We start from the raw sequence: 72,089 nt of genomic DNA, 5'->3' as shown, positions 1-72,089 counted from the left end.
GCCAAGACATGCTGCATTGGTCCTATGCCAAATATTACCATTCTGCAGACGGGGCCCTTGCTGTACAAATATGCAACTACAATGATCTACATAGAAAGTTTACCTTATAATCTTTGTTGGTAAATAACAGTTTATTGAAGATGTTTTCAGTTGCTTATATAGAGTATCCAGGATTGAAGCAATATCAAAAATATACAATAACCCTGCAACAGGTGGGGTGTTAAAAACCACTATAAAAAACAGTAGATGGAAATCTGGCACTTGGGAGTAAAAACCATCAAAAGTGTAACAGTACATGGCAATTTGTAGGAGGGAAAAAGTGGGTGACTAAAAGGGGGAAGGGCAATCCAAAAACAGCTGGAAGAAACAGCAAAGGGAATAAATCAATTATTTTGCCACTAGGGCTCGGAAAGTGGAGGAATCACTAAAGGCCCACCACAGCAGCACATCCATTTTGGGCGCACCTTATCATAATTGGGCCATCTTCTGCTACCGTTTTCCATTGCCATGATCTCATTTAAAATCTGGGCCCATTACACAAGGTGGGGTGGAGAGGTAAATCTCCAGTGTTGGAAAATGTCCACACAGTTCACTAGTAAACTATGCCATAGGATGCCCTTTTTAATTTTAGAAGTGGACCCAGGGATAATCAACAATAGGGCAATGGCTGGGGTGGGCTGGATAAGGGAAATGTATATGGAGTTGTAGGAAAAAAATATGTTCTGCCAGAATGGTGAAATCAGGTGAAAACACTACTAAATATGAGTAGGAGGTAGGAGCTCTCAGCTTCCTGGCATCTCCAGCAGATGTTAGAGTTGGCAGAGTACATATGGTTAAAGTCTACTGCGGTCCGGTACCATAGGGACACACCAGGGGCCTTTTTATTGTGGAGGGCCAAAAGTGGCCACATTGTCCTTAAGCTGACCCTGATATTGTTCTGTTACTGGCTGGTATCAGTATCCCATAGATTGTTATTATTGCCTTTTCACAAAGGCCAAAAGTAGCCTAAAGGTTTGGAACTGGAGCTCCTTGTACTGCAGAAAGTACGTTTTAAAAGTTATAAAGAAGATTTTGTAAAGTTAAACATCTTGCTAGACTCTGTAATACAGATTAAAAAGTAAAAAATGTGGCTTTGGGGGAATGATAGGGTAAGTGGTAGGTAGATAATTGTAACTAAGACAAGGCAACAGATAACCAGGAGAAATAGAAAAACAGATCAGATGCCAGAACACAGGTGAAGACATAACTGAAGCAGCAAACAAACCCATTTCCAAAATAACTTCCCATTGACAAGGAGTAAAAGACCCTTCTGGTCAGGTGCTGTGTCAGTGCGCTGAGCAGAATCTAAATCTTGCCTGCAAATGGAGAAGGTACATAGACTATAGGAAGTATCCCCTACAGTCTGGCTTCCGCCCCCTACACTCCACCGAAACTGCCCTACTCAAACTCACCAACGACCTGCTAACCGCCAAAGCTAATGGCCACTATTCAGTGCTCCTACTCCTCGACCTCTCTGCGGCTTTTGACACAGTTGACCACCCCCTCCTCCTCAAAAAACTACACTCTCTTGGCCTCAGAGACTCCACTCTCTCCTGTCTCTCTTCCTATCTATCACAGCGCTCCTTTAGTGTTACCTATAACGCTGCCACCTCCTCTTCACTCCCCCTCTCTGTTGGGATCCCTCAAGGTTCTATCCTTGGGCCCCTTCTCTTCTCCATCTACACCTCCTCCCTTGGCCAATTGATACACTCTCACGGCTTCAACTACCATCTCTATGCTGACAACACGCAAATCTATCTCTCTACCCCTCACCTCACCCCTTCAGTCTCCGCCCATATCACAAGCCTACTGAGCGACATATCGGATTGGATGTCACTCCACTTCCTCAAACTAAATCTTTCCAAAACTGAGCCCCTAGTTATCCCCCCCAGCCCGCGCCCCCCAACTTCTCCATCAAGACCAACAACACCACCATCAGTCCCTCCCCTCAAGCCAGAGTACTAGGTGTTATCCTATACTCCAATCTGTCCTTCCAGCCCCAAGTCCTAACTGATGTAGACTCCACCTCCGCAACATCTCCAAAATACGTCCTTTTCTAACCCCGGAAACCACTAAGCAACTCATTCACTCCCTCATTATATCACAACTTGACTACTGTAACTCCCTCCTCACCGGCTTACCTCACCGCAGGCTATCCCCACTTCAGTCTATCTTGAATGCTGCGGCCAGACTCATCCACCTTACTAACCGCTCCGTATCCGCCACCCCTCTCAGCCAATCCCTCTACTGGCTTCCGATTGCCCAACGGATAAAATTCAAAATACTAACATTGACGTATAAAGCTGTTCATAATACTGCCCCAAACTACATCTCCGATATGGTATCCAAATACCACCCAAAACGTACTCTCCGCTCCTCACAAGACCTCCTACTCTCTAGTTCCTTGGTCTCCTCCTCCCATGCCCATCACCAGGACTTCTCCAGGGCTTCCCCCCATCCTCTGGAACTCCCTACCCCAATCCATCAGACTATCACCTACTCTCCTCACCTTTAGGCACACTCTGAAAACCTATCTCTTCAGGGAAGCCTACCCCGCCCTCAGCTAATTACTAAACTCCTCCACTCTTCCTACCACTCCATCCCCCCACAGCTATTTCCTCAGCTATTTACCACTATCCCCTCCCTCTAGATTGTAAGCTCCAAGGAGCAGGGCCCTCGAACCCCTCATGTATTGAATTGTATTGTTACTGTACTGTCTCGTGTACTGTCTCCCATTATAATGTTATAATGTACAGCGCTGAGCAAACTGCTGGCAGGCTGTAGAAGGTCAGCACTCTCAGGTCATTACAATTAAATTGAAGTTAACAGGTTCAAAGTAAAGCAAAATGCACAGCAAAACAATCAGTAGGACAATAGATATAGACAGCTGAAGTCTTATGTAAATCTCAACTTTCATAAAAAAAAAGTCAAGCTTGACCCTGCCCCTTTTGCCTGCTGTCTCAATAGTATCTTGACCTGCATTCACACAAAAGGAAATTCCTTAAGACTGATAGAAGGACAAACGCTTCCACAAATCTATTCAAAAGGCAAAAATTTAAACTGTAGCTTTACAACATCTGATCCGTAAGCAAACAGGCCTAATATAATGAATGACACCAGCAGATTATAGTACTTGTAGGCCAAATGGGTACTTATTAATTGTTTACTGTAATGCAAACTGTCTTAATAAAATTGCTTTAAAATATTGTTTAACCACTTGCTCCCCCCCCCCCAGATACCTAACACACTTGCCCTCCAGAGGCAGGGATATGAATATTTATGGGTGTTTGACCAATTCCCAGGTAGGAGGCCTGGCAGGGTGGTAAAATGGGCCATAAATATATAAAAGCCTGGCCAGTGAGGATTCTGGTCTGTGTTCGTGTGGAAGATGGAGTGCTGAGGATTGTGAGGCCTGGGAGGGGACCCTTCTACATACGTAGGAGAGAGCAGGGATGGGGCTGAGCCGCGTTCCATGTGCAAATGGACATACAGAGCAGTCGCTCAGGAGCAGACCCGGACTGGGACAAAAAATAGGCTCAGCATTTTAGGTTGAGTAGCCCCTTTTTTTTTTTTAAACCAAATCACAAATAATGACAATTACTGGTTTCTCAATGTATTTCAGTTATATTTCGCCTGCTTCAGTCACTGTAATTTATCAATCATTTTGAATTTTGTAAATACATGATAATAAATTAAAGAATAAATGCAATATATAAAGTGCTACATACCGCGAGAGGTGAAACACTACAGCAGGACAATTACGCGAGCAGTGTGAGTTCCGCCCGTGTCACAGTCCCTCCCTGAAGGCCCATCCCAGACCGAATATGGAAATAGAAAACAGAATCTGGTAACAGATTTGCATAACAGATTCTGTTTTCTGTCTTCCTCTACTGGGTTTTTACAGACAGCTACCACTGCGCCAGCATCATGTTCACCAGTGAAGTTGAAGGGAGAACTGATCCAGGAGGACTCAGAGAGCCCTGCTTGGTTGGTGTCACTCCCTAGAGGCCCTCACAGCTTGCGACAGACAGATACCCATGGGCGAGAGCCAGGCGCATGATAAATGTGATGAAATCACATGTTTTATGTAGCGGTTCTTACCCTCTGGAGCGCTCTGTCACATTAGTAAGCTCTTGTTAGCAGGGCCAATCTTTAATATTGATTGGACCCTGGGCAAACATGCCCCGATTCCCTGCTCTGAGGCATACAATAAATAGCAGCTAGACTCAAAATCAGTTTACTGTAGTAGATCAGACAGTAATTGCAATTGGTGACAGAGGTTACAACATGTCATCACTCACTGACTGATTGTTTGAGGTTACAGCACACACTATGACTCACCGAGTAGTTGCTAGAGGTTACAGCACATCATTTTTGCTTGCTGATTGGTTGATAGAGGCTACTGTACATCATTACTGCCCACTGATTGGTTGCTAGAAGTTACTGCACATTATTACTGCTCACTGATTAGTTATTATAGGGTACTGCTTATCATTACCGCTCACTGATTGCTTGCTAGAGATTACTGCACATCATTACTGCTCACTGATTGGTTGCTAAAGGTTACTGTACATTACTACCGCTCCCCAAAAATAAAACAGAAAACAAGCTCTGGTATTGCATGACCAGGTTTTGCCTAACAGTAAAAGGGATTAAAGGAGATCATTAAACAAAATCTATGCCTATTCACTGTATACACTGCAAACATATACCACAGTCTTTGCACCCACAATATAACACTAACTACTGTACCACAACTGACAACCTTACAGACACAAATAAAACCTCAGGACAAATGATTATTTTAACATATGCCTTAATGCACACAAAAAAGACTGACTGAGCCTACCTTAAAGAATAACTTCCTTAAAACCAGCATAAAAAACATAATGTGAAAAATCAGGATGAGTGCCACATTCACTTCAGAGTCTTTCCTTACATTAAAGAGCCCCAGCATTCCCCTATACATCAGGATGTCTAGATATCTCCTTACATTTGATTCCTTAGAGTCCCCCTTACATCAGTGTCCCCAGAGTACCATCTCAGATCAGAGTCCCCAGATTTCTGCCTTACATTAGAGTTCCCAATGTCCTCCCTTCTTCTCTCCTTATATCAGAGCCCCCCCCCCCCCCTTATACCTTTACATCAGTGGCAGATGGGAGAGGGAGGATGCAGGGTGGGCAGGAGAGGGGGTATAAGAGACAGACATTGCACCCACAAACACTGCACTCACATACTCAGACACTGCACCCACATACCCATAGACACTGCACCCATGCATCCACAGACACCAGACTCACACACCCACAAACACTGTACCCACAGACACTGCACTTATGTAGCCACAGACACTGCATCCTCGCACCCACAGTCACTGCATCCATTCACCCACAAACACTGCCTCCACAGACACTGCATCCATGCACCCACAAACCCACAGAGACTGCACCCACGTACCCACAGACACTGCACCCACGTACCCACAGACACTACATCCATGCACCCACAGACACCAGACCCACACACCCATAAACACTGTACCCACAGACACTATATGCACAGACACTGCACTCATGTAGCCACAGACACTGCATTCATGCACCCACAGACACTGCCCCCTCAGACACTGCATCCATGCACCCACAAAAACTGCACCCACAAACCCACAGACACTGCACCCACGTACCCATAGACACTGCACCCACATACCCACAGACACTACATCCATGCACCCACAGACACTACATCCATGCACCCACAGACACCAGACCCACACACCCATAAACACTGTACCCACAGACACTGTATGCACAGACACTGCACTCATGTAGCCACAGACACTGCATTCATGCACCCACAGACACTGCATTCATGCACCCACAGACACTGCATTCATGCACCCACAGACACTGCCCCCTCAGACATTGCATCCATGCACCCAAAAAAACTGCACCCACATACCCACAGACATTGCACCCATGTACCCATAGACACTGCACCTACATACACTGCATCCATGCATCCACAGACACCATACCCATAGACACTGCACCCACAGACTAGCACCCAGAATCTTTTTTACGATTTGTCACAAGTCCCCCACCTTGTCATCTCTGAAGGTGGACATTTCCTCTGGTCCCTCTCCAGATAGTATGGGAGGATAACATAAGTCACAGCTGAGGGTACACACCAGCCACTTACCCAGCACTCAGTAGAAAGTCTCGCTCCCTGTGTCCAGCAAGGAGTTGCTACGACACATACTCAGGAATTTGGCACATCTCAGGGTACACAATGGCATTTGGAGGGGGAAGTTCAAAAACAGTGCACTGGAAGCCTGGAGCAAGTGCATAGCCTACTAACCATAGCAACGTTCCTCAACCTGTCCCTTCCAGCAGATTGGGCACACCCCCAATCACAAACTCCAAGCATGAAAGTGGCTGGACAGGTGGGGTGGGGGAAGGGTACCATTCCGCCCACCGGCTGTGTAATCTCTGACTGCTCTGTTAGCTGTCATCTGTTTGTGCACTGCCTGCTGAAGTGGCAGTACACCCAGCACTGCACAGGACACACAGCCTCAGCCCACAGGGTGAGTGCCCGGTGTGCCATTTGGCAAGTCGGACCTACTCGGGAGTGAGCCTGCTCAGGTGCCGCCAAAGCAAGTTGCTTGCTATGGGGGCACTAGGCAGGAGGGAGGGGCCTGGACTACCAGTGGAAGACCCAAGAAGAGGAGGATTGGGGCTGCTCTGTGCAAAACCACTACGCAGAGCCGGAAAGTATGACATGTTTGTTAATTTAAAAAAATAAAGAAAACAAGACTTTAATATCATTTTAAGAAACCCATAGGGCTTTTAAGGATTCAATTATTTTGCATATACTCAATACACAATATGAGTTTGTAAACAACCTAAAGGAAAAAATGATCTGTTTTAATACATTAGCAATGGCATAACTACAGTTCTAGCACACAATACAACAGCTATGGGCTCTAGAAGCACAGGGGACACAGTGCTGTCTCAATACACAGCGGTGTAAGTAAATTACAATAGCATTTGCCAATATATTTGGTATATTTGGATATATTGAATATATAGTTTAGGAACTTCCATATAATTGCTAAGAAAGCAATTTGAATTCCATCTCACTAGAGCAATTGACTATGTTATAGAAATTAGACAGTCAGGGGCCCCCTCACACATAGCTTTGGTCCTGTACTTAAGCTATAAGAACACTGTATTATAACAGTCTCACGGCACTCTACATGCATGTAATCTTCATCTAACAAACAGCTTTTTTAGTAATCAGAAAAATAAAGTATATGTAAAAGCAACAGCTGGTGAGCTAAATCAAAGCAATATTTCATGTTCAGTAGGGGACGGGACAACAAGCCGTGAACTATGAAAAAACAGTGTGCTGGCTCTGGAAAGCTTTTTTTATGCAATAATGTTGTTTTATGTAATATTTTTACCTCTAAAATGGTCTTCTATTAATTATTAACGTTCCCTATTGTAGAATACCTAGTCAATGCTAATATATTAAAATGGCGGTGAAAACAACAGCAGCTTACAGACAGATCAACATACAAAGTCATGAAATCAAATTCTAAACTGCCCTAGCTGAAGGAAAACTTCCCTTTTGTGAATATTTAATGTGCAAATACGACTTTCAATGAAATTAGCAAAGGCAGCTCACCAGATATTCAGACCCCAGTCCATCAGGGATCTATATGCATTTTATATAATGTGCAATACCATTTCACCCTCCTGTAAATGTGAAGTTTTAAATGATACCTGTAGATTTTTTTTCATACTGTCTGTACTGTTGGATTTATTTTTGTTTTTTTTCTTTTTGGGAACATTGAGATAAAAAAACTTCACATTCTGGAATTGCAGTAAGGTTTGCAGTGGATGACAGCTTTAAATATATATATATGGCTTAACAGTCATTACTGATGCCTTTAAGAAGTTATACATTTACAAGCTCAAATTGACCTCCTAATATATGGTGTTCACGTTTCCAACCTTAATCTTTGGTGGTGGATCTATGACTATCTTTTAATCCACAAATAGGAAGGCCATACCTTACAACTTCTTAGATCAGCCATATATATTTTAAAAACAACATTTCAACAAACATTTCAACAATCATTGAAGATTTTCTATAAACAGGAAAACTAAAAATAAAAATATCAGTTATAAACATATACAATAATATTAAAATTAAAAAATGGTCAGAGCTTTTTCCTCATTCACAAAACAAAGCAATATGGCATCAATGTCTGCAATACCAAATAGGATAAAAATAACTAGACATCACTGAATTGAGTATAGACCAGCATTTTCTCCAGGAAAAGTTTGCATTTCAGTACTTCTACGGATTCATCCACAAAGGAAGATTGTTAAAATATTGTTTTTTATGTGTCCCCTTTAAGATCTATATTTATACTTGGACAGTACTTACCAAGGATTATTGTAGAGCGATCATGCAGAGTGAATAATTAGCCAGGATGCAATCAGTTCCTGAAGGAATGTAACCAGTTTATTAACCTCTTCATGCCGCCACCTCCTGGCCCTTTAAAGGGTTTCAGACGCCAGAAGGTGGGGCGGGGTTTTAGGGGCATGTGACTGTTGTCACGGAGGTCACATGATCGGAAAAGGTCCCAATTGCAAGGGGAGATCGGGACCTTTCCAAGAGACACTGACATATGTGCTGGGAGCATGCAGGGCTTGCGCTTTCAGAACATATGTGTTTTCAAATGGTACACAAATATGCGGCCGCTCGGCGTCAAGGCCCTGCCGCTGAGAGGCCGCATATTTGCGTATTGGTCAGCGTCAAGGGGTTAATAGACAAATCCAGTTAAGTAATGTTCTTTATGAACAACATCTTTAGGTATTGATAATTCATTAATAGAATGAATGTCGGAATGCGCTAATACTTTAAATAAAAGGACCAAATAAAGTGTCCATTAATTAATATGTGAAAGTCCAAACACCATATGCATATCAAAACGTCATCATGTGAAAATCATGACACCGTGATCATTCCACCACTGGATAAATTGGATAGACTCACCAGAACTACATGCTGATCAAGTTATAGACCAGCAAAAGCTCTATTGCTCTGGGAGCGATGAATGTAGCAAATATCCAGACCCTAGGTGCAATGGTCTGCAGTAGTAGTCAATTTCCAGATTCTAAGAAGCAATGCTGTGCAGCGATAGGCAATATCCAGACTTGAAGGAGCAATACTCTGCAGCCAATCTTTCATAGATGAGCTTTTTCATACATCACCGTATCTCCATACACATTGGGGCTACACTCAAGGATAAAGAAAAGACATGATGGTGCAGCACGTTTAAAACAATTTCCATTTAATAAACACTCATAGCACTCACAAGTAAGGTGTCCAGACTGACACCAGTGTACACAGCATGGATAATGGACAAGCCCCTGCTCACCGCGGATCACAGCCAGCAGTCCCAGGGAGCGCCCTGACGTCAATATCCAATAAGCCCCGCCCTATGCGTTTCATCACTACGACGTCTTCACGGAGCGGTATTGGTGCAGAAGTCAGACTACCTCTCTATATACCGCACACATTCTGCATAGCAGCAACAACTCAACCAATCACAGCGGTGTTATCCTAACACAACACCGCTCGATCGGTACAGATACTAAATAACCAACGAATAATTAAAAAACATTGTTTTTTAATTTTATAACCCATGTGAGATATCATATATACTTACCATGTTAATATATATGGAATGTTTTTTAATTGTTTGTTGGTTATTTAGTATCTGTACCGATCGGGCGGTGTTGTGTTAGGATAACATCACTGCGACTGGTTGAGTTGTTGCCACTATGCAGAATGTGTGCGGTATATAGAGAGGTAGTCTGACGTCTGTACCAATACCGCTCCGTGAGGACGTCGTGGTGATGAAATGTGTAGGGCGGGGCTTATTGGATGTTGACGTCAGGACGCTCCCTGGGACTGCTGGCTGTGATCCCTGGTGAACGGGGGCTCGTCCATTATCCATGCTGTGTACACTGGTGTCAGACTGGACACCTTACTGAGTGCTATGAGTGTTTATTAAACGGAAATTGTTTTAAACGTGCTGCACCATCATGTCTTTTCTTTATCCCTGAGTGTGGCCCCAATGTGTATGGAGATACGGTGATGTATGAAAAAGCTCATCTATGAAAGATTGGCTGCAGAGTATTGCTCCTTCAATTCTGGATATTGCCTATCACTGCAGAGCATTGCTTCTTAGAATCTGGAAATTGACTACTACTGCAGATCATTGCACCTAGGGTCTGGATATTTGCTACATTCATCGCTCCCAGAGCAATAGAGCTTTTGCTGGTCTATAACTTGATCAGCATGTAGTTCTGGTGAGTCTATCCAATTTATCCAGTGGTGGAATGATCACGGTGTCATGATTTTCACATGATGACGTTTTGATATGCATATGGTGTTTGGACTTTCACATATTATTTAATGGACACTTTATTTGGTCGTTTTATTTAAAGTATTAGTGCATTCCGACATTTATTCTATTAATTTATATGCCATTTTTTTGGTTTTGGAGTTGCTTCTATAATATTTTTTCATTCACTTATGTTTGAAGGTGGGGCGCTTTGCTATATTTATTTTATTGATAATTCATTATTGTGCAAGTTTGCAGTCTAAGTGCTGGTTAACATATATCCTGATTGGAAATGGTTTGAACCGCATCCAATCCACACGACATGTGAAATAATATTGTTTCCTATGGTGCCTGTTGACATATTTCCTGTGCACTGGCAGTACAGATTCAGTGCGGATTGAAAAAGAGTCCTGTCTGATTTCTGAGCAGTGCGGTCCGGTTCAGGTGTTAATTACAGGGTATTGACTTGTATGGGAATCGTTTCTAAACCACACATATGTGAACAGGATAAAATCCTGACCTGAACCTGTCCTGAATATGATGTAAATATGACCTGAGCCGCTGAACAACTACTGTATCAATTAGCTGTGAAACGTGAGCTTCAATCTGCACTGCATGTGTGAATCAGTTCTTAATCAAATTATGCAGGCTAGGGCTTCAAATGGGAAGGATGTGAGGTCGTTGCCATTAAATCAAAGTTCAAATCAAGAGTATGTATAAAAAAAGTACTTCTTTCTCGGTGTGTAGGACTTTAATAATTAATGAGAATGTGCTTTGGACATAGGGCTTATGTTTGGATGCCCAAGGGGCTACAGGATCAAAGTTGCCAAACACAAATGGAAAAACATATATTTCATAACAGTATAAAAGTAAAGTTTTGGAGTGGAAAGTTGAGTTTTTTTCTCAGTACAGTTTCATTTTCCAATTGGGGAGAACACCTCAGAATTTTGTTTTGCCAATGGAGGATTCTGTCTGCAGTAGTGATTTTGTCCTCCTTCCTTTTTCTCTCCCTACCTTTTCCCCTCTATTGGCCAATCAGACTATAAGATGTAGACATCTTACATGTGTAGCCATCAGCAGCTGTCAGTATATTATGCAACTCCTCTCTTACAATGTCAATCAGCCCCTCCCCAATGTCACCCAACTCTCCCTGCTCCATTACGCAGCCTCTACCCTGCTCCCAACATCACCTAATGCACATAATCCTCACACTTGCCCTCTCACTCAACCTGCTCTCACCACCCCCTCTCATCACTATATCATTACAATTTAGCCAGGAGGTAAACAATAAAAAAAAGGACTACCTTCAAAAAGAGACAAAATATATGATTAAGATCTTTAACATCTCTACAGGGATGAGGAATCACTATTCTAAAATGGACAACAGTTCTGTCCAATAGCCAGACCAAATTGAAGCCTGATAGATTTATAATCATTTACCAGGAAATTCAAACTCCAAAGAATTTTTTTAATAAGAAACTAAACATCAATTATGTGGCAGGAGATGAAAGCTTCAACATCACAGGGCACTGCTCATAACAGTGACCTATTAAATATATTGACAGTTGTATTAGGACCAACTTCAAATCATAATCAACTGCTAATCAAATGGTAATTTGGTTACAACTGATGAAAAGCTGGTAATGACATTAAGCACGCCTCAAAAAAACCAAACAAACACAAAAAACACAAAGCAGATATTTCAAATCAATAATATAGATACAATGGGGGATTGTGATTCAGAATGAAACAGAATATCTTGGGGAAGCAAGGATTATCTTAAAGATCTGATGTATTTCACTCAGCAATCAGGCTGAGGACAGGGATTATCATTGTAGTGATTGTGGTTTTATGAAAAAAAAATAGTGTGTGACTGTCTTTCATTACTGCATTGTTTGGGGGAGTTTAGAATGCCATTGGCCACCAATGTCATAAGATTGTTTTTTGGGGCCTAAAGTGCCATGGACTACCAATTATGGAGGAATTGGGCTTTAAAATGCCACTGACCCACTGATAAACATAGGATTACTTTATTGGGGGGGGGGGGGGAGTTAAATTTCCACTGACTACCAATAACTGTATTTTTTTTGGCGGGGGGATTAAAATGTTTTGGCCTTTCATGACATTTAACCATTGCACACTTTTCATCCCTTCAATTTTCTTCCACTAATAAAGGAAACCTGCACTTCAATGAAAGTCTTTTAAAGGCTAAGTACTTATAATTTATTTTGTAACCAACTCAATATCAGGAAACAAATTGTGGTAAAAAATTAGATCACCAGTGAATCCACTATACAAAAAGGGATCATTTTGGAGGTATATGTAGTTTCCTGGCATTTCTACAGTATGTTCTATACTAGAGAATAAGGAAAACTATTTTTTTTAAAACATCAGTCTTTTTTTTTTCTTATATAGTAGGAAAATTAACAGTATTTAATAAATGCCCCCAAAAGAAAGCTCTGCTTGTCTCAATAAACATATAACATTTGTATAAGTACAGTGTTACATGACAGAATAATAATCAGTCAAACTATCATAGCACTGAAATATGCCCTTGATAGGAAAAGGGTATAACATACCAATCATAGGGCTCGTTCACACTTGACTAATTTCTAACTCTTGCCAAACACCCCTATAGCGTTTGGCAGGTGTTAGACAGGTGTTTGGGAAGCATTTTTAATGCTCCTCAAACACTCCCCAAACGCCCTATGTGTGTTTTTGAGGCGTTTGATAGGCATTTTCCAAGCATTAAACCATACCACAAATGCCTATAATGAAGTTTAATGGTATTAACGCTCCACAAACGCCTCACAACTGCCTCACAAATGCCTCGCAAACACCTGCCAGACGTTTGAGGAGCGTCACCATAGACTTGAATGGGAGGCTTCAACTTCTCCTGACAAGTTTACCCCGATGCTAAAACTTCAGTGTGAACAGCACTGTGTACTGCCTTGCGTAGAATTTTCATAGGTGTTTGAGGAGCATTACAAATGCTTCCCAAACACCTGTCAAATGCCTGCTAACAGAGCTAGTGTGTAACCATAAAGTGGTTAATTCATGTTTTTTTTTTTTTTTTTTTTTTAGTTTAGATTATAATAATAAGCCTGTCCATGCCATGTTGAAGAAAATACAAGCAGGGATGGCAATGAAAATAAAATCTGGGTGCTACCTTAAAAAAATTATGTTCTAGGTCTAAACACCACCTTGTTCCTATCGAAAAATTTAAGTAATGAGTTCCTTTCAAGACAATGCAACAGCATGAACACTGGCCTTGCAGAGGTAATGATGGTGACAAGCAGTTCCCTTCCCATGCATTTGGTCCTCTGATATAAAATAGCTTTTGATTTTGACCTCAACTGCATTCCTGAGTTTTTTGAAACTGTGGAGTATTGATAGCATAGTGGAAAAGGTGTACACTGACTGTTATGGACCACCTGGTGTACTCTAGCAGTCCCCAGGACAGGATTCCCCAGGGTGCGGAGTCTAAGCCCCAGTCCGCTTGTTCACCAGAGCCCCTGATGGTGGGGATGGGCTTGGAGCGGACAGTGACCAGGTCGCGGCCCCTGAGTACACCCACCTGAGGTAGAGGAATCACCAGAGGTAATGACAGGTAGAGAGCCTGACGTGAAGAGGCAGACAGGTCTGGAGAGTAGCAGCTAATCCGTGCGGGTCGGATGGATGGCTGAGCAATAGCGTGGTCAAAACGGGCCAGGTCGTAACAGAGGGGTCAGCGTGGTACAAGGCAGCAGGCAGAAGAATAGTCAGGTCACTCGCCGGGGTCGGTACCAGTAGTTCAGATCAGGTAGGGATATCCAAAAGAGAGATCAAACTTAGCCAGGGGTCAGAGCAGGAGAAGTCAGCAGAGGTCAGGTCAAGGCAGGTCAGCAACGAATCTCAAACAACGGGAACACAGGAACCAGATCAGACCATACGGCAACTTGTGTCTGTGCAGGGCTGATTTAAGTAGCCCGCCCTGCACCTGACAGGTGCAGCCTAGGTCCTAGTGCCTGCCCAGCACCGTCATAGGTGACGGGTGCTCCTGGGTCCTAGTGCCATGATGCCTGCATGTCTTGACAGACACCTACGCATGTGCAGACCCATGCGTCGCGATGGTCCCTGACACTGACATTTCAAAGGAGTTGGATGTCTTATTAAGCACAGTGGATAAATGGTTAGCACTTCCACCTGGCAGTACTAGGGTTGTTGTTCACAGTGCTTAACGTTTGCCACATTTTACGTTACAGCCTTATTCCAAAATAGATTGCATTAATTTCTTTCCTTCAACATTCTACAAATAATAAGCCATAATGACAACGTTTGTTTTGAAATCTTTGCAATTTATTAAAAATTAAAAAACAAAAAAAACCCACATGTAAATATGTATTCACAGCCTTGCTGACTTCACATAACTGTGTGCTCATCCAAGGGAAGGTTATTGTGAGTAACCTTACTCAATCTGAAAAATCTGCTTTAGAAACTCTTAAGAATAATCACAATGTGGTTATTCACTTGGCCAACAAGGGGTAAGGTATAGTTGTCTGGAATAAGGATGACTATTTAAAAGAGGCAGATATGCAACTATCAGATAGAGCTACCTATGAGATATTGAGTAAAGATCCCCTCCTGTTATAAAAGTAGAACTGCATGAGTCCATAAGGACCCAAAATGTCCACTAGGAAGACCTATAGTAGCAAGTATGGACAGCATTACCAGCAGACTGTCCCAGTATGTAGATATATATTTTGCAACCTCTGGTAACAGCTTTACCTGCCTTCATTAAGGATTCTTCCCATGGTTTTACAACAGACTTTACAAAATATGTGGGAATCTAATTACCTGTGGTTGTTGTTAGACGCAAGTTCACTCTACACCTACATCCCCTAGGAAGGGGGTTTGCATTCAATTGAATATTTTCTATCAGATGCTGACTATATCCATCCTTCCCAGTCTGAAATCATCCGTCAGTTCACCAAGTTCACCCTTAAAAGGAATCATTTTAAATTCAATGGATCATTTTATAGACAGATAGCAGGCACAGTCATAGGTGCACATTTTGCAACATGCTATGATAATCTGTTCATGGGATTTTGGGAGAAGTACATAATCTGGACCCACAACCCCTTTAGTATATTATGGGCGTTACATTGTTGATGTGCTCATCATCTAGGATGGCTCACTGGAGAAAGTTTTTAGTTTTGTCTCCTATTGTAATGCCAATACTTGTGGGATAAGATTTACACATGTAGTTGATGTTCATTTTCTTCTTTTCTTGGAATTGGAGTTGACCAGGGATGTGGATTGTAGGATATTTTCTAAGACTCACTTCAAGGAAATAGCGGGTAATTTCTATCTACATACAAACAGCTGCCACCACTCCAGGTGGAAAGATAATATTCCTTATAGCCAGTTTTTTTGGCTGCATAGGAATTGCTCCAACACCTCAAACTATTACAAGCTGAGGTATTGAATAATTCTTTGAATAAGAATATAAAAGAGACCATACTCAAAAGGTGGATGACTGCTACTGAAATGGTCAGAGTACTAATATACAGGAAAAACAGCAAATGCGTCTAAGCTTATAATAAATAGTCTACCAGATTTAATGACCAACATTGCATCATATAGAAGGACCATTCAGAAACACTGGCATATTTTGAAACAAGATCCTGCCCTTGGTGGGGTGCTCCTGGACATGCCCAAAGTGGTCTTCAGGTGGTCAACAATGTCAAAAGTATTGTTGCCCTTTGTTATCTAAAAGATGAACCATAAGAGATATCCCCATGTTTCTAAATATGACAGGATCTTTTAAGTGTAAGCTGAATATGTGTAAGGTCTGCCATTTCATGTCCCATGGTAAAAAACATTCTCTAGAAGTGATGGAGGGGAATTTCAAATTAATCACTTCATACGCTGCAGTACACAATTTGTTGTCTATGGTTTGATGTGCCCTTGTGGGTTGTATAGTTTAGGGCTTACAGTGCACACTATGCGCCCAAGATTTGGGGAACATAGGCGGCTCATAGAGCATAAGCACAGTGTCCCCTGACATTTTGTCTAGGTGCATGGGGCAATTTTGTAGGCTTGGAGCTTTTTGGTGTTGAGGCTATACCTATGTCCATCCCAGAGGGGGAGATATTTTCCAGATTGTATGCATGTTAGACATTCTAGATCTTCACTTTAAATAATATGTCCCTTAACGGGTTAAAGGAGGAATTGGAAATGAATGCTCTTATTTAATAGGCATTCCTCTCTTTTTTTTCCTTGTTTAGGGTATTGGAGTATGGAGTAATACATATTTGGGATGTGCGCAATTATTAAGTAGTATGGCATGATCTATCAGCCAAGATCATTGGCCATACGTGAAGCAACACATGCATTATGTAAGGAAGCTATAAATTAGTATTAACTTTTCGGTAAACACTTTATCTGCAGTCTTTCTCAGTGACGGTTATCCTGTCAGGGTGGCTGTGGTACTGTTCCTTACATGGAAGTTAAGATGCCAATTTGATTTGATTTATTATTATGATTTATTATTTTTTTTATTGGTGATTGTGTTATATATGTGATATGGTAGGAACAGTCTATTTTTGAAATATGAATTACTATATTGCAGAATATCTTAATGATATATTGGTTTTGATGATATATAAACTTTTTAATGATATATGGATTTCCTAATGACTTTTATCCAATGATTGTTCAGAATCATTGCCATTGTCTGACCTATTATAATGTGTATTGAGCCACCCTCCCTCAGTATGGTCTCTTTAAGATTCAGACTGGGGTAGGAGTTGGGCTTTTCCTATATAACACATTCTGTGTGAGGGGTGGGGGCATGACTTGATAAAGGATGCCCGGCCTCTGACATGCGTCATCAAGGCAACCATGACGTGTCTCCATCTGTCTGCCCCCTTCTGTGTTGCAGTCTTCTGGCGCTGGCTGGCTTGAGCATATGCGCATTAGCATCTGAATGTCAGTGATCGTGATCGGCATCAGTGGCTTTTGTGGACTTCAGACTGCCAGCTGGCTGAACTGGAGGTGTTATACCACCTGGATCTTCCAGTGGCCAGTGAGGAGGGTTGGTGGTGATGCAGACATGCTCATCTCTCTTTTGTGTTGTTACAGAAACTATACTGTGGCTGGGCAGCATCCTCTGGATTTCTGTACTCTGGAGAGACAGTGGAGATACAAGCTCATGTTAAGCCAACCATATATGGATCAAAAATCAGCCAGTTCAATCCACTGATCGACTTCTGTACAACTACCCTGTCAGATTTTCACTGCTCAATCAGCACTGCAGACTATAGCCTGCAACACTGATTGCTGTATTCTGATGGCAGGAAAGTCTCCCTGCCATCAGAATGCAATAGCTCTGAAGGGAGGATTCCCTCATCCACATTAAAAGTGTGGATTGGGGAACTAAGGTTGTGTTTTTACAACCTGCTAGTTGAATGAAAAAACAGACATCTATGGGCTCTCTTAGACCTCACCCTGAGTAGATCTAGTAGTGTGATCTTATCCTATTCTTTCCTTTCCTGGTTATGGGGATTGTTTGCTCATTTAACTTATATGGACCCTAGCTGTTAAACCTATTATTTTATAGATCTAATAGTGGCAGGTGAGTCATTGGTTCGCTTTGCTGGTTATTTAAAAGGTATTATTAAGTTACATTCAGACACTTTATACCAATACAAACACTTTAGATGCTTAGGATTTTTGTTTTGGACACTTTAGATATGTTATTCTTGAGTTTTTGATGGATTATATACTGTAAGTTTGTCTGTTTTTAGTTATTAAGGGTGTGTGTATAATATATAACATTGTACAGCTGGATGACTCCTGTTTTACATTTTGCTTTGCACTTACCAATGCTTTTGCACATTTACTTGCAATATCAATTTAATTTGATAATTTTTTTAGTTATTTGGGTATATTCTTACTAGGAGAGCTGTATGAAATATATATGTTATACCTTTTCCTACATAAACAAAGCCTTTGCTGTTCTCTGCCTAAGCTAACGCTAACCAAATGGAGGCTGCTTATATGATCACTAGCTGACCATTTAGGCTTCTATGGAGGGTGAGTACATTTGAAGTATCATCATGTGCTCTATAGTCCCAGCTGTCAATGTGCATGATTAAATGTTTCCCCTCTTTTCATCCAACCCACATTACCTGATTGGTGGACATGTTGAGTAGATTTAGCAATGTTCACATACACGCCATTCTAGCTAAGCAGCACTGACTGGAAGAGCAATATGTCTGTTTCTATCATTACACACTTAGGTGAATCTGAAAACAAGCATGATTTTTGGGTTTCAACCAATTGGGTTCAATACTGAATTGGCCCACCATTTGCAGCTATAACAGCTTCAACTCTTCTGGGAAGGCTGTCCACAAGGTTTAGGAGTGTATCTATGGGAATGTTTGATCATTCTTCAAGAAAAGCATTTGTGAGGTCAGGCACTGATGTTGGATGAGAAGGCCTGTCTCACAGTCTCTGCTCTAATTCACCCCAAAGGTGTTCTATCGGTTTGAGGTCAAGACTCTCTGCAGGCCAGTCAAGTTACTCCACCCCTAATTCGCTCATCCATGTCTTTATGGACCTTGCTTTGTGCACTGGTGCGCAGTCATGTTGGAACAGGAAGGGGCCATCCCCAAACTGTTCCCACAAAGTTGGGAGCATGACATTGTCCAAAATGTCTTGGCATGCTAATGCATTAAGAATTACCTTCACTGGAACTAAGGGGCCAAGCCCAACCCCTGAAAAACATCCCCACACCATAATCCCCCCTCCACCAAACTTTATACTTGGCACAATGCAGTCAAGCAAGTATTGTTCTCCTGGCAACCACAAAATTCACTTGATAAATGTTATAGTTGTTTATTGAAAATAAAAGTAAACAAGTAGTTCCTATGCTTTTTGGGGGAATTGCCTCCCCCTTCTTATGGGCTGTATTTCTTGAAGTATGGTTAGACTCTGATAGGGTTAGATATTTTCGATCATTGTTCATGTTCATGTGTATAAAAATTGAAAAAAAAACCCCCTACAAATTCCTTTTTAACAGCTAATTTTTTTAAAATGAAAACTGGCATGAGAAAATCAACGAATGCTGCCATTACAGACCATCCTTTCTGAAAATACTAGGTGTCTGGCTGACATGCATATGCACTGGTTTCATTGCTTCCTGAGTCTCTGACCCAAAAAAGATGCAATGACATGAGATATTCTGACACTCATTTACAAAATGCATGTTCCGATGCAAAGAGGATTTATGCCAGCAGCCATACAACAAGCATTTTTACTATGACAGTGCCACATTAATCTTAAACAAAAACAATTTATAATGTTAACATAAGGCACAGCCAAGGCTAGTTTCCATTGCCTAAAATACATTTTTCTTCAAGCAGACCCTACCATACTGTAAAGTATATCTAGCAGGTTGCATATTTTATATTTTCTGTCTGTGCTGCATTTACCAAGGATCTATAAGAATGTGATTATGATTGTCCAACTGGAGAAAATCCTTTCTACTTTCTAGGGTTCTGCAGGGGAAGAACTGATCAATGTTCCAGCAGTCAAAGCCAGCATTAAAATAACAACGCTTACTGCCCCCTGCATATAAAACTATAACATTTTTTAGAGAGCATGTACATGCAAATTGAAAACCCAAGCGCTAAATTGGCATTGGAATATTTGTGAAAAACCTTTCTTTGCAAGAATTCAAATTGTGATATTCTTCGAAAAAGAAACTAATGATACTTAGAATAGAAAGGGTAATGGTCAGAGTAGGGATGACTGCTTCTTTTAGATAGATTCTAATATTTCTGTGTAATCACATTTGCAGTATAGTGTGTTTTTGCAATTTTTTTCTAAGAGCTTTTTATGTAGATTACACTGAATATATGCTGTACACAAGCCAGATAAGTGTTTGGAAATTGAAGTGACCTTGACAGGTGCAGCCAGCTTTTAATCCTCGTCTCCCTGAAACAGATAAAAATGTAACATAGAGACACGATGTGTCCAATGCACAATGCAGATGCATACAAAATTCCTAGGCTTTCAGATGACATAGTCATATTTAGTGACACTGTATTGTTGCCTGGGCTACGCTACTGTTATCAGTTCTCTCTGATTATCTACAACTCTCATCTCCTCGAAAGGTTATCAGACACACATTCCTCCATCTTCATACAGAAAGAGGAAGCCAAACCTTTGCTCACAATTGTAGAGAAATCAACAATATTCTTTCAGAGAAAAGTGGAGCTGTTAGCAGCAGTGAAGACATGCCTTGGACATCACCAAGGAGACAGAGAATGGATTCTTATCTTTTTTGACAAAGAGTTAGATATAGAAAAAAATATCATAGTTTTTGCAGATGATAGCCAAATATTTGTGTAAAAATGGGTTGGGAAGGACTGAATTTTTTAAAAACATATACTCTATTTAGGCGTAATGTTTTACAAGTACTCTTATTGTCATAAAATATTTAACAGCAACCATTTCTGCAAATCCATGGCTTGTATGATTGCGAATATCAGAGACCTGTGCAACATGTCACATTCACTTTTAATTTTTCAGAGGCTATTATAAGTCTCAGGAGAATAGCAACATACAGTATGTAGGTTAGAGTTTTGTGTGGATCAAGAATCGTCCATGTAGTTTAGCAGTGGCTAATCTAAGACCAGCACCCTGTCTTCTGCATGTTGCACCAGATCTCAGAGAGAACAGTACAAACATTCCTCCAGTCTCCCTTAGCTGAGATTGGCAACACTGGATGCTTTTCAGGTGGCAATTGCAAGAGCTACATCTGGAGTATCTGCATATGCCATGGGTGGAATTTATCATTTTCCCTCAACATTTAGGTTACACAGACCTACTGTAGTTAGTTAAGATTTGGAGATATGAGTAAATGTAATAATATTAAATTAGAAAATTATAGCATCTCTGGTTCAATATAGCTATGCTATGGTGCTAGTAGATGCAGTCATACTGCTATAAATCAGTAGTTGTTTATAGTAATGACTGCCTAGTGCCCCAGACTTTGTCTAATGAAGACAACCTAAATAAAAGAAACATCAAACCAAGGACATAGTATAGAACTGAAAACATACCAAAGAAATAAGTTAACCAAAAGGAATTCTTATTAGATCGAGGGAGTCACCGGTGTGTTAACAAAGATCCACCAAAACTAAAAATAAAAAAAACCTGACTTGGACTACCAGTCCTTACATGAAGAAAGATTAAAATATTGCCATGTCAAGCTCGGATGGAAATATATAAAATATAATACATTTTATTTTTAACAAAGTAAAAGCATGAGCAAAAAACAATAAAAACATTTTTCTTGGCCAGGAAAATAACTACTGCCTCTAGGTTTCAAATGTCCATAAAGTATAGGTAAACAATAACACGGCTGATAAAAAGCTCACTCATGAGCAAATGTCCATGTGTATTGGGATGAAAAGCTTCATAGTTCTAATCGTAAGCTTACATGTATATGTTAGCCTTTTATAGTAAATGGTCTGCCACATCCAGCTGCACCGGGTGACACCATCACAGGGGGTGCAGGAGCAGGATGCCAGCAGAGCTTCTGGGCTCTGTGAAGATCCAGGCCAGTTATTGGGGTGATCCCGGATTCTCGGCACAGTGACAGCTGCCCCCAGTGTAGTGGTAAAATGAGTATCCTGGACCCGTAAAGATACTTATCCCCTGAAGCAACTGCGCATGTTGAACCCATACGGGGTTAACTGATCTTGCAACCCATAGTGATCCGCGGGATCAGCTTCAGCGGTTTGCAGCCTGTAAGGGGTTAACTGTGGTAGCTCTGTGCTAAAGTCAGAGATCGGCTTCTTCGGCCTGAAATCAGCATATGCGCAGCTGCTTCAGGGGATACATATCTTCACGAGTCGGGATACTCATTTTACCACTACACTGGCACCGCTCCTTCCTCTCTGGAGGGGTGACACCACGTGTTACCGCACCGGGTGACACCAACCCTAGGGACGTCTCTGAGTGAAGCCAAGATATCCACATATGAAGCGGGGCGCAGACTCTATACTTAACAGCTTTATAGTCATGTCATCCAAAGAGGCAGTACAGGTTTAGAAAGGAACCGCCTGACCGGTTTCACATGCATTGCATGTGTGATTTACAGATTTTACCTTGCATAAGATCCTATTAAAAATTCAAGCATTCTCCCAAATCCTTCAGAAGGATCACAAAGGCATGTCAGAAGCAAATAAATACAAATGTATGTATTTGTGCACTGACCCTTATGCACAGTCACATTAAATCACCCAGGAAAGCCCATTAAACTGGAAGCTTGCAGTCTAGGGTACAATTAATCTACTGTTGCTGCAGTATGTATATTAACTTTCTCTAGCACATTGCTCCATGCAGAAAGAATGTTAATCTATGTTATGCTTTGGAATAAGCAGGACACACTTGTACGCTGCTTATTTCATGTCTGGACTGTCATGGACTGGAAATGGGGACCCACTCATCATAGTTCCTGGTCCTGTGATCATCATGTTACCTTTTTTATTGACAGTGCCAGCTGGTGAATTATTTTACGTTTGTTTGCAGGCAGTGCAGTATTTCATAAATAATAATAATAAAAAAAGTTTAAAAACTTAAAAAAAAAATGTTTTTATTTGGTAGCCTATAATAGGAAATGTAAGCTAGGTATGTATTATTTATTAACCAATTCAATACCGGGCAATTTGACACCTTCCTGCCCAGGCCATTTTTTAGGTTTCAGCGCTCTCATACTTTGAATGACAATTGTGCGGTCATACAACATTGTACCCAAAATAAAATTTTATCATTTTCTTCACACAACTAGAGCTTTGTTTTGGTGTTATTTATTTTTTATTAACAAAGAAAGACCAAAAATTTTGAAAAAAAAACACGTTTTTCTTTGTTTCTGTTATAAAAGTTTACAAATAAATAATTGTTCTTCATAAATTTAGGCCAAGATGTATTCTGCTACATGTCTTTGGTGAAAATAACCCAAATTAGGATGTATTTTTTAGTTTGTAGGAAAGTTAAAGAGTTCACAAACTATGGTATATATCTGAATATTGATCAATCCTGAAGTACTGACAGCCAATCTAATTTCTTGAGGTACAAGAATGTCAGAATAGTACAGATATCCCCCAAATGACCCCTTTTTGCAAAGTAGACAGTCCGATGTACCTCATAAGAGGCATGGAGAGTTTTTTGAAGTTGTGTTTTTTTTGTCATAATTTTTCGGAAAATTAAAAAATAAAAAAAATTATTTTCAGTATTTTGTTTTTTTACATACTGTCACCAGTGCAGTACAGCATCATAATATAACTGGCATGGCGGTGATCAGGGACACTGACTGGTGACAGTGTGAAAAAAAATATTTTTTTTTTATTTTTTTTAATTTTTTTTATTTTAAATTTTTTATTACATTTTTTTTCTTTTTTTTTTAAGTTTTTTTTCATATTTCACTATGTCCAAAGTAGTACAATGTTACCATATTAACATTGTACTACTTTGGGGAAGTGATCAGTATTTTTTTTTTTTTTACACAGTTTGCTTATAGCAAAGAATTACTTTGCTATAAGCAAGCATTTACCTGAATGACATCGATTCATTCAGGGTTTTTTTTTTGTGCTTAGCTGTGATTTGGCCACAGCTAATCACATGACATGTGCATGTGATTAGCTGTGACCATATACAGCTAGACACTAGTATACAATGGATGGCATGAATGAAGCCATCCATTGTATACAACTGTCATGTGACCTGCTGTGATTGGTCACAGCAGGTCACATGGTACCGGCAACGGGGTCGATACTCAGATCTGTCATCGGCTGTGTCCGAGGTACACGGCCGGTGACAGATCGCGCCGCTGCGCAGCTCTGCAAGCACGCGAACTGCGAATGTGCAGGAGCATGCCATATGGCAGCCTCCCGGAAAGCTAGTGCATTTTTACGGACGCCATACGGCTATTGGCCGGGCGTCAAATGGTTAAACATTGTAAAAACCCTGAAAAAAAAGTTAAAGATTTTTTAGGTATACACACTTCTCATTGTTAACCCCTTAACGCTGCCGCTCATGGCCCTTTAAGGGGTTTCTGACACCAGGAGGCGGGTTTCAGGGTCATGTGATCGCCACGATTGGCTGTCATGGGGGTCACATGATCAGAAAGGTCCCAATCGCAAGAAGAAATCGGGACCTTTCCAAGGGATGCCGACAAATGTGCTGGGAGCATGCAGGGTGTGCACTCTCCGCACGTTTGTTTCAAAATGGTATGCAAATATGCAGCCACTTGGCATCAAGGCTCGGCCGCGGGTAGTCCGCATATTTGCGTACGCTCAGCGCGAAGGGGTTAAGTGAACTGTTGCATACTGATACTTCTATGTTTGGCCTGGACATCTAGGCATCAATAATGACCTCTAGCCACGAAAAGGTTCAGCATCAAGATTTTGGCCATATCTACAATTAATTGGTGCAGCCTTTATAATTAGGCTCAACATCTCTTAGACTTCACTGGGGTCAGTTCACTAAGAGTAAATAATGACTGAAAAAATGCAGTAAAATAATGCATGCGGTAAATTTTTTGAAAAACAAGAAAAAAAAATATTCTGAACCAATGGACTGCAGACACAGTACAGGAGATGACCAGAGACTGCGGACACAGTGCAGGAGATGACCAGAGACTGCGGACACAGTGCAGGGGATGACCAGAGACTGCGGACACAGTGCAGGAGATGACCAGAGACTGCGGACACAGTGCAGGGGATGACCAGAGACTGCGGACACAGTGCAGGGGATGACCAGAGACTGCGGACACAGTGCAGGGGATGACCAGAGACTGCGGACACAGTGCAGGGGATGACCAGAGACTGCGGACACAGTGCAGGGGATGACCAGAGACTGCGGAAACAGTGCAGGGGATGACCAGAGACTGCGGACACAGTGCAGGGGATGACCAGAGACTGCGGACACAGTGCAGGGGATGACCAGAGACTGCGGACACAGTGCAGGGGATGACCAGAGACTGCAGACAGTGCAGGGAATGACCAGAGACTGCTGACCTTTGGGGAGGGAGGGGGAGCGGGTACCTGAATTTGACAGGTACCCGCTCCCACTTCCGCGGAGTTGTCCTTCCCTCTTCTTCTCGGGCCGGCTTCTGTGACAGCCGGGTGCCCACTGCGCATGCGCGAGAAGCGCTGCGCTTTGTGAATGGCCCGGCGCCTTCTGGGACCTGTCATGTGTCCCAGAAGACACCGGATCATTCACAAAGCGCAGCACATGCGCAGTGGGCACCCGGCTGTCACAGAAGCCAGCGCGGGAAGACTGTGCAGTGCTGGAGCGAGGAACAGGTAAAGCCCTGCAGGAGAGAACAGCTGAGCGGCCGGCCCAGTATTCTGACATGGTGGCTTCAGAAATACCGGACCGGCCACTTTATATTCGCTCCATAAGACGCACTGACATTTCCCCCCCTTTTTTTTGGGGAAAAAGTGCGTCTTATGGAGCGAAAAATATGGTATGTGTATTGCGCTGATTAGCGCATATTTTTATGCTGTAATTTTCATGCAGTGTCCTAAACAATGGATGACTCATCAGCTGTCAGTGGGTGTCCCACTGACAGCTGAAAGTAAACAAAACATGCCTGGAATTAGAAATGATGAAAAAAACAGTGTGGGGCTCCTATCATACCAGGCCCTCTGGGTCTGGTAAGGATTTTAAGGGAAACTCCACACCAAAATGAAAAAAAAAAAACAGCCCTTAGCTCGAGTATAAATTTTGGGGAATCCCCACATTGAAAAAAAAAAAATGGCATGCAGGTCACCTCCCAATCCTAAGTGATGGGTCTGGTGTGGATCTGGGGGGACCCCACAGTGTTTTTTTTTAATTTTTGGCATGGGGTTCACCTTTATATCCATACCAGACCCCTAGGGGTTGTGGGGCCCCCTCGCTGCATCTGAAAAAATACTGCATGTGATACTGCCAGCAATTCCTGGTGATAAATATTGCATCTTTTTTTACTTTCTGTTCTGTTTGTGAATTGGACTTAACAGCTTACTGCATGGTTTTCTTACGGTATTTACAGACACATTTTTACTTTTGCGTTAAATACCGCAGAATTGTTTTTTTTTGTGTAATGGACATTTTGTTACTGCTTGCGATAATTTATGCAAATGAGTCATGTGACCGTGTTATTGCATAAGGTAATCTTTAGTGAATTGACCCCTATAAGTTTAAAAAATAGTTCTCCTTTGATTTGCCAATTTGTACTTACGTTGGTGGGAGAAGCTGCATATCTACAAAGCTATAAATCCTTTTTAAGGAAACTAATTATGTTATAGATAATATATACAGTCATGTAAACAGTAGGTACTTTCCATGGAAATGGTTGACTTTAACATATTTGACAAGGGAAACATTAGATTTTCAATTAAACAGTGCCTACAGATAAAGGTGATATAAATGAGGACATAACATAATACATTGTCATGGTGCATTTGTTTTCATAAATTAAATGAAATGCAGATTTGGCACATGGGAAAAATAAGTACAGCCCTACATACACCACCATTTCAAATCCATAAAAATTAGAATGAGATATTCCAGATTATGTGCCGATGATTAGAACCTCCTTAAGGATAAGTTCACCTTTTAACAATAAATAAATAAATAAATAAATGCACATTTTTTGGGCAGGTACAAAAATGTGCATTTATAATTTTTTATTTGTGGAGCCTCTAAAGCATTGCATCAATAATCAGCAGATCGCTGGTTCCATGCAGGTCTCCATCTGACCTGTCAGTAAATCTGCTTGCATGAGCAGGTGGTAGTAGCAAATATTCAAACAAGAACTTTGAAGGCTGAAGTGGAGAAGGGTTCCATGTGAACAGCAGTTGAATATGGGAACATCCCAAACGAGCAAGCAGATACTACTGACAGGAAGACTCAATGAACTACCACAGTGCTGTGGACCGCCATGGTAGTTCATTGAAAGGCTGCTGGGACATTTAGTTTTCCCATTCACAGAATGCTGTGAATAAATGACACCGCCGGGTGGACGGAGCCCCAGGGTGCATGGGCCAGTCACCCTGAATATAGGTGCAACATGTTACATGTTACGTAAGGTAAACTTATCCTTTAAACTGCATATGCTGTATGTAGAGTCTGGTGTTCTCTTTGCTATTGATCTGTGTGATGTTATCATGTCAAGATCAAATAAGCTCTCTGAAGCCCTCAGAAAGAAGGCTCTGAATGCTTATGAGCAAAACAAAATGTCTGTTCTTTGAACATATTAGGGACCATGTGTCCCTTATCAAAAATCATAAAATGGAGACCCCCATCAGCCGACATGTGGGTCTTTAGCACAACTTTGATTAGGGAATGATTAGATTTATGGCATTTGAACATATCCTGCCCATGTGAGGGGAGGAAACATTGACCAAAAACTACTTCAACTCAATACACGTTGGATATATAAATTATATGCTACTTGTTATCAAGGCCTGAACGAATCCTTAAGCTTTAGACTTTTTCTATAGCCATGGTTCTGTCCTGCAATACTTACCCTGCACCCCTTCAGCCATACAATGGTGTTCTGATATGTTTAAATTTATATATTTGTTATGGGTATTACTAATTAATAATGTTTGTACTGGTTTATGTTTAATTTATAATTATGGATTCTTTAATTGTCCAAAATAATTGTCCAGAATGATGCTCCCCAGGCATGTCCGTTAACCAATTAATTAACAATTATTTAATTATTTTCTTTGACTATGTTTTGGACATGCATCCCTAGGTGTGATTGTATGGATGCCCAGGGCGCAGTTTGCCAGGTCAGTCTGGAGGCTGTGCCACTATGTGCACTGCCAGCAGACTCGGGCCTAATGGATCCCCGTTTTTTACCATCATGTGGGGGTTTTACCACTTCTAGGCTACTGATAGTAGAGTTTGTTTTGATTTCAGTTTTATAATTTATCAATAGATGGCGTGTTTTTGGTTAATTTCTCTTCTGATTTACTGGTCTTTGACCAGTGGTGGTGCTGCTTCCATCCAAACCCCTGCATTTCCAAAACCTATATGGCTGTATGGGAATCCAAAGACGTCTGCACTAGCGCATGCACGGGGGGCGGTGCGCACATGTGTGGTGACAGATTGGACGTCCGCGTCTGACCAATCACGTCACACGCCGGCTGGGTGGAAGGTATTTAACGGCTTATTAGAATGGAGATAGTCATTTGGCCACATGGGTGATCTCTAAATATCGAGGCTGTATTTAACCTTCACATCTTAATGGATTCAGTGCTTGGTAAGGCTGACATTGTTACGTTTTGCTGAGTCATTATCTACTGCTATGACCTTTTTTCTTGTTTTTTTCTTTAATAGTGTGGAATCTTTATGAATAAGGTAGACCTTTGATATCCAGCGGTGATTATCTGCTGTGCTAGGGAAGAGGTTTATGGGAAGGCTGGAGAAGTATTTAAACTAGGATCGCGGGGGGAGGGAGAATTAGATTATAACGGGGTAGACAGATCAGACTGGGGTCAGTACTTATTGGTGGGTGGAATGGGGGGGGGGAAGGCTATGGCAGATGATAAGAAGGTTCCCTTGTTACAAAAAAACAGCGGAATTGGTACCATTTGTATGAAAATAAAAAATATGCAAAATACATGTGAACAAGTTGTCAACTAATTAAAGTGTTTGTTCACCAATGCCAGAAGTCTGCCAAGCAAAATAGGTGAGTTGGAAGCTTTGGTGCATGATGAGATCTATGATTGAATTGGTATTGCTGAATCTTGGCTTCATTCTTCACATGAATGGGCCATTAATATTCCTGGCTATGTTCTCTTTTGGAGAGACAGGGTAAATAGGAAAGGTGGTGGTGTCTGTCTCTATGTGAGAAGTGATCTCAGAGCGAGTGTGAAAGAGGACCTAGTTGATGGAGAGTGTGATGAGGCTAAAGTATTATGGGTGGAACTGCACATGGGGGTGCATACTACAAAGGTAATCACTGGAGTTTGTTATAAGCCTCCCAGTGTTAATGAGGATTTCGTGACTCAGCTCCTTGCACAGATCGAAAGGGCTGCAAGGGCTGGGACAGTGATAATAATGGGAGATTTTAACTACCCGGAAATCGACTGGAGTAATGGTATTGCAGGAACAGTTAAAGGGCAAACATTTTTAAACCTACTACAGGACAATTTTATGGTACAGTTCATAGAAGCCCCTACTAGAAATGATGCTCTGCTGGACCTGGTAATCTCAAACCATGCAGAGCTTATTATGAATGTCCATATAACAGAACATCTGGGTAGTAGTGACCATAACATAATTTCATTTATTGTTAGCTGTAAACAGCAAGCACATACGGGAAAAATAAAACCCCTCAATTTTAAGAGATCTGATTTTCCAAGGCTGAGAGCTGCTCTCCAAGCCTTAGACTGGGAGGGAATATTGGTATCGATGAACACAACACAGAAAAGGAAGTTCTTCAAAAAGACTGTATGTGAACACACTGCAAAATATATTCACATGGGCAACAAGTTTAAAAGGCTAAAAATCAAACCTATGTGGCTTACAGCCAAAGTTACGAAAGCTATAGATAATAAGAAAAGAGCTTTTATTAAATATAAAAATGAAGGAACGCTATCATTGTTTAAACATTACAAAGAATATAACAGAATAAGCAAAAAGGAAATAAAGGCTGCAAAAATTGAAAATGAACGACAGATTGCAAGAGATAGCAGGACCAACCCCAAAAAATTCTTCAAATATATTAATAGTAAAAAGGTCAGGTCCGAGCATGTAGCCCGTTACAAAATAATCTAGAGTGGGTGACTGGGGACAAAGAGAAGGCAAATGGTGTATATTTGTGTCTGTTGATTAGTTCTCACCTCTAGTTGCACTCTTTTTTATGACTGTAGCCTATGTCTGGTCTGTGTTTGAGAAACCCCCCCCCCCTATTCATGTGATCCTTATCAGTTCCTAATTGGGGAGGAGAAGAGTGCTCATTTGACCGTCTCTCTATAAATTTAGATCAGCTCATGAGGGGAAATCACAGATGGGGAGCACAGTTACAGGTGGGGTGCTGCTTTGATGGAGTGCTAAGATGCAGTTAAACACAGCAGTTTAACTAAAGCAGGATAACTCAAGCAGCAGGAAAATACAACAACAAGAAACTCTACTGCATGCTGAACATACTTAACATACTGCAAGCAAACACCCTGGGCAACATCTCTTACAACTCTGAGTCCCACTCCGTGTACCTTTGTAATATGTCTCCTCTACTCCTCCTTTTCATATTACTTTCCTGCGTTCCCAAAATCTCACTTCTTTACCCCTCTGCTCCACCCCAAAACTTGTACATCTCACCCTCACTGCTACCATCTCCCTACTACTGCTCTCATCACCTCCTGCTGATACTTCACTCTCCTGCTGACCCAAACACCAGGACTGGAAGGCATGTGCACTCGTGTACATATGAACCACTGATGTTGATCATATCCCCCCGTAATCTCCTCTTCTCAAGAGAATGAATTCAGTTCCTCTAATCTTCCCTCATAGCTGATCTCCTCCATGCCTCTTATCAGTTTGGTTGCCCTTCTCTGTACTTTCTCCAGTTCCCCAATGTTCTTTTTGAGAATTGGTGCCCAAAACTGAACTGCATATTCCAGACGACGTCTTACTAATTTGTACAGGGTAATATGATATCTCTCTCTCTGGAGTCTATACCTCTTTTAATACAAGAGAGGATTTTGCTTGCATTAGAAACTGCAGCTTGGCATTGCATGCCATTATTAAGTTTGTGATCTACCAGAACTCCCAGATCCTTCTCCACCATTGAATCCCCCCAGTTGTACTCCCCCTAGTATGTATGATGCATGCATATTCTTAGCCCCCAAGTGCATAACCTTACATTTATCAACATTAAACCTCATTTGCCACATGGTTGCCCAATTAAACAGTTCATTGAGGTCGGCTTATAAGTCAGAGACATCCTGTAAGGACGTTATTCCACTGCACAGCTTGGTATTATCTGCAAAGACTGAAATGGGATTTTTAATCCCAGACCCTATATTATTTATAAATATATTAAAAAGTAAGGTTCCCAACACTGAACCAGCTTCTGAGGTGGAGGATATACACCATTAAATCCATTGATGTTGATTTTTGCTGAACAAATGATTGAAAAGGAAACATTTCCTTGTGTTTTTATGTATTTCACCTTTATTTATATGCACTGTTTGAATGAAGATCTAATGTTTGCCATATGTTGAAAAAAGTCAACAATTTCCATGGGGTGTACTTTTTCACATGACTGTAAATAAATGATCTTCTGCACTGCACATTACTCTTTATTACATCAATTAAACTAAATGTAAATTGTATACTGATTTCCTATCACAATACAAGACATGTTTTTGTTTTTACTGTAAAGGTTGCACCAAGAATATTGAGGGTGTCAACATGTAACCTAATTTAGGAAATGTGTTTTCTAAAATTACTAGTTGCTACTGATGACATACAATGTTAATGTCTAAAAATGTTGCAACTTTGACGTGTTAATTAAATCGTCATCACAACTCTTTTGTGCATCGAGGTGGATTATACCTTGTTTTTTTTTCAAGACAAATTGGTCTTTCATTTAATGGTAAATGGTAACAGATATCCAGATTTTTTTTTTTTATGATCAAAGGAACTGCCCAAAATAGTAAAAAAGTATATTTCTTGTTACTACCATAACCCATCACCAAAGAGCAACACAAAATAAATGATCCTGCTCCTGATGGTTGCAGCGATACCAGATACGTATGTGTACATTATTTGTACCTGTAGAAAGGCCCAGAAACAGTTTGCATTTTGCTTTTTTTACCCTACCTAAAATGCACTGACACTAACTGACACTGATATTAATTTAAAAACGTTTTTTTTAATCCTGCCTAAAATATATTGACCATGATCTTTCGCATTAACCCTTATCCCTTTGACTCTTACACTAACCGTGGCAAACCTTGATCTAGGTTTTTTTTTCTTTTTCTTTTCTTTCTTCCTTTATTTTTGCACACAGTTGTTGATTTTTCTCTTTCTGCAAGCAGAGAGAGAGATACAATGTATCTCACCTCTCCATTCACAGAGAGAGAAACAGAGGTGCCCACCGACTAATCACTGTGATAGCCAATCAGAGGCTATCACAGTGATCAGGTAACCCAGAACCGGGAGTTCTGGGTCCCGATTGTTAGTATGAGACCCAGAACTCCCAATGAGACCCCGGTCTTTGTGCTGGGAGCATGCTGCATATATGCGACCCCATGGAAAAAATTCCAGTCTAGTGGGGCCACATATATGCGTACGCTCAGCGCCAAGGGGTTTAAGTAATTGTTTTAAAACACAATTATGCTTTTGCAGGCAAATAGTGAGTCCTAATAGAAGTAGTATTAGTAGTAGAAAATACAAAATGAATGCCTATCTCTATGAAAATAACACAGTCATTGATCTTCAGCACTCTACAGAGACACTGCTAGTATAGTAAAACACATGCCACCCTAATAAGGCAGCTTCAACATTTCCTGATAGTGTCAAAATAAATATACAGAGTTCTGGATTTTTGATGCAAGTAATTTTTTTCAGTGTGTTAATGTTATAATAACCTTGTTTTTCTATATAGTTTATGTAATAACATATGTAAATGGGGTCAGTCATATTGGCTCATTACAAACACTGTACTTCCTGCTTTTGACTGCTGTTCAGCATGCCTTTTAACCGCTTCCTGACAGCCCTACAGCAGAAATACTGTCACAGGGTGGCATGGGTATATATACGTGATTTTACATTTCCTGGTAGGGGGCTGTCAATTACCGGGTCCCGACTAGTGATTACCCACCAGCGCTCGGTGATTACCGACGATCACTGACAGGGAGGAGGGCTGCTTTGTGCTGTGCACAGCCATCCCGATCAGTGTGCTTACAGTGAAGCACACCCCCCGCCTCCTAGTAAAACACTCCCAGCACACAGTTAACCCTTTGATCACCCCTCATGTTAACCCCTTCCTGCTCAGTGCCAGTAGTACAGTGTCAGTGCTTTTTTTAGCACTGTATTGGTGTCACTGGGGATGTCAGTAACACCAAGTCAGTTCCCCTTAATGTCAAAATGCCCGACGCAGTCCCACTGATCGCCACCATTATTAGTTTAAAAAAATATCCATTGTCTATACCTCCATTTGTAAACGCTATAACTTTCACGTAACCCAATTCATAGATATGAGAGTATAATGTGTTTTATGCATTTCAATGACAACACACTCTGCCATCCTCGAGGTGACCCTGAATTTGACCGGCTCCACAAAATCCTGCCCCTCGTAAATTACCTTAACCAAAAATTTGCAGATGTCTATACTCATCAGCAAAATATCTGCATTGATGAGTCCCTCATTAATTTTTCTGGTCGCCTTGCATTCAAACAATTGGCTGGTGAGTGTATATGCTTACTGAAAATACACAATGCATATTCTTTATGTTTCAATAATTTTTTTTAAAAGATTTTATTACAGAACAGAGAATGAAAATACGGTTCGTTGTCAAGTATAATAATACATCTTAGTGTGAAACAAATTGCCCACCATTTGACTGGGGACATTATATACATAAATCGCATTGACATGACAGGTATGCTCGGTTTGGTGTGAACCGTATATGAGGGGGGGGGGGGGTAAAGAACAGGGGTGGAAGGGTATGGTGGGAAGGAGGTAGGGAAAGGGGGGGGGGGGTGATGAGAGCACCAGTCTAGGGTAAGGGGTCTTAGTATTTTACAGTTAATTTATCAGCATTTTACGGAACAGTTTGGGTTCTGTAGCCATTAAGACCATTGGAATTTGAACGTGTGGTAGGAGGAATTGTTGAGGGCCGATCTTCTTTCCATATCACATTGAAAGTTAAGATCTGTTATAAGTGAGGTGAGGGAGGGAGTTTTGGAAGAATTCCATAAATTAGTAAGGTTGGTCTTAGCTGCTGCTAATGTGTGGATAATAATGATACGAGAATCTCTAGGGAATTTGTAAATTCCAATGTGGAGGAGTGCAAGAGCAGAGTTTGGTGTTACTGGATTTTCAGTTAATGTTGAGATCAATTGGAAGACACTATTCCAGTAAGATCTGAGGGATTTACACGTCCATAATATATGGAGTGTTGAGACTGTTTCTCCGCATTGTCTCCAGCAAGAGGATGAGTGTTGAGGGTAATACAAAGAGAGTTTAACAGGTGTTAAGTACCATTGATGTAAAATTTTCATGTATGATTCCCAGTGGGAGCTACATCGAGAAGCTTTGTGGGTGATATTAAAGGTTTTTTCCCATGTGTGTGGTGGTATTGGTTGTGAGAGAAGTTTCTCCCAGTTGATTAGGGAGGTAGTTTGTAGGGTAAATTGTGAGCTTATTGTGTGTGTGTAGAAAATTGAAATACCTTTTCTCGGGTATTGTATTTTGCTAAGGGATTGGTATGCAGTGGTAGGAACTTTCAAGAAATGTGGAATGTTTACCTTTTGTAAGGAGTGCGCTATTCTCAGGTAGGTGAAGTGCTCAGTGTCCGGAAGTTTACATTTCTTTTGAAGAATCAAAAAGGAATCTAAGTTGTGATTTGTGTAGAGGTCTTAGGAGTTTCTAGGAAGGGGATACTGAGGTGCAGTATAGTGATTGGGGTAGGTACCTGTTTGGTAGCTGTCGAGTTAGAGGTTAGGAGATCGTACCAAGCTTGTAGAGAGGCTTGGATGCATGGGTGTTTAAGTAGGAGTTTGGTCAGGGGTGTTTGTGGTAAGAAAAGTATGTTACATGGTGTGAGCTTGAGATGTGAGGGTGTTTCCATGGTAGACCATGATTTTTCTTTAGTTGGGTGCCACCAAAAATAAATTTGGTCAAGAAGAGTGGCATTGTAATATGATTTTAAGTGTGGGAGACCTGCTCCTCCTCTGGATGTTGGGCGTATTAGTAGAATTGTGGTTCATCTGGGTTTTTTTGAATTTCAGAGGAATTTGGAAAGTATTGCTTGTAGTTTAGAGAAAAAGATAATGGGGATGGGAATGGGGAGTGTGCATAATATGTAAAGGATTTTGGGTAGTATGTACAATTTCAGGGTTGCTACTCTTCCCAGTTTCGATAGTGTTGATGTGCGAAGATTGTGACATTCTCGTGGGATGGTTTTGAGTAATAGTTTGTGGTTTGAGGAGTATAGCTGATCTGTCGTAGTGGTGAGTTTGATTCCTAGGTAGGGGATGTTCCCAAGAGAAGGGAAATTGTTTGATTAGTACTTTTTGAGTTTTAGTAGGCGTGTGGAGATTTAGGATAGAAGATTTGGGTTCATTAAGTTTGTAATATGATACTTCCGAATAACTTTGAAAATGTGAACGAATCGTTTGGAGCGATTTGTATGGGTTAGTTATCATTAGTATGATGTCATCTGCAAATAAGCTAATTTTATGTTCTGTTTTAAGGTGGGTGATTCCTGTGAATGTTGGGTCGTCTCTGAGTTTTGAAGCTAAGGGTTTAATAAGTAAGGTAAAGATTATGGGGGATAGGGGACAACCTTGTCTAGTGCCGTTGGAAATGTGGAAGGGCCGTGAGAGTGTGCCATCTGTTAATATGCAGAATAGCAGATAGCATCCAGTCTGTAAAGCTGAATTTTTGAAGTGTTAATTGCATAAACTGCCATTGCATTCGATCGAATGCTTTTTCTGCGTCCAAAGATAGTAATAAAGAGGGTTGTTTGGTGGTTTCTAATTTGTGGAGGAGGGATATGAGTCTTCTGGTTGCGTCCGGTGCTTGGCGACCAGGGATAAATCCTACTTGGTCTGGATGAATTAATGTAGGAAGGTGGGGAAGAAGTCTTTGGGCTATTATTTTGGCATAAAGTTTTATGTCTGTGTTTAGTAGTGAGATCGGTCTGTAGTTCTGGACAATTTGGGGGTCTTTGCCGGGTTTTCGGAATAGTTGTAATTATGGATTGCAACATTTCTTTGGGGAATTCACCTGTAGAAGCTGCTTGGTTGGAGGTTGAAGAGGTTGGTTAGGTGTGGTGTGAGGTCAGGGGCAAATGTTTTGTAAAATTCGTTAGTGAAGCTATCGTTTTCTGGTGATTTATTAGGAGGTAAAGTTTTTATGGTTTTTTCTATTTCTGTAGAAGAGATTGGAGTGGAAATAGAAGCGAGCTGTGATGGAGTAAGTTGGGGGAGATTTGTAGTGTTTAGGAATTTTTGTATGGATGTAGTTGTTGGTTGGGTTGTGTCTAGGTCATCTTTGATATTATATAATGTTTGGTAGTAGGTCGTGAAGGCGTTAGCTATGTCTTGTGGATTTGTGAGAGATGTATGTGTAGTTGGGTGTCAAATTGAAGAGATTTTGGATTTGAGACATCGCTGTTTGATTAGTTTCGTTAATAGTGAATTTGACTTGTTACCTAGGGAATAAAATTGTGCTTTCGTTTTTTGTAGGTTAAGGTCATATTTGTAAAGTAGGAGGGCTCGGAGTTTATTTCTGTCTGAGGCGAGGGATGTAGATCTGGAGGGGTTTGGTTTTTTTTGTTGATTTCTTCTTTTAGTTTTATGGATGTTAGAAGTTGATCAATATGTTGGGTTCTTTGTTTAGTGATGTGGGAGTTTAGTTGTATGAGGATACCTCTCACGTATGCTTTGTAAGCAGACCACAATGTGGTTATAGAGATATCAGGTGTGGCATTAAATTAAAAAAATAAGTTGTGAGCTTCTAGCAGGTGCTTCTTGTTATCTGGGTTCTTCAGTCTCCAGAGGCGAGGGATTGAAGAATGTTGATTGTTGTCCAGGGTTATGTTGATTGGAGCATGGTCTGACCAGGTTATGGTGCCAATTTTGGAGGACGTTACATGTTGTAGAGTCCATTTGTTTGTAACAAAGAAGTCAATTCTGGAGTAGGATAAATGGGATGGGGATTAGTAGGTATAGTCTTTTTCTGTGCTATGTTGGCATCGCCAGATTTCATAGAGATCATGGTCGTGTAAGAAACGGTTGAAGTTATATTTGGGAGATCGTTTGTGGAGGAAGAGTCCAGAAGTGGGTTGCCGATGACGTTAAAGTCTCCGCCGATGAGGAGTCTGCCTTCTTTTTGAGAGGAGATGATGGATTGAAGTTTGTTGTAGAATTGTATATGATTGTTGTTGGGACCCTAAACGTTTACCAGAGTATAAGGAATATCGTTGATTTTGCAGATTAAAATATGGTAGCGACCTTGAGGGTCTGCTATTTCTGAGATGTGGTGGAATTGAGTAGAGTCTTTTATGGCTGTAATGACTCCATTTTTTTTCTTGGGGTAAGTTGCCATGTAGATGTGAGAGAATTGATGGAGATGTAATTTAGGAAGAGCACGTCAGCGTGTAGTGCGCAGGTTTCTTTTTGGAGCATCGATCTCTTAAAGGGGGAGTTTAAGTCACAAACATTAAGAGATGTTATGTTAATCATTTTGCAGATTGTTGACTTGGTTAGCTGAGTAGGAGAGTTGTTTCTTGATTTGTTGAGAAAAGTGGATGGAATGTGGTCGTAGGAGGGGATTTTCCACAGGCATGGTGGTGTGGTTTTGGCTCGATCATTGGGTCAAGGGATGTATTCCTTGTTGTTTTGGAGGTTTCAGTTGAACGGTTGATTCGGACGGTCGACTGGTGGTGTAGGAGGGGTAGGAGGTGAAGGGGGGTAAAAAAAACTTGCTAAGAATGCAAGTAACATGAGTAGCGTGGTTTGCTACTTCAAAACAGGGGTATGTGAACAAGCATTGACCATGAAAGTGGTCATGCCAAAAATGTCCCGTAACGTGAAGATATTCGGTAAAGGGCCGTTTGCCAGCAAGTAGAGGGTTAAGGTATAGAGCCCAAGGTGATGCATCTGAGGTGGATTGAGGATGTGATGAGTCAGGACCACTCTGCATCCATTTGTTGTATATTGGTGGAGGTGGATTGGTGTGGTTCCACGGGTATTATGTTCCAGGTCTTTAAAAGTTCGATGCCTTCTTCTAGGTTTTTGATGGTATATATTTTCTGTAATGTTTGACGGTAAGTTTTGTGGGGAAACCCCATTGGTAGCCTATTCCATGGTTCCGCAAGGCTTTAGTGATGGTGACAAGCTTTTTGCGGTTGAGGATTGTGGCCTTAGACAAATCAGCAAACAATTTGATATTTGCATGTGTGTGCGGGAGTGAGGGGGGGTTTCTGGCTGCTGACATTATTTTTTCTTTTACGTGGTAAAAGTGAATGGATTGAAAAGTGGGGATTGAGGCTGGAAGGAATGATGGTTTGGGTATTCTGTGCGCTCGATCTACGGCGAGCTCCATATCTGAGAGAGATGGGATGAGGTGTTTCATATATTGATGGATATATGGCAGTAGTGTGAATACCTCTGAATTCGATGTTATTGCGTCTGGAACGGTCTTCTAGATCCGCTAATTTCAGATTTATTTTCTCAATATCAGCTTCATGGTCTGCATGTGCGTCAATCAGGTCGTTATGCACTGTAATTATTTCTCCCATTCTGGTTTCAATGTGGCGTAATCAGTGTTCTTGTTGCTGAACCACATTTGAGATCTGGGATAGTGATGTTGTCAAATCGCTATGTAGTGTTTGTCACAGGGATAGAAGCATGTTTTTCATGCATATTTTGGTGATAGGTTGGTCAGAAGCAGGGAAGGATTCTATCAAAGATGGATCAGTATTGTGAGGAAGTGTTGGTGAGATGAGAGGCTAACAGAGGCCAGGATGCTTGTGGTGGGAGACAGGGGAGGAGATGACTCACCCGGGTCTCCTGGGTATAGTGGAGATCTCAATCTGATGTCAGGATGCTGGGATGTGTTGTCCCCCTCACGGATGCTGTGTCCATTTGAAGTGCCGCCGGTGCCATCTTGGATTCCTGCCGTGACAGCAGGGAAGAATTTAGTAAGATTCCCTGGCTGTCCAGGGGTTTTGTGGCAGCGCGTCATGGGTCTGTTAGGGTTGTACACCCTTTATCTATTGATCCTGGCAGTTTGAATCCGTCGGGGTCAGGGTGAGCCGAGACGTAGCTGGTGGGTGGACGGAGCGAGTGTCAAAGCGCATCCATCCTGGAGCCGGCCGCGCATGCGCCCCCCACAATGCATATTCTTTAAAGTAAATCTGTCAACTGTTCTAAGCTGTTCAAATAAAATTCCAACAGACACCACAGGTGCCTGAAAAACTCTCCTGTGTGTGCCACTCTGAAACCAGATTCTCTGTCACTAGAGAGCTGAATTCAGTTATAAGCTCTGGCAACTTCCATTCACTTATTTAACTACAAAAAAAAAATCTCCGCACTTGCTGTATCACACATAAAGGTCAAAACCTAAACAGTGTAACAGCAGCACACTAAAATGTCCAAATGCTAGCCAAAAAATATACAATAAAAGAATAGGTGCGCTATCAATTTAAATAACAATGGCAATAATAATAATAACAATCTGACTTAAAACATAGAAATAGTGCAGAAATACCCATATATATGTTAATAATGTATCCACAAATAACTCAATAAATGTGTTAAATATGTGTTACAGAAATAGTCCATAAAATAGAAAGTTCATATAGAGTGAAAGCTCCTGTGAGCAGCTCCCATGAAGTATTTGCCACAAAGATGTACAATACCAACTGTGAACCACTGCAAACCAAATATGTGCTCCATGTGAATGTCAACAGTGCTTCAAAGCTCCTTATGACACAAACAGATCTCAGAGAACTGAGATCAAATGCTCCTGACTGTCAAACAGTTATACAGTCGTCTTCATTGTCTCGACTAAGCAGGGCTCACACAAGTCATACATATAAGTGGAATAAAGGGCCAATCTCATAGTGTAGTATGGTAAAAATGCTCAAATTTAATAATAAAAAGTGACTCACATGAGAAATCGGGGGATCAACAGTCTCCAGCTTTTGAAGTCCTATCATGCCTCTGCCTCCGGGAGTCTTACCTGTGATGAGTCTTGCAAGGCCTCATGGGATATGCAGTTACTCAACACCTGGAGGGCCATAGTTTGGAGAGCACTGGTCTTAAGTGTTACAGACAGTGCCGTCACCTGTCCCATCAGCATGAGTGATAATGTCACTGGCCAAAACTCTGCCCAACGATTTTATTTAAACAGACATTATCAGGAATGGAGACTACATTCACTAGGCCAATGACAGAGCCATATGCCAGCAGATAATGCTTAGCCCGGAACTCAGGTTACCTGTAACAGGTTTCTGGTAGCCACACAGGTGTTTTCAGGGTAATAAAACTAATAAGAGCATTTGCCCTTGGCCAGTATTTTCTGAAAGGCTAAATGTTTTGCTCTATTTTTCTAGAACAGCAAATTTCTAAGTTCTTATATGTTTGATAAATGGGTTATCGTACAGTAAAATAAAAAATACTAAAAATGATTGTATATGCAAACAAAGTTGCCAGCTTTAAGAGAGCAGAACATTAAGATTATAATTATAGAAATGCATCACAATGTTGAATTGTTCATAGACATTGGCACCGTAGGTCGAAAGTCATTCTATTAAAGCATACCTAGCTGTTTCAGAATTTCTTACATCCAAAATCTAATGCAAAAAAAAAATAAAAATCAGCCTTCAGTGTAAAGCACCATGGAGGCAGCAGGCCACATATAATTTCTCCATCTGTCGACAGAAAAGGCAATGCACATCAAGGTTATAGGTGAATAGCTCACTGATTCTCAGAACTCTGCTTGCAGAAACTCCATCATTCCATTTTACTTTCTGCCTAGTACACCAAATGACATTCTCAACTGTTTAGAGCTTCAGAACCTGGAAATGCAAACTTTAGTAACCCTAGGAGGGTAAGTTAGATTGACTTTGGGGAAGTATAAAAAAAAAAAGAATGTTAAATAATAAAGAAAGACCAAACTAAGAGTCTCCTTCTACCAACAAGAGGTAGTACAGTTGTCAAAGGTAAAGAGTGATGCTTCCCTTCGGCTGCCTTTTAATCCAATTCAAGGTGGTTTGGACAAGAATCAAATGATTTCCCCATAGATTATATTCTGTGGGTTCCAATTCAAAGAAAATCATAGAAAATGGAAAAGGTGAGTTCAAATTAGATTTTCATAAAGGGCAATAATAGATACATTTCCAGCCGAAACACACAAGGAGAAGTCTGAAGTTGGATTTACACTTCTGCGTCATGGTATCGCTTTTGTTACTGCAGCATTCGGTAAAACATATTTATTGTGTTACTGCATTGCAAATCCATTTATTTTGAATGGCACCCCAATGTACTAAGGAAATACATCTGAATGTTAGCGTATTGTAATGCAGAGCATGCATGGCAGTACATTGTCTTGCATTACAAAATAGGGTTATGTAGGATTTTTGCTATATTGATGTGCAATGGCAGCCCATTCATTGCCAAAGGGCTTTCATAATGCAACACACATTATCATGTGATATAACACACATTAACACACTGCAAAGATGTAAATTGGCCCTGAAGCTTGTTTAAACAGTTTAACCTGTTCTTGATTAACCACTTCCCGATCACCCTATAGCAGATATACTGCTACAGGGCAGCATGGGTACGCAAAATCACGTATATATATATATATATATATATATATATATGTAATTTAGCATTTAGGGGGCGCATGCGAGTCCGTGGCTGTCAAATCAAATCCTCCCTGTCAGCTCAGGCACACTGCTTTGGAAATAAGTGTGATTACAGTGAAGCACACACACATAGCTTACTGTGAAACAGCTCCCAATTAACACTTTGATCGCCTCTCATGTTAACCCCTTTCTGCCCAGTGCCATTAGTACAGTGTCAGTGCTTTTTTTTTTTTAGCACTGATCACTCTACTGGTGGCACTGGGGATGCCAGTGACACCAAGTCAGTAGTTCCCCCCAGTGTCAGAATGCCCGCCACAGTCCAGCTGTAAGTTGCTGATCACCGCCATTACTAGTAAAAATAAACATTTCCAATATCTATACTGCCATTTGTAAATGCTTTAACTTTCACATAAACCAATTAAATTACACATATTGTGTTTTTTTTTTTTTTTTCTAGCAAAGGCATGTAGCAGAATATATTTTGGCCTACATTTATGATGAATTAGATTTTTTAAATTTTTTTACTGGACAATAGCAAAAAGTCAAAAATATTGCTATTTTCTCAAAATTGTTGGTCTTTTTTTTATAGTGCAAAAAATAAAAAACACACAGACAATCAAATACCACTGAAAGAAAGCACAATTCATGAAAAAAAGGACGCACATTTTATTTGGGTTCAGCGTTGCATGACTACGCAATTGTCAGTTACAGTAACGCAGCGCCGTAACACTGCTGGTCTGGTCAGGAAGGGGAGTAAATCGTCAGGAGGGCAAGTGGTTAAATAAAGATCATAAGTACACTAAAAGGTTTTATTTACAAGTTTGCACAATCCAATTGACTGAAACTACATGCATCTATTTTTTCAATAACAGGCATATAACAAGAAAACAAAATATTGTTTCATATACAGTATATGCCCTCAAAAAGATCCATGAAGTAACTGAGGTTTATTTGTAACTAAATCTGTCCAGCATACTGCTCTTTCATTACTGCAGGATTAGCCAGGAGGGATGTATTTGTTAAAATATCAGATATCCAAGAAATGATGCAACTTTGATGTGAATTCATACAATGTAATGAGGACAAAACCAGAGAGCTAACTGGCTCAGCTTAAGTTGCTCACAATAGGCAGGGCTACCCTCCAGTAGATACATAGCAGGTTACCAGAAAAAAAAAAACATGCACCAGTGGAAGAAGCACCAGACCAAAGGGTGAAAGAGTCCAAATTCATTTATTAGTATACAGTATACCTAAAAAGAGCCAACGCATTATGTGGTTCAGAACCCCCCCCCCCTTATCAGGGCTACAACAGAACACAATATAATATGAACATAAAAATGTGACTAGTCTAATGCTGTATATCCGTATATAAAAACATATATATATGAGGAATGTTCAAATCAAACTGGGACTTGTGTCTTTATATAATAAAAGAACAAATTTAAAGGAGTGGAAACTGTATTTTTTTACATACTCCCCTGCTACATTTATACACTTATCCCAACCTTTAACTAATGCCTGGAAAGCTTCGGCATTGAAAGATTTGTTAGCACACCTGAGCCATTCTAGGACAGCCTGCTTCACTTTGTCATTATTATTATACAGTATTTATATAGCGCCAGAAAGGTTTGCTCAGCGCTGTACATTATAGTGGGGGAGTCATCAATTTTGTTCACCATTCCGACAGAAAGAATTGTCTCTTGTGTAATTTCATGAAGGGTTATATGTCAATTATCCAAGATCACACGCTAAATGTTCACGAATGTTCAGGAATGACTGCTGTGGGCTGTATAGTGCCAGCTCCTGTCACAGGCAAAGTGATACCAATTGCACTTTGCCTGGGACAGCAACAGCAACAGCTGCCAATACCTATAGCAGGAGATTTCTGAATGGAAGATTGTTAATAACGGTCAGATTATATTCTAAAATCACAGTGTATATACAGGCATCTCTCTTCTGCAGTGGTTACTGAGCTGCTTTCAAACTAATCCGCATGTGAGTTACCTGCACTGAGCCTTAGACTTCTGTTATTACCTGCGGGTATAGTGTGCTTTCAGAAAGTGCACCACACCTGCAGGTTATAATAAAAGTCTATGGCAAAGTGCAGCTAAGCTGCAGGAAAGCCGCAGGTGCACTATGATGCACACGCAATGTGTTTAAAGTGCAGCATGCCAGTGTGAAAGCAGCCTTAGGCCCCTTTCACACGATCAGTCCGATCAGGTCTGCCTGTCCGTTTTTCAGGTTTTTTGCATATGCAGAGTGGATACCTGCCATCTGCCTGCTCCACTCACTGTGGCTCAAAACCGGTTACTTAGTCATTTTAGTGGCCCTTGCTCTTCAAAAGGTTGGGCACCCCTGGTTTACACCATTCAAATGTTTTACTGCTGTTGAGTGTCTCATTATCGTACTGTGCTTGAAGATATCCGTGGGTTTTACGCCTTTGTTCACAAGAAAATTCAGCACCACACGCTGAACTGTTTTCTGCCATCTTGATGAACTGTTTCTGGACTGGCCCGTGACATGTGCGCTGCCTATCAGTAATAGGACTTACTTGGCACTTACTACTGCATGTAATACCGACACGCTAGCATCTCTTTTTATACCTGTAAAATTAAAAGTCCCAGTTTGACTTGAACACTACATATATATATATATATATATATATATATATACACAGTGAGGAACAGAAGTATTCGAACACCCTGCGATTTTGCAAGTTATCCCACTTAGAAATCATAAAGGGGTTTGAAATTCACATTGTAGGTGCATTCCCATTCTAAGAGACAGAATGTAAAAAAAAATTCAGGAAATCACATTGTATGATTTTTAAAGAATTTACTTGTCTTGCACTGCTGAACATACAGTAAGTATTTGAACAACTAAGAAACAGCAAGAATTCTGGCTCTCAAAGACCTGTTACTTTGCCTTCAAAAAGTCTACCTCTACTCCACTCATTAATCTAACTTAGTAGCACCTGTCTGAGCTCTTTAAAGACACCTGTCCACCCCACAGTCAGTCAGACGCCAACTACTACCATGGGCAAGACCAAAGAGCTGTCAAAAGACACCAGAGACAAAATGGGGGACCTCCACAAGGCTGGAAAGGGCTGGAAAGGGCCTCAATTTACAAGCAGCTTGGTGAAAATAGATCAACTGTTGGAGCAATTGTTAGAAAATGGAAGAGGCTAAAGATGACTGTCAGTCTCCCTCGGACTGGGGCTCCATGCAAGATCTCACCTCGTGGGGTATCACTGATGATAAAAAAGGTGAGGAATCAGCCCAGAACTACAAGGGAGGAGCTGGTCAATGACATGAAGAGAGCTGGGACCACAGTTTCAAAGGTCACTGTCGATAGAACACTACGCTGTCATGGTTTCAAATCATGCATTGCATGGAAGGTTCCCCTGCTCAAGTCATCACATGTCCAGGCCCGTCTGAAGTTTGCCAATGACCATCTGGATGATCCAGAGGAGGCATGGGAGAAAGTCATGTGGTCAGATGAGACCAAAGTAGAACTTTTTGGTCTAAACTTCACTCGTCGTGTTTGGAGGAAAAAGAAGGATGAGTTGCATCCCAAGAACACCATCCCTACTGTGAAGCATAGGGGTGGTAACATTATGCTTTGGGGGTGCTTTTCTGCAAAGGGGACAGAACGACTGCACTGTATTAAGGAGAGGATGAATGGGGCCATTTATTGTGAGATTTTGAACAACAACCTCCTTCCCTCAGTCAGAGCATTGAAGATGGGTTGTGGCTGGGTCTTCCAACATGACAACGACCCAAAGCACACAGCCAGGATAACCAAGGAGTGGCTCCATAAGAAGCATATCAAGGTTCTGGAGTGGCCTAGCCAGTCTCCAGACCTAAATCCAAAAGAACATCTTTGAAGGGAGCTGAAACTCCATGTTGCTCAGTGACAGCCCCGAAACCTGACAGATCTAGAGGAGATCTGTGTGGAGGAGTGGGCCAAAATCCCTGTTGCAGTGTGTGCAAACCTGGTCAAGAACTACAGGAAACGTTTGACCTCTGTAATTGCAAACAAAGGCTTCTGTACCAAATATTAACACTGATTTTCTCAGGTGTTCAAATACTTATGTTCAGCAGTGCAAGACAAATAAATTCTTTAAAAATCATACAATGTGATTTCCTCAATTTTTTAAAAACATTCTGTCTCTCAGAGTGGGAATGCACCTACAATGTTAATTTCAGAACCCTCCATGATTTCTAAGTGGGAGAACTTGCAAAATTGCAGGGTGTTCAAATACTTCTGTTCCTCACTGTATATACGCACAGTATATATGTGCAGTGCATATACATGCATGCATAAATACACGCATAAAAGCATACATAAAGTAATAGTGTGTGATATGTTTGTTTTGGAATTATTGTCAGATTATTATTATTATAATACAGTATTTATAAAGCGCCAACAGTTTACTCAGCACTTTACAATATAACGGGAGACAATACAGCAACAATACAGTTCAATACAATAGGGTTAGGAGGGCCATTCTCCTTGGAGCTTACAATCTAAGAGGGAGATGATACTTTGTTCATATACCATTATACATATTCAGCAACTAAAATAAATAAGCTAAAACAATGAAAAGTAACCTGAAAATTGCCATTATTGGACAGATGTTTAAAGCGTAGGATTAAAAAACATGTGTATAATACAACAAAACTCTTAGTGTAGCAACCCTCAATGAAAAAACAAAAATAGTAGTGTGTCTAAAACTGAAAACATACATACTGTACTTGGAATGTTGTACTTAGAGAAAACAAAAATTATTCCAACCCCAGTGAGGTTAAACCAAAGAGATGCATAGGGAGGTTACACTTGGGAAAACCATGTTGCAACCTCAAGGAGTAGAATTCTGCTAATATTTTTCTAGACCCTCAAACATGTTTTTAAATCAATGATTTGGAATGTGAATAAGACATGAAAATGACCTATGCATACCTTCAGTTAAAATAAGAACATTGAATGGACTCAGAGTAGTGCTTTGCTGTGTGAATCTGTGCCAATAGAAAATACAAAGACATTTATGTGAAAGCATATTTAGGAGACTGCAACATATAGGAGATTGTTTATTGACACTTTATACTGTATACGTGCATTCAGTGTGGTAGGTAGCAGTCACACTAATGTAGAAGCCCATTTAAAAGAATGTAATTGGTGTAACCTTTCCAAGGAATAACGTTCTCTCTCATAGGATTGACAGTACAATCTTTATTGCATGATGCCTCATGTGAAGAGCAATGCCAATGATTTTGTTTTTGTACTGATAAGTCATACATATACAACTTGCTAGCAATGAAGTCCTTTATGTCCCACAGAAAATTCTGCTGTAGTGTTAGACCTTCAGTTTCAAAAACTGCTCACGTTGTGTGAATATCCACATAGGTAATGCACACTGCTGATTATGAAAGACTCTGACTGTATTTGGTTAGACTAACATGAGGATTTAATGTGAAATTTAGGATTACATTAGGTCTAAATCCAATCACTTAAATATCATACAAAATGGTAATGAAATTTCAAAGGTATATTTATATATTACAAAAATTGCAATTATTAGAATAATGCTGCCATGAGGGCCCACGTTAAGGTACTTCCTATTATTGGTGACCATGCTTCATACTTGTCTGGGGTGTGGTGGTAGATTGAGATCTGAAGGATCCTGAAGAGCGGGCCAAGGGTCTCTGGTAAAGATCAGAGTTTCCACCAAAAAGGAAAAGTGAGGGAGACAGGAGAGCCCCTATAGTATAGTAAACTAATTCAGAAACTAGGATACAGTGCTTTGATAATAATAGAACAAAGGTCAAAATTAACTTACAACTGCTAAGGCTGAGGTCACCCAGCAAGGGGGGAAACATACAGCCTTTCTAGTACACAGGTGGAGATAACCTGTCTCCACTCAGGGTCAGTGTGGTTTCTCTGTCTGCCTCGGGCATTCTCATCCTGAGTGCTCGGGGAGGGTTCTCAGGTGGGTGAATGAAGTGGTAGAAAGAGTCAGAGCAAAAAAGGGCTAATGGGTAGTTCGATGCAATGTTTTACTAAAGCGGACAACTCATGCCTATCATTTGAACAACCACATTGGATGCCTCTGTCAATTGAACTACCCAAGGGCCCTTTTTACGCATACTCTTTCTACCATAGCTTCATACTTGTCCCCCAATTGTGCTCCTGTATTGTCACCCTGTCACAAGAACACAAGAAGCCATTTCAGTACATATTATGAAGGCATAAGTCTACTGTTATTGCCATCAAGAAACCTGGGAAAATGCGATTCAACTATTGTTGGAGTCCATGTGGACAAGAGGTGGCTGCAGGAGATACATTGATATTGCAAAAAAAAAGTAAAAACAATGGTATTAAAAAAAACATAGCAATTATACATGTAAATGTCATTTATTTAGCCTTTTCATTTACTTCAGTGGCCCCCAAACTGCAGCACTTGAGGCATTATCCCTGCCACTTACACCAACAATGGGGCATAGTTCTTTCCTCTAACAACAAAAATGTGGCACTATTCCTCGCACTGAGACCAATATTTTTTTCCCCTAATACCAAATATTGGGGATTGTTCAGTCCCACTGGGCACAGTTCAGCCCCCTAAAGTCTGAAGAACAGTAAACTGGCCCTTTCATTGTGTCAAGACCTCAAATCTGACCCGGGGTTTCTAATTTTTAAAGTGACAACGTCATGTTTTTAATGGTGACGGGTGGAGACATAGTTTAAATTTTTTATATGCATATGTTTAATGTTTCATCACTATGTGGTTTCAATAAAGCTACAATTTCAGTTAAACTACTTGGGTCACTTAGTAGTACCTTCTTTCCTTATGGGGGCTTTCCCCTATAAATATGCTTTCTTTTTGGGTACTGCGACCCGCATCTCATTGGAGAGCTAGTGAACTGAACAACAATAACTATAATCATTACTTCCCCTATATGGTGTTACTGTATTTTTATACAGTTTCCCCCTTTTTATTTTATTTAGCATATTCTAACACATCCTAGTTTATTGGTATATGTTAACATTTATATCCCATATTCTATTTATACTACAAATGCCTACCTACTATTCTAAATCATTATTTTTTTAAACAAATCTTTCCAGACTTATCTTTCAGAGGGGAAAAAAGATCTTTGAAGAGCATCCCGAGAGAACTTGTGTGACAGGTATTGGAGGAGTAGAAACAAGGTTGTTTCTTTAACGGTTCTGTAATATAATGGCTTCCCATCTTTAATCAATTTGTTCTTGGTTGCTGCCTGCACCACTAGTTCCTTCCAACTCATTCCTTGTTCAGAATGGTTTTTCAGACTTATAAATGTGGCCTCCTGTTTGCAGCCTGAGCTCATATGCTGCCTGAGAATCCTTCATCTGCAAGAACGGTAAGAGCTTTGAAAGAAGATCAGCAAGAGCAATTTTGCCCTACCACTTCTAGAGGAGTGGTAAATCATTCACTGAAAGCATCTAATGTTTCACAGCAAACTTTCTTTTTTCAACAGATTTAGAAATTTTAGAACTAAAATACATAAGCAGGTACAAACTACAAATGTTGAAGCATAATGAGATGTTACTGAATATCAGATACAGAAAAACACTTGGTGCTCTGATACAGAAAATCTGTTTTCCTTGTCCACCAGAAAAACAAAAATAATACTTGTGATAGGTTTACGTGGTAAAGAGCAGCTTTCCCACTGAGAATGACAATTAGTGCTACACAAAAGCACTCCAAGATCTGATAGAAAGAGTAAAACTGGCCACAGACTTTAAGAGGTGGTTGGATCGATGGCTGTATAACCTAACTTCTAGAGCTTATTCCATATTTTCTAAATTAATCAGTGTATAGAAAAATTTACATTGCATGTATATGTATTATAGATGTAAAGTACATGTGTATATATGAAGAGAGGTACCTACTTTCTATCAGAGAAACACTGGTTTTTTTTTGGATGTGAAAAAACAATCCCACAAGGAAAAAAGCAGCTCTTAAATTAGGAAAATTATGTTCATGCGGGCGCACAATGTGATGTAGATACATTGATATACAGTAGCCTCTTATAGCACATCCTGGGTATAGACAAAATGGTAATTATAGTGCCTATGGAGATAAAAGTTGGATTATTACCATATTGGTTCCAGGGCGACATTGCATCAACAGCAAAATGGCAGTGTATGACACAAGGTTACCTACATTATGACTTTGTACTATTTATCTATTTTCTGACGTTAACACCTACACAAATAAGACTACAAAGTAAACTGCATGATAGTTGCTTACAGTTTGATTGTCCAAAAGGTACCCATATACATTAAACCGAATATATAGTGATTTTGTAAATTGTTTCTTTATTCGGCTCACTCTTTCACAAACTACCCTGCTTATGTTTTATCATTTTTTTATAGGTAGACTAATAGACAAAAATGTGAATTTATATTTATTTGTTTTTTTTTTATTTTGTTGTAAACCTTTTAAAATTCTGTACAGCACTTACACACAGAAATGATAGATGGAGGCATGAGTGGTTTGTTTACTAACAAAGCTCATACGATTAAAAAACAAAGTGCAACACTCCTAAATATACAACTCCTACATTCAAACAAATTAATTTATAACCCTCAATAAAGCGTGAAAAGTAAGGGTGAGGAACTAACCCTAGCTCCACTTTTGATGAAGTCCAAAGGACCTAAGGCGGAGCCACAAGTATGAGGTGATCACACTAGGAGCTTTCCCAGGAGTTTGAAGAAGAAGTATTGATCTGTATTAGCCACAGAAAGAGTGGTATAAATGAATGTTATAAGCAATCCACCTGCCTATGTGAATGTGAGTTGTTTTAATCTTTTATTGCTAAAACTTGTGTTTCATGGAAAGCACAATGATATGTTTTTGATGTGTGCTGGGACTGTTGCTAAATCTGTGGAGGAGAAAGAGAAACCTTTGAGAAGGTGGTGTGACTAGTCTTAAGAGCTGTGCCTAAAGAAATCCTTAGAAGAAAGGAGAAAGGATTAATCCCTGTGTGATAAATAGTTTATGTGACCTCCTGTAATTTAGGAGGTCCAATATTCCAGGTGAGAGCACATCCAAAAGGCATGACTGGTGGAAGTCTTTCACTGTATGGCTCACATGCAGTGGTAGGAAGATTGCACTGGAGCCAAAATGATGTGACAGTACATGGGACTGTTTGATACATGTAATAAGTAACTTTTAAACCACATTCATTGCACCATTATGCACCATTAGTGATCAATTACACATGGGTGTTCTAGCATTATTTATGTTGAGTATATGTGTGGTCACTTTTGATAATAGAAGGATTTAGATTTAGGATGTAATAAAATATTATTACAATTTTATTAAAATAGCTGCAGTCTTTCAAAGAGGATTTCTATTTATTTATTTGATACATGTTCCCTAAGGCAGTGCCCAGCCTTTATGCCATTTTTTGACACTTCCTTGCCTAGTGGCCTTAAAAATGATCATTACTGTTCTAACATTAACTTTCATGGGGTTCGGCACCTACATTTTAGTAATGTTTTGTGAGCCCACCTTGAACTGAACCCAGTTCAATTCAGCTCATCCCCACTAGTGATGATTGAATCAACTAAAGTTTGGTTTGCTGGACATTCATAATACAAATGGGAAAATCCACAAACCCTGACCAAATGTCCAATTTGCAAATTTTTGTCAAAGGCACTGACCATTTTCAAATGCTTTCTTTTTAAATTAAATATTATAGGGGAATTTATAAAAATTGAACAGACAGAATCTGCCGCAGCTGTGCATGGCGACTAATCACCTTTTATTTTTCATTTTCAAACCTTAACCCCAGATCTCTCAGTAAAGGTCACTCTTGGGTATTATAGTGTGTTTGTGTGCACTAAAATTAATTAAAGTGGGTTTATTTTTTCTGAAAATGTGTGTTTTAAAAATGGCTGCGCAAATGTCATGAGGCATAAAAAATTGCAACAACCACCATTTTATTCTCCAGGGTCTCTGCTTTAAAAAATGTATACGGTTAGGCGGTTCTAAGTAATCGTCTAGAAGAAAATGCTGATTTTTACATGTATGTGAGAAGTGTTTTAATCAGCCAGGTGGTCAAGTGGTTAAACTAAAATATGGAATATTTAAACTTTAGGAGGGTGGACAGCACTTGCCATTAACAACAGTTATCTTTATACAAAACCAGGTGTCCCCCAACAGAAACCACTCAAATAAATATACTATAAGAAGGTTACAGCGCTGGAAGGAGCCTGACCATGGCTTGGAGCAGGAGCTCGATGTGAGGGCTCCTGGCTCCCAAGCACCTCCAGTGTCCTGCCGAGAAGGGGAGACATGTGCGGGAAGCCCTGGAGAGACTAGCTGGGGAGAGGGGGGGCCTGCCTGGCATGGACTGAGGACCTCCAGGAGTGGCGATCATCATGGCGGGTCTTCCTGTGCTCTCGGCCTGATGCTGTGTGTTCCCCGGAGCTTAGTGGACACCGGCCGATCAGGTGATCTGCCACAAGGGAGCTCTGGAAGGCAGAGGAACCAGCTGGTGTTTCTTGGAGCAAGGAAGATGCCTTCTCTCTTCCTCCTGCACACAGGACCATGGCAGCTGGAGACACGTGGAAATGGGCTGGGTGAACCCCCCTGCAATCCACTCATTGTGTGAGGGGAATGTCAAGTACAATGTTCCCCAGTACCAGGAGCCACCTCACCCCTCACTTGGAGTAAAGGAAGAGATGTCCTAAAGTGCGAGAAAGTTCAATCTCTATAGAAACCAGAGATCTCACATGGGGGAGAAGTATTCCTGTTTCGAGTGCGGGAAATGTTTTTCATGTAAGTCCTATTTTTATATATACCAGGGTGTAGGAAATGTTTTTCATATAAGTACAGCCTGCATATGTATCAGAGGATGATGCTATATCTATATCCCTTTTCTAAGTGCGGGAAATGTTTTCTGAGACAAAACTAGACTTTACATATATCAGAGATCTAACACAGGTGAAAAGTCATATGTCTGTTCTGAGTGCGGGAAATACTTTTCAGTGAAGCTTAGTCTTCACGCACATCAGAGCTCTTACACGGAGGAGAAGTCGCATACCTGTACGGAGTGCGGGAAATGTTTTTCATGTAAGTCCTATTTTTATATATACCAGTGATTACACAAGAGGGAGCAGCCATACCCTTGTTCAGAGTGCGGGAAATGTTTTTCACAGAAGTCCAGCCTGCATATATATCAGAGACTTCACATGAGGAAGATGCTATATCCCTGTTCTAAGTGCGGGAAATGTTTCTCAGATAAGTCTAGACTACATATATCAGAGATCTTACAAAGGTGAAAAGCCATATGTCTGTCCTGAGTGTGAGAAATACTTTTCAGTGAAGCCTAATATTCACACACATCAGAGACGGAGAAGTTGTATACCTGTTCGGAGTGCGGGAAATGTTTTTCAGAGAAGCCCTTTTCTTCAGATATGACAGAGATCTCATACGGGGGAAAAGCCATATTGGGGATAAGAGGGTGAGTGAGATTAATATATTGCTTGGGAACTGAGCTGTATGTATTGAACTATATGTTTAAACTGAGGAGGGGTTCACCTAGGGCAGGGGTCTGCAACTTTTAAGACATAAAGAGCCACTTGGACCCGTTTCCGAAGGGAAAAAAAAGACTGGGAGCCGCAAAACCATTGCAACATTTAAAACAAATTGTCTTTTTTGGTTTATAGCGTAAAAAATAAAAACCGCAGAGGTGATCAAATACCACCAAAAAAAGCTCTATTTGTTTGAAAAAAAGGACGCCAATTTTGTTTGGGTACAACGTCGCACGATCACGCAATTGTTAGTTAAAGTGACGCAGCGACAAATCGCAAAAAGCGCTCTGGTCATGAAGGGGGTTTAAGGGCCCAGTAAGCAAAGGGTTAATCAGGGCCACAGTGTATCGTCATAATCACAATCATAGCCTTCGGTAAATATGAGGGCCCAATGTAATCCAAATTATAAATACATTATTATATTATTGTCACTTTTCTATTAATATTTTTTTAACCCCCCCTCAGAACTACTTTTCATAGAAAACGTTAAATTAACTTACCTTTTTTTGTTCTTCACTCCCGCGCAGTGCTGTGTTCTTCTTCACGCTCATGCAACGCTAGCTCACGCTGGTTTCGGCTCTGTCACTCCTCCCCCTCGCACACAGGAGGCCTGACGTCTCCAGGCACTGTACTCGTGGCGAGGTGGAGCTGAACCACGTTGAGTAGCTACGCCGTATAGTAATTCATCCCCCATATAGTAATTCATCCCCCATATAGTAATTCATCCCCCCTATAGTAATTCATCCCCCATAGTAATTCATCCCCCATAGTAATTCATCCCCCCTATAGTAATTCATCCCCCATATAGTAATTCATCCCCCATAGTAATTCATCCCCCATATAGTAATTCATCCCCCATAGTAATTCATCCCCCATATAGTAATTCATCCCCCATATAGTAATTCATCCCCCACATCGTAATTCATCCCCCACATCGTAATTCATCCCCCACATAGTAATTCATCCCCCACATAGTAATTCATCCCCCATAGTAATTCATCCCCCCTATAGTAATTCATTCCCCATATTGTCTCAATTCACTTACCTTTGCTCCGCGCGTTCCTCTCGCTGTGTTCCCGCGCTGTGTTCCGGTCTTCAGGGCGGACTGTGAGAGGAGAGGAGTTCGTCACGCTGCCCCGCCTACATCCTGGCTGCCCCGCCTACATCCTGACAGCCAATGTTCCACGCTCCGCGGGCCGGATTAAAAGAGTCCTGACTTTTGAGGCGGCCGCCCGAGAGGAGGGAGGGGAGCTGGCGCCCGGCACACAGAAGAGCCGCATGTGGCTTGCGATCCGCGGCTTGCCGACCACTGAAACCCTATTGCCTGTCACCGGGTGGGCAGTGTGCTCTGGAGCCGCAGCAAAGATGAAAAAGAGCCGCATTCGGCTCTGGAGCCGCGGGTTGCCGACACCCGACCTAGGGGGTCTTAGAGGAAAATCAGAAGGAGGACAATGTAAAACAGATAAAGACCTAGAAGAAGAGGAGCCGGGTAGATCAGTTCGGGAGTGGGGGGAGAGAAAAAGGAAGAAAAGAACTGAGAGGGGGATACCCTTGGAAGCAGGAGCGGACAGACCATTTGAGCACTCGCGCATTGCCCGAGGGCCCGGGGTCAGTAGGGGGCTCCATGAAATGCCTCTGGTACCTTTTATAGGCTTTTTTGGGTGTGCTTTGAGTGTGGGCAAGGACACAGGAGCCCCTTGATCCCTTATTGCCCAGGGGCCCCATGAGTTGTCAGTCCGCCCCTGCATGGAAGACAACAAATTTTGATATCAAACCAAAAATAGACCTCCCCCCAAAACCAGAACTGCAGAAAATTTAAATAGTTCCTGACAGCATGAAAAACTAAGTATCAAAGGGAGGAGGGCCTAAGGCTTCCTAAACAGGGTCAAAATCAAAATATATACCCTCGCAGGAGAAACAGACTCCAGAGAGACAGCAGGGAATAAGTGTAAGAGGTGAGAGGGAAAACAGCGGGGAATGTTCCAGACTATCCCTGGGAATAGCTAACAGTAGTCAACATATAGAAGAAGTGGATATGGGTAAAGTAGAACAAGAGGAGAGCTCACAGATGCCTACTAAAGCAGAAATAGCAGAAATGTTTAAAGGACTTGAAAGATCCCTAAAATGGGAACTGGCGAAATTACACAAAGATCTGGGGCAAATATTATCAAGGGTGGAGGAGACGGAAGAAAAATTAGATAAACATGCCCAAATTATACAGAAATTAGAAAAATTGGCGATGGAAATGAGAAAAGAACAAAGACATCTGTTATATAAATTGGAAGACCAGGAGAATAGGGATAGGAGATGCAATCTAAGGATACAAGGCTTTCCAGAGATCTCCCAAGGAGAAGATTTGACGGGAATAATAACGAGAATGCTGAATACTATACTGGGTAGAACTATAACAGAGCCTCTCAAAATGGACGGAGTATATAGAATAGGAAAATACATACAAGAAGATAGAAAGTAAAAGCCAAGAGATGTAATAGTGCAATTCCATAATTTTCAGGATAAAGAAGAGCTTTGGAAGAAGATAAAAGGAAGAGCAATAATAAAATATGGAGAAATAAATATACAGATCTTTGCTGATTTAGCAGCGGATAATAATAAGAAGGAGGACTTTGAAACCGTTCCTGGAACAGATGAGAAAACAGAATGTTCGATATAGCTGGGGGTTTCCAGCGTGTTTGATCGAATGGAGAAATGGACGTTCAGTAAGACTGAGATTCCCCCGAAGATCTGAGAGACTTGTGTGAGAGACTTGATATACAGAAAATAAATATCCCTGGTTGGGAGGAAGGAGGAGAAATGTGGGCTATGGAAAATGAGGAGAGGCAGGTAGCTCTAAGAAGAAATAGAGAGTAGGAATAGTAAAGAGGAATAAGATGGGAGGGGGGGGGGTTCTCTCCCCTTTTTTTGTGTTTTTTTTTTCTTTTCCTCTCTCTCTCTCCCTCCATTTCTGCCTCTCTCTTATGATCTTTGAAGTTTATTAGAGTATGGCTGGACACGGAGGATGAGACACGCGTAGTGGGGAAAAGTTCATGGTCAGAGCTTCATCTTAAAAGCTGAATCAAATGTGGGATTAGGACCACAAATGATTCACAGGCAAAATGTAAGCCTAAAGGGAGATGGGGGCGGGGGGGGGGAGGGAGAGGAGTGGGAGGGAGGGGGAGGAGGGGTGGAAGAGGGTATGGGGAGGGGATAGGTAGTTTAAGACTGCAAAATAGTGGGAGAAACATCAGTCTGGAGAAATCCTAGGGATCATAGGGGAAGATGTGGAGGAAAGAGGAAGAGAAAAGAGATGGGGAAGATAGAGGTGTGGAGAGGGGAAGAATGGAAGAGATTCACTTTGTGACTTATAATGTTAAAGGGTCAAATAGCCCTGGTAAGAGATTTGGGATTTTTAAAGAAATTTAACATAGATTTTCTTCAGTGTTTTTTTTTTACAGGAGACACATTTGGTGCAAGAATCAAATGTGAAATTAAATTCCAAATATTATCCAATGTGGTTTTATGCAGATTGCAGACAGACTGGTAGATCCAGAAGGGAACTTTCTGTTTCTGAAAGGAAAATTACAGGAAATAGACTGTACATTAGCAAATATTTATTGCCTGAATAAGAAACTGGAGGAATTCCTAAAGAATACTCTGAGGAAGTTAATGGATTTCAAAAAAGGCAATTTAATTGTGACAGGTGATTTCAATCTCTGCATGGATCCCCAGATGGATATGACGTGCAGAGAGATGGTAGTAGGTCTCTGAAATCCTTGAAAAAAATGATATACCAATGACAACTTGTAGATATAAGGAGAATTAAGCACATGAAGGACAGAGACTATATGTTTTATTCTCATGCACATGAGATGTATTCAAGACTGAATTATATATTGCTGGACCATCGACTTATCAAGTCTCTGGTCAAAGTAAAAATAGAAGTGATGTCAATATCGGATCATGCCCTTGTCACAATGCAATTATTATGGGGAAATGAGCAGATCGGGGGGAAATTATGGAGGCTAAATGAGACACTTCTCTAGGATTCAGAGGTGGATCAAAGAATAAAAAAAGAAAGAGCAATTTCTTTAAGGAAAATAATTCTGGGGAAGTGTCCGTAGCAACAGTGTGGGAAGCTCATAAGGCGTATATTAGAGGAATCCTGATAGTGATTGGAGCAAAACAGAAGTGGGAAAGAAGAGAAAAAATAAACACGCTTCTTAGTGAACTCTGTGAGTTAGAGCAGATACATAAACATAAAGTAACAAAAGAGATTATGCAGAGGGTAATAAATAAAAGAGAAGAATTAAATACATTTCTGGAAGAAGATAAGAGAAGAGTGTTCAATAAAATGATAAGTGAGAGATACAGATGGGGAGATAGGCCAGGAAAGTATTTAATGAGGGCTCAGAGAAAAAAAAATCTAGGAACTGTATAGAGAAAATAAGAGACTACAAAGGAGAATTAATGTATTCAGCTAAAGATATAGCTAAAGTGTTTAAAGAATAATATAATAAGCTATATAATATTATCCCCCACAGCTCCATAAGTAAAGATGAAGTAGGAAAAATAGAAAAATGACAGACATACTTAAAAAGGCAGGATTACCAAAATTAAGTGAGGAGCAATTAAAATCCCTACAATCAGCAATAACGCAGGAGGAAATACACTTAGCATTAAAGAGCACTGTAGCTGGGAAAAGTCCAGGACCTGATGGAAACACAGTGAGATATTATAAAAAATATAAAGAATTGTTAGTATCTAAACTGAGGATATATATGGATGCATTGGGAGAAGAGATGGAACTGAGGAGGGAATCCCTACAAGCCCATGTAATTCTCATACATAAGGAAGGTAAAGATGATACTCACTGTTCAAGTTACAGACCAATTTCCTTATTAAACACAGATACCAAACTATATGCAAAAGTTCTGGCAAAAAGGTTTAAAGACCTAATGTCGGAATGGATACATATAGACCAGGTAGGCTTGGTACCCAGGGAGAGAGGGTAGAGATAACGGACTGAGATCTGTGTTTCTCATACAAAAAAGTAGGAAAGAGAAAATCCCCGCGGTGGTACTCTCTATCGATGCTGAAAAGGCATTTGATAGAGTAGATTGGGGATACATGTTGGATACATTGGAAGTATTGGGGATGGGACCTAGAATGAGAGAGTGGATAAGGAAATTATATAGTCGACCCTCTGCAGCAATCATGGTTAATGGGGAATTGTCAGAGTATTTTGGGATGCAGAATGGAACTCGACAGGGATGCCCTTTGTCTCAATTGCTATATGTTTTATCATTGGAATCGCTTTTGGCTACAATAAGGAATAATATAGATATACTGTAAAAGGAATTTGGATAGGGGATACGGAGCATAAGGTGACAGCTTATACAGATGACATGCTGTTCTATGTGGAAAACCCAAGGATAACATTGCCAAATTTAAAGAAATCACTGAAAGAATATGGGGAGATGTCAAATTTAAAAATTAACCCAACAAAAACAGAAATTTTAAACATAAATCTTCCAAATAGAGAGAAAAATAGGTTACAGGAGGAATTTCCCTTTGTTTGGAGAGAAAAAGAATTGAAATATCTAGGAATAAAATTAACTGTATCCTCCAAGAACTTGTATAAATTGAATTATATCCCATTGTTAAATGAGATCAGGGATGAACTAAGGAAATTAGAAGGAGGAACCCCGTCATGGATAGGTCGTATACATTTGATAAAAATGGTGATTGTTCCAAAAATAATATATAAATTTCAAATGATACCAATTAAACTACCAGAAGTATACTTTAGATCAATTAAAAAATGTTAATAAGATTTATTTGGAGGAATAAAAAACCGAGAATAAGCCAGGAAATTTTATGCAGAAATAGAAAGGAGGATTGGGAGTCCCAGATTTAAAAAGATATTATAACTTGGTAATAATGGCGAGAATTTTTGACTGGACGTATAATGCAGAGGGGAAAAGCTGGGTTAAAATAGAAAATATACTAAGTAATACTAAACTAAGTGGAATTGTATGATTACCTCCACAATGCAGAGAATTAGCAGACAGTAAAAGTTTGTTCACATTTAATGTTTTAAGAGTTTGGGATGTTTTACACAAGCAGATGGGATTTAATTCATTGTTAATGCCCTTAAAGTCCACAGAATTTTTCCACCCGGGTAAAGAAGGTATCACAGGGAAGTGGATTAAGGAGGAAGATGCACAATTAAGGGATATAATGGTGGGGGAGGAAATAGGATCACTTAAGGAATTGAAAAAAAAGGAGAAGCTTTTACGAGAATGGATGAGTGGCGTTATTTTCAGTTGAAACACTTTATAGGAAAGCTTCCAAAGCCTTTAAGAATAAGAGAGGATTGGAATCCTTTTGAGCACTAGTTGTTAGGTACACAGGGAGATGGGAAACATGGAACCTCTAAAATATATAAGATTCTCACTGAAATAAACGCAGATATAAGTCCTCCATATATAGAAAAATGGGTAAGAGAAATAGGAGTTACAATAGATGAGGAAAAAAAGAGGAAAATGTAAAGAATAATCCATGGAAATATAAATATGTGGGAGGTAGAAATGAATTCTAAGTGTTTGGCAAGATTGCATATCATACCGAGTGTGGCACATAGATTGAGTGGAGATAATTCACCTTTATGTTGGCGGGGATGTGGAGGTGTCAGGGCAGGAGCTGTGGAACGGACAGGCAGGCCTAGTGGCAGGGTCATGCACTGACTGACGACAACCACCACCCACAGGCCGGAGTCCCTCAGGGAGCGGAGTCTAAGTCCCAGGCTGCCCTTCACCAGGGCCCCTGATTGTGGGGATGGACTTGACGCAGCCAGGAACCAGGTCACGGCCCCAATACACCCCAGCTGCGGTAATGGCCACCGCCAATGGCGTGTAGCTGGTAGGAACCAGATCAGACAATAGCGTAGTTGGGCAGGCCGGGTCGACAACAACGGGACAAACGGTGCAGAACAGTAAACAAGAATAACAGGTCACAGGCCGGGTTCAGCAACGGAAGGTCAGATCAAAGGAAAACGCAGAGAATGGTCTAGTCAAGCAGAGTCAGATTCCAAGAGAGTCACGAGAGTATAAACAGAGCTATTGCAACACTAACACACAATACACGAATGCAGAGAGCACTGGCAGACAGCAGTCTTAAATGTGATGAACCACAAACTTCTGAGGAGGAGCCGCAGAAGCCTGAAGGCATAAAGGTTCCCACCATGCTTTGCAGAAACCCAAGATGGACACCAGCACATGGGATGCACAAGCTCTGAGGAAAGGTAGGACCTTGACAGGAGGTAGAGGCACAATGTATCACATATGGTGGGAGTGTTCTAAAATACAAGAGTATTGGGGGAAAATAGTAAGTGTGATTCCGAAAATTAGAGGTTGATATTATGTAGACCCAGAGATTTGCCTTTTTCATAGTACTAAACTTTCAGTTAAAAAATACAAAGAATCTGGTTTATTGTACTACTTGAATGCAGCAAAAGTACTGATACCCAAGTATTGGAGGAGACAGGAGGTGCCGAAAATAAAAGACTGGGTGGATAAAATATGTAAATTGGAGGAACTTTATCATTTGAATGAAGATAAGATGGAGAGTCACCATACAAGATGGAACAAATGGAAGGAATTCAAAAAGTCAAGCCTAGCCTTAGAGGTTATGGGGGATTAACATAGAATAATATGTAAACATATTTTGTTCTTCTTTTATAGAGATTACGATCTCCAGAAATGAACAGGAAAATGGGGGGGGATGGGTGGTAAATAGGTAGGGGGAGAGGGGACGGGGGGGGGGAAGGGATGAAACGATAAATGTTTTGATAATAAGCTAAGGTTTTAAAGAGTATGTTTGTATAACTTGTTTATCTGAAAAATTAATAAATAATTACATTTAAAAAAAGAAGGTTACAGCGAGCATAACTTATTGCTTCCAAACAAAACAAAACAACAACTATGCAGTGGAAATGGATACAGTATATAGGTGTTAAGGTCCTAAATATCTTCCATATATACAAAACATGAGCTGCTAAAGAGGTGTAAATACCTTATTAACTCTTGCATACTTATAGCCAACTCTTGCCTATAAAAAGAGAGATTCTTTGTTCTGATATATTGCAATAAATGTTCAAGCTGGCCAACTCCATCAACATGATCCCTCTGTGGCCAGTTCTTTCTCTATCTTGCAGGTTGCCAAGCTCCTATTTGCTAAAATAACATACTATTTAAAGTGTAGACATACTGTATATCACCAATATGGGGCAAACAGACAAAACTGGAGATGAAATGAAAATATGATTGGGGTTATAGCACAGTAAGCATAACTTATTGATTCATCAAAAAATAATAGAGCAAATTCAGGCATCCCTACCATTTTTTATTTACTGACCTGCAGGTCAGTAACCCCCTTGCATTGTATTTTATTTATTTTGGTGGTTTACTTGGAGACGCACTTGGTTGTGTGCTTAGATAATTGTTTTTACATGTGGGCAGGGCTGCTGATAAGGGGGTACCAATGGGCCTCCTGTAGGGTCCCCCAGACCTGTCACTTAACAGGGGAGCCGGCCAGTCGGCAGCTGCAATCTGTCATTCTCCCACTGCTCTGTTCCAGCCGCTCCTGAACAAATATTTATTACGAAACATAGTATGTTGTATTTCCACAGCAGGTGTTATTGCCATCGTACCCTTCACTGCTGGTTGGTTTAGAAGATATTTTTCAATATTCTGTTTATGAAGATACTTCTGTAAATCCATCACAGATAGGGACATCCCAGATTAATCTCATTGGTACCAAATTATCCTTAAGATATCTTTCATGACTGACCATATCCCACCATGTAACTACTTTTTTCTCCATAAGGTGACTCAGTTGCCTAAAATATGTTTCTAGATGCCCATCCTGTTTGGAACCTTTCCTCTCAAACACATCATCAAGGTTAATCGGTCAATTCTCAAGAAAACCAAAACAAATCCATGGCTGCAGCAATGAGGTGAAAACTGGTATAATACTGCAAAAAACAAAACAAGAATTCCTTCTGCACTTCCCAATAACCTAAAACAAAACTGGGTGGCTGCCCATATTACCAATAGTGTCAAAAAAGGTGAATGAGAAATTGGATGCTGAGTTACCCAAAAAACCTTATAGATAATAAATATATAATATTAAAAGTGACAAAAAAGGGCAAATGAATAGAACATGAAGATAAATAAACTGGTGATAAGCAATTAAAATAGGTGGACAATATATATATATATATATATATATATATATATATATATATATATATATATAATATATAAATAATTTGATTTGGTTTACATTTTTCTTCTGTTCACTCACTTCGCATTTTGTAAATTGATAAAAATATATATTTTTCAAAGCATTCTTACTTTACAGCATTTCTTTACATCTGCCTAAAACATTTGCACAGTACTGAGTAAGATACTGTATATACAATATATATATATCTATATTGCCAAAAGTACTGGGACACTTGCCTGTATATGCTGTATACTTAAATATAGTACATTCCTTTCAAATATTGTGTTAAGTGAATGGCTGAAAAAAAACCTTGGCACATATTTGTCAGAAGAAATAATTCCTAATATCCATAATTTTAAGTTATAATTACCTGAAAATGAAGGACTGTAACTGCTTGAACACATAGTGAATAAAGAAAAGAACTCGAACAGCATAAAATGACCTAAAGGGCTCTTCCTCATGTGAGCTGTTTAGCACAGCAGTGCCCAGCATGCAAACAATGAATGAAAACTGGGACATTTTCTTCAATAATTCAGTGTATACAGTAACATGAGGTACGCTAAGACAGCGGGTTCTCAAACTCCTATGTGCACTTTGGGTTTATTTTACCTAGAATGCAGCAATAGGTGTCGTCCTGAGGCACATTATAACCATGCTCCAACTAAAAAGTAAACTCCATGAATGAGTCCAAAGCACCATAAAAACAAGACATAAAACCTTTTATTCCTGAATTTTATTTTTATCCAATATTCAGTATATTTCTCTTAATATACCAGCAGATGGAGCTCTTCCATTACAGATTACATGCTTCTGTTTATCAAATCCTTCTGAAGTGTGACTAAACTCTCTTTATACCTGCATCGCCTTTGCGTCAAATCTCAGAAGCATACAATTTAAGCATTTGCTTTCCATCAACTCGATAAACATTTCTTATCAGCTTGCATTAGCTGCTTTCTTACTATAAATAAAAAAAAATCTTGAAATTGACTTCTAAAAATTGACATGCATTTGTGGCAGAATTAAATCTCTGTTTGCTCAAGCCTTTATTTTAAAGAAACTTCCAAAGGTGCTCATAGACATTTGGCACGTATAAGCGATTGTGCATTACTGGTGATAACGGATCCATATAAGAGTTAGAAGAACATATAAGCATGCTATCATTATAGTACACAACATGCTGGAAAATCCCTTTGGTCAACTAAGGCAGTTCTTCAAGAAAAACTGTAAATAAACAGCCTAAATACATATATTATTGTTGCAGGATTTAAAAATCATGGGGGGGGGGCACCTTAAAGTAATATTAAAGGCAGATGAAAGATTTTGCACAGAGCAGCCATGATGCGCCTCTTTTCAGGTCCCCTGCTGGCACTCCTGGCCCCTATCTCCTGCCAAGTGCCCCACAGCAAGAAGCTTGCGTAACAGGCTTCCTCTGTTTGTCCATTTTCACACAGAGTGAGGCTTGGCCCCGCTCCACCCTCTCCTCATTGGCTCACTGGCTGTGATTGACAGTAGCAAGAGCCACTGGTGACTGCTGCTATCTCAGCCAATGAGGAAGGAGAGACCTGGGAGAGCCGAGGTTTTTGCGCACATGGCTGGATTGAGAGGGGGCTCAGGTAAATATTAGGGGGCTGTTGCACACAGAAGGGTTTTTACTTTTATGTATACAGTCATGGCCGAAATTGTTGGCACCCTTGATATTTTTCCTGAAAATCAAGTATTTCACACAAAAAAGGTATTGCATTAACACATGTTTTGCTATACACATGTTTATTCCCTTTGTATGTATTGGAACAAATATAAAACAGAGGCAGAAAAGCAAATATGACATAATGTCACACAAAACCCCAAAAATGGGCTGGACAAAAGTATTGGCACCCTTAACTTAATATTTGGTTGCACACCCTTTGGAAAACATAACTGAAATCAGTCGCTTCCTATAACCATCAATAAGCTTCTGACACCTCTCACCCGGAATTTTGGACCACTCTTCCTTTGCAAACAGCTCCAGGTCTCTCTTATTGGAAGGACACCTTTTCCCAACAGCAATTTTAAGATCTCTCCACAGGTGTTCAATGGGATTTAGATCTGGGCTCATTGCTGGCCACTTCAGAACTCTCCAGCGCTTCTTTGCCATCCATTTCTGAGTGCTTTTTGACGTATGTTTGGGGTCATTGTCCTGCTGGAAGACCCAGGATCTTGGACGCAAACCCAGCTTTCTGACACTGGGCCCTACAGTGCGACCCAAAATCCTTTGGTAATCCTCAGATTTCATGATGCCTTGCACACAGTCAAGGCACCCAGTGCCAGAGGCAGCAAAACAACCCCAAAACATCATTGAACCTCCACCATATTTTACCGTAGGTACTGTGTTTTGTTCTTTGTAGGCCTCATTCCGTTTTCGGTAAACAGTAGAATGATGTGCTTTACCGAAAAGCTCTATCTTGGTCTCATCTGTCCACAAGACGTTTTCCCAGAAGGCTTTTGGCTTACTCAAGTACATTTTGGCAAACTGTAGTCTTGCTTTTTTATGTCTCTGTGTCAGCAGTGGGGTCCTCCTGGGTCTCCTGCCATAGCGTTTCATTTCATTTAAATGTCGACGGATAGTTCGCGCTGACACTGATGCTCCCTGAGCCTGCAGGACAGCTTGAATGTCTTTGGAACATGTTTGGGGCTGCTTATCCACCATCCGGACTATTCTGCGTTGCAATCTTTCATCAATTTTCCTCATCCGTCCACGACCAGGGAGATTAGCTACAGTGCCATGGGTTGCAAACTTCTTGATAATGTTGCGCACTGTGGACAAAGGCAAATCTAGTTCTCTGGAGATGGACTTGTAACCTTGAGATTGTTGATATTTTGCCACAATTTTGGTTCTCAGGTCCTCAGACAGTTCTCGTCTCCTCTTTCTGTTGTCCATGCTTAGTGTGGCACAGACAGACACACAATGCAAAGGTTAAGTGAACGTCTCTCCTTTTTATCTGCTTTCAGGTGTGATTTCTATATTGCCCACACCTGTTACTTGCCCCAGGTGAGTTTACAGGAGCATCACATGCTTGTAACATTCTTATTTATCCGCAGTTGTGAAAGGGTGCCAATACTTTTGTCCAGCCCATTTTTGGAGGTTTGTGTGACATTATGTCGAATTTGCTTTCTTTCCTCCCTTTTTTTGTTTTGTCCCAATACACACAAAGGGAATAAACATGTGTATAGCAAAACATGTGTTAATGCAATACGTTTCGTGAGAAATACATGATTTCCTGGAGAAATATCAAGGGTGCCAACAATTTCGGCCATGACTGTATAATGCAGGAAGGTAAAAAACCTTGAGTCTTTAGAACCACTTTAAAGGGATCAAGCAAAAAAAAAATATAAAGCTCACCCCCAGCTGACAGTATGTGGGTGAGGTCAAAAATTGGGTGCAGTATCATTTCACATTGTTTGGCTTGTAGTGTGGAACCTTTCCCCATTTTCTTCTCTATGTTTTAGACAGAATAGGACCAAGCCCCGATAGGTGTGGTGAAATGCATCAGGGGACATGGCTGGAGCAAGGACTAAGGCCAACACAGATACTTTCCTCTCAATCCACATAGGCCGGTTTGAGCAGCGTCCATATCTTCTTGTGATCCCACACCCCTGGATAGTGTTAGGATGCCTTCCCCCACTCTCAGTGCATCAGCAGGGTTACTTCATATTTCACGACTTTGAGAAACAAGCCTGTCATAGGGCCTGGAGGTACACTGAAGAAAAAGTGGGAAAGAAATAGGCCCCAGCATTGTTTAGAGGATGAAATAATGTTTTCAATCATTGGTTTTAATGGCCACAAAAATAACCCCTAGCATTGGTGTCAGTGGGTGCAGTAATGACCCCCAGTATTGGTGTTAGTGGGTGCAGTAATAACCCCCAGCATTCTCCAACTAGTCACAGCTCACATCTGCATGCATCATTCATAGTTCACCTGTACCCTTCATCCACAGCTTACTTGCACCACCTGCACCTCTTTTCTACAGCACACCTGTACACAAGTCATCTGCACCTCTGGACCTCTTGTTCACAACACACCTTTATACAGCTAACCTAGCTTACCAGCATCTCCATTTACAGCTTATCTGAACCCCAAGCCCCTTGTAGACAGCTTGCCTGCACCCTTTCACCAGTTCTTTCATTGCTTCCTCTCCGGCACCAGATTTATGGCTTCGATCCCTAAGGAGGTACTGTCATGCTCCTCCACCACACACAAGAGGTGGTTCTGGCTAGCTGAGTAGATTGCTTTAACAAAGGCTGAGATTCTTTCCTAGATATACATAGTATAATGTGATACTAAAATTTATAGGTAAAGTTGATCCAGGGAATATCCGATTGCCTCTTGGGGGATCAGGAAGGAATTTTTCCCCAAATTTCCCAATATCCCATCAACTGTGGGTGTAAGATTGTGTATATTTTTTCCCTTCTATTGGTTGAACTGGATGGACTTGTGTGTTATTTTCAACAAGCACATTAACCTCCCTGGAGGTCATCCCAAGTGTAGCTCGGGGTAAAGTTTCAGTACTACAAGGGGTAACCCCAAGCTACACTCGGGAATACCCTGCAGCGTTGCTCCGGGATCCCTTCTGCACTTACCTTGTCCTACACTCCCACGATGTCCCCCCTGCAGTGTCCCCGGCAATGTCCTCCGGCCGATTCCGACATCTGTCTTCCATGTTCCATTCCCTGCGACATCAGGAAGTACGGGGACGGAACTGGCGGGAAATTAAAAAATGTCAAAAAGTGACATTCACTAAATACACTAAAATTACATACATAGTAAAACATTACTGTATCAAACCAATTCACATACATTTTGTCCCGAGTGCTTTGTCCTGTGCTCTGCCTGCATTTTTACTGTTCTTTCTGCCTGGAAACTGAGAAAATGTCCATGGCATCCAAAAAGCATCCCTTTAGGTCAAAAGCGGTTTTAGACCAGCTAGAGAACAGCGATAGTAAATTAGAACCACTTGCTGAATTGAGTGATGATTCGTGGGGAAATTTGTCATCAGACACTGAAAACGATTTTGCGACTTTGCTCAGTGATATGCGAACTTGGCGCTATATTTCAAATTTCAGTGTTTTTGGTTTGATTAGATTATTGAATTACGTTTTATTATATTATTATTTTTTATGATTATTAAATTATAATTTATGATTTTGTGTTTCAAATTTTATCATACCCGGGATGTTTACTAGACTCTTGTTCGGACAGATTTCAGTGAGTTATTCCTAAAAATTACAGGCCTACAATAAAAAAACTACATATTTCCATGCAAAAAAATGTACCGCTTTGAGCACAGAAATACTGACATAATCAGACCGCTAGGGAGGTTAATAAGCCACATGATATAAATGAGCAATTGGATTAGCATATGAATAACCCATGGCTCATTCATATGGCAATTCCAGGCTTCATTTCCAGGACAAAACCCAGGAAACAGACATGGTAAGACAACTGAACAAACACAATGATTGTCCTGAAAAGTTTGGGACAGTTGGTAAGTATGCATTTATGTGAGCTGTTTTACCAGGCAAAGGATTTAAAATTTTGTGTAGAGTTTCTTGTGACTCCAGCCACCCCAAACAAACCACACAGACAGACAAGTGAAACCACTGTTTCCTATTTTGGCATTGCAAGTTTCTGTGTCACTGTCAGGTGAAGTTCCGTGGCACACAAATAGGTGCATGCGCAGAGTCCTTACCAGTCAAACAGATGTGCAGGTACTTGGACATCGGTGCGCTTATGTGCGTGTGCACATGCCCGCGCCTGTCACTAATGCTGGCACCACAAGGGATATTTAAACTGGCTGCAGTAGTTGTCCCATTGCTGTATGGTCTTTTCCCTGCTCGTGTTCCCTGATTCCTGTGATTGACTCCTGATACCGAACCAGCCTGTTCCTGATCTCCGCTTGATTGCTTCCTGCCCTGACCTCTGGCTTGTCTTGGATTATTCTTCTATCTCTGCTCCTGTCTGATTGATCTTCCGTTGCTGACCTGGCCTGTAACCTGACTACTCTTCCTCCTGCCTGACCGATACCAAACCCGGCTCGTCTGACCCTGCATCCTCAGCACGCTGCGCTCGAGTATACGTTCCGCACAGCTACATCAGAATCCTGCTCCTTGGCTGCAACTCATCAGCTCACCTGCTATTACCGGACTGATCTCAGGCACTCATACCCCACTGTGCCCCTGTGACCGCTGTCTAACCATCAGCAGTCCTCGAACCGGAGTTGTACGGGAAGCCTGCCTCTTCACGTCAGGCTCACTATCCAGGTACGTGCAGTCACCTACCTGTTCACTGGACAATGAATCAACAGTGTGTCATAGGTGAGAGGAAGCAAAGAGGTGAAGTTGTAAAACTGAAGCAGAAACTGGCCTAGCTGTGGAGTATGGTTGGTTTCTGTAAATAGTACAGTGGCTGGAAAGAATTCAAAATCCTTTGTTAGGCAAAAACATACAATATACGCAAAGTGTATTGTACATCTGACCTCAATGTAACTCATTTTGAAACATGTACTGTGTTCTCCTGTGAAAGAACTAAATATAGAAATAAAAAAAATGTCTGCAAGAGACTTATCTTCCCTCCCATTGCAAGGACCTTACACACAAGGCAGAGGGGGGTTGAGGCCCCCAAGCACCACTAACGACACCTACACAGAGCTTCTGCTACATCATAACAAAAAATAAACACGCACCTGCCAAAACAGCCATTATGGCCTTTTTATTAAGGAAACCTTGCTAGTGCCAAGAAAATATCCTCCACACCATTACACCACCACCAGCAGTCTGAACCATTGATACAAGGCAGACTGAATCCATGTTTTCATGTAGTTTATGACAAATTCTGATCCTACCATCTGATTGTCACAGCAACCAGTCTGCCCATTCTCCTCTGACCTCTGACATCAACAAGGAATTTTCATCCACACAACTGCCACTCACTGGATATTTTCTTTTTTTCAGACCGTTCTCTGTAAATCTTAGAGATGGTTGTATGCGAAAATCCCAGTAGATCAGCAGTTTTTGAAATATTCAGACCAGCCCGTCTGGCACCAACAACCATGCCACATTCAAAGTCACTTAAATCCCCTTTCTTCCCCATTCTGATTTGGTTTGAACTTCAACAAGTCGTCTTCACCAGATATACATGCCTAAATGCATTGAGGTTCTGCCATGTGATTGTATGATTAGCAATTTGTGTTACCAAACAATTGAACAGGTGTGCCTAATAAAGTGAGCGGCGAGTGTATATTTCTGTAAATTTTGTATTTGTTTAGCATGAGCCGCATGTTTGAGATCTCCAGCAAAGTGACTCATTTATGTTAAGAGCAGGAGATTTTGATGGCCACTCGACAATCTTTACTTTTTTCAGTTACAACCACTGAAGGGTCAAACTTGGCCCTATGTTTTAGATCATCGTCATGAAAAGTTCAAGTTTGACCATTGCACAGCTTCTGGGATGATGAATGCAAACCTTCTTCCAATACTCTGTTACTTTGTAGCTCTTACACCCCAAAAAACAGAAATCCATCCCCATGCTTTACAGTAATGCTTTTTATAGGCCTCGCTGTGACAATGAAGTTCAATTTTGGTCTCAATATGCCAAATTATTTTTTCCAGACATTTTTTAGGCATCACTAGTTTGTTTGATGTGTTGTAAGAAGTCCCGGGAAGGTCATATGGAGCCCAGGGTGAAAATGGCAAACTGACTCCCTCCCCATGTTTATTATGAATGAGTCAGTGGGAGTTATTTACTAAAGCTGGAATGTGCAAAATCTCATGCATCTCTGCATAGAAACCATTCAACTTTCAGGTTTTATTGCCATAGCTTAACTGAACAAGCTGACGTTAGAAGCTGATTGGCTACCATGCACAGTTGCACAAGATTCTGAGTTTTAGTAAATTTCTCTCTGTCATTTAAAGACAAGAAAATATATAGTGCATGCAATTCTGTTTTTGGTGCAGTGGGTTGCAGCACAAACTATCACATCACAATATTGCTATGTGAAAAAAATGTCACATGTGACAGCCCCATTGCTTCAGTAATAGTATCCCCCAGCATTGTTCTAGTGGATGTAATAATAACCCTAGCATTGGTTCCAGTTTCTGCAATAATAACTCCCAGTATTGATGCCAGTGGCTGCAATAAAAACCTCCAGAATTGGTGCCAGTTCCTGCAATAATAACCCCCAGCATTGGTGTCAGCAGTAGCAAAAACAACCTGCTGCATTGGTGCCAGTTTATGCAATAATAACCCCTGGGCATTGGAAGTAATTTCTGTATGGAAAAAACCCTAGCCTCTGTGCCAGTTTAAGTAATAATACGCCCAAGCATTGGTGCCAGTTTCTGCAATAATAACCCCCAGCATTGGTGCCAGTTTCTGCAATAATAACCCCCAGCATTGGTGCCGGTTTCTGCAATAATAATCCCTAGCATTGGTGCCAGTTTCCACAATAACCCCTAACAATGGTGTCAGTTTCCACAATAATAACCCCTAGCATTGGTGCCAGTTTCCACATGTTGTGGTGGTTTATGTAAGGATATATATTATTTATAAAGGGCGTGTCCCTTTCCCTTAGATGAAATATTACAGTGCCTCCAGCCGTTAAAATACGGCAAATATTTAATAAACCAATAATTTGGACACTTTGATAATTTGATCACCACTTATTATTATACCTTGAATTCTTTTAGCCAATATGATTTCGTACCATACACACAAAATTTGCCTTATAATAGATAAATATAAAAATTTATTTATGTACAAAAATTATATATATATTAACACAAAACACAAAAGACTGGTGATAAATGAATATTGGTACACACAATCAAAAATATATCCTACCAATGTAAGACACACTAATAATGTCTCTAACTAATTACATCAATCACAAATTTAAATGATATGATATTTATTAAATTTATTAATAATTAATAATTTCGAATATCTCAAAGGTTATATTCTTACATGCCGTGGCCATAGGCTTGCAAGAAGTAAGCCCTTGATATATGATACTCTGGTTATTAATATTCAATAAATTATAAAATATGGAAAAATTTATAATATGGCAATCAACAATTTTTTTTTTTTTAACAGTAACACAGTATCT

The sequence above is a fragment of the Staurois parvus genome, unplaced genomic scaffold (assembly GCF_062004578.1).
Source record: "Staurois parvus isolate SC_StPar_1 unplaced genomic scaffold, SC_StPar_1.0 ptg000306l, whole genome shotgun sequence".
NCBI lineage: Eukaryota > Metazoa > Chordata > Amphibia > Anura > Ranidae > Staurois > Staurois parvus.
This window is presented reverse-complemented; position numbering follows the sequence as displayed.